Below are 72,089 nucleotides of genomic sequence, written 5' to 3'. Positions count from 1 at the left end.
AAAGGTATCTCGGCCTTACTAAACTGTAAGCCTTTTACTAAATCCATACCTTTTCCTTTATCTAACATGCATAGGACAACCTTTGCCCTTCCTGAAGTAATCCATGGTCCATCTTTGATTACCTGCTATTAGGTATTTCAGCTCATAATAGACTACTCTACTGAGTATATTATCTATTTAAAAGGTAGGATATCCTTAGATTTCTGTATCTTAAAATGTTTTTCAGTATATCAAACAATACCTCGAATCTCTAGGGCCTGTGATTATTGCCACAAAAACCACATCAAAGTAGGATTATTTTTGCTCCTGAATAATATTATATCTTATATTTTATAGTGCTCGGATATAAAGCCTTGCTATACATGTGCAAGACTGGACGAATATTATTTACAGATGCGGTCCGGTAGGACTACAAGCATAAATCCATCCGGACTGATCCCGATTACAATAACTATGGAACCAAGTTTCACGCAATATTCTAAGCGATATAATATCAAGCTTTCTAAGGTCATAATCCAAAAAATAGAAATATCACATAGAACTATTTATTGCAAAAGTAAACATAAAGCCTTATATAAGGAATTAGCTGCCGTATTAGAAAGATATATTTTCTTAATAGAGTATTATTTATTTAAAACTCCTAAAAGTAAGGTTTCTGCGGAGGCTTTCCCTAAAATTTTGTCTGATATTTCGGAGATATTTTATTCTGATTCTTCTTTATGTACTTGTTAGTTTGGCCCTTCCAGTTTTCACAGTTTTAATTCTGTATAAATTAAAATTTATTTATCTTATACCTAATAATAAAGGACAGCTGGAAAGCTAGGTTATGATTTATACTATAAGAGTAGGGTCCAAACTTGTACTGCGTTTAGAATAATATGGATTTAGTTATAAGATGAGTTTGAAGCGGGTGGTAAGTAGCCACGCGGCCTATAAAGAGACTACTAAAAGATAGTAAGTAACCATACTTGGTATCAGTCATATCTATTTTTGAATATGGGAGTATCTTTAAGCAGGCAGCTTGTCTACAGTGATTCCGGATACTGGTGTCACTACTTATACTCTTTGATTGTTTTAGTAACCCTGGAGTGAAAATAAGCTACACTAATTTCGGACTGGAAGGGAATAATTGTTTTCCTGTGCCAGACAATGTATTGTAAATACTAGTTATATTGTTATAATAATATGCTGGGTAATCTATGCACTTGTCCCTTGGTATAGAAATTTCTGGATTTAGAATGAGTGGCAAGCTGGCTGTGATAACCTTAGAAATAAAGAAATTAATCTTTATTGTAGGCTAGTTATAAGATACTAGGTTGAAGAAAGGAAGAGAAATAATAACCCTCTGTATGAAATAATAAATAAATCCACTGTGTGGGATAAACAAACTAAACACTGTAAATAAAGTAAATACCTCTGTTAGGTCTTTGTTAGGGTCTCTGTTGGAACATTATTTCTGTCAGAATATTATACTGGCTATATTTACGGAACTATCCAGAAGCCACTGTAGAGTTTCTTGTTTATCTTAAAAAATGATTTATAAGCCTTAATTATCCCAGGTTCTCTATTTACAAAGAGATTAGAAAGTAAGAGACTTGAGTGGAATACAAAGAATATTAATCTAATATGTATAGAATCCTATAATGGAAACTTGACTACTAGGATACCCCAGGGCAAGTGTGGCGTCTTTAATAGTATAACATGAAAATAAGCGATAATCAGTAGGCAGCCAGAGTATATTTTGATCTACCAATATAATCCAGGTATCTAGTAAAGATATTTAGAAATTAGGATCAGAGTTATTCAGAATTAAAAGAAATAAATCTAAATAGCCTTTAAGCGTCTGCTACTACATACCGGTAGCTGTATCCCAGAGCTTGATAGTCTTATCATCCGAGCCTGATATTAGGGTAAGCCTATTAGAAGAGAAGGCTACTAAATTAATATAATCTGAATAACCCTTAAGCGTCTGCTGCTATATGCCGGTAGCTGTATCCCAGAGCTTGATAGTCTTATCTTTTAAGTCTGACACCAGGGTGAGCCCATCAGGAGAGAAGGCTACTGAATTAATATAACCTGAATAGCCCTTGAGTATCTGCTGTTATATACCGGTAGCTGTATTCCAGAGCTTGATAGTCTTGTTGTCTGAGCCCGACGCCAGGGTAAGCTTATTAGGAGAGAAGGCCACTGAATTAATATAATCTAAATAGCTCTTGAGTGTCTGCCGCTGCATGTTAATAGCTGTATCCTAGAGCTTAATAGTCTTATCACCCGAGCCTGACACTAGGATAAGCCTATTATGAGAGAAGGCTACTGAATAAACTAAACCTAAAGGGCCCTCGAGTGTCTGCCGCTGCATGCCGGTGGCTGTATCCCAGAGCTTGATAGTCTTGTCGTCCGAGCCTGACGCCAGGGTGAGCCCGCCCGACGCCAGGGTGAGCCCATCAGGAGAGAAGGCCACTGAATTAATATAACCTGAATGGCCCTCGAGCGTCTGCTGCTGCATGCCGGTGGCTGTATCCCAGAGCTTGATACTGCACAAGGTTAATACTAGGGTGAGCCTATCAGGAGAGAACGCCACTAATTTAATATAATCTGAATAGCCCTTAAGTGTCTGCTACTGCATGCTGGTGGCTGTATCCCAGAGCTTAATAGTCTTATCTCTCGAGCCTAACACCAGAGTGAGCCTATTAGGAGAGAAGGCTACTAAATTAATATAATCTGAATAGCCCTTAAGCATCTGCCGCTATATACCAGTAGCTGTATCCCAGAGCTTAATAGTTTTATCTCTTGAGTCTGATGCTAGGGTAAGCCTATTAGGAGAGAAAGCTACTAAATTAATATAATCTGAATAGCTCTTAAGTGTCTGCTACTGTATGCCAGTAGCTGTATCCTAGAGCTTGATAGTCTTATCTCTTAAGTCTGATGCTAGGGTGAGCCTATCAGGAAAGAAGGCTACTAAATTAATATAATCTGAATAGCCCTCGAGTATCTGTAGGCTTAGGCTCTATAAATCTTTAACTATTAGAAGTATTTATATCTGTTTTAATATTTTACTAAGAAAAGTCTTTTTAATAATACTTTGTACAGGTGTAAATATGAGCCCAGAATTATAGAGTTAAAGTAGAGTAATACCAGCTATATAAGTATGTTAAAGAGTAAACCTCCATGTATCATATAGAAAGTCTGAAAGTTCAGTATCTATACTCTTCTGTGATATACATCAGCCACTGCTTAATTATAGAATTATGGACTTACTTATAAGCTTGTTTTTAGCATATTTATTATTTCTGCTGCCTCCGATATACTTTTAATTAAAGCTAGTATCTTTAACTAATAAAAAAAATAGATTTTTAAAAAGGGAAGAATTAGAAACTTAGAGGTACAACATCTGGTCTGCTGAAGATGATATACCCAGTACTAACAAGAGTATTATAGATCTGCTGAGAGATGCTGGCTAAGGATATACTTGTTTATATTATCTCTTTATATCCTGTAACTTGGCAAAGCATATGTATTCTGTTTAAGGCCTTTTTTTATGATATAAAGGTAATGAAGAATGATCTTGTGGTGTATTCCTGATTTATTTATATGGAAGGGGCTCTCTGTGGTCAAGAGATAGTCTCGGAATGATAAATGGAGAATGCGGATTAGCGAATTAATATTTTCTGGTATGTTAAGAACTGAGTGAAATCTATCCAGGCGATTATAAATGTTATTTATTAATAAGTTAATTAGTTTTGCAAGACTTTGACCAGAAAGTGGAGTAGTAAAAAGGATAATAACTCTAATTATATCCTGGAATTCTTGTTTTAGCTGCTTAATCTCCGTGTGATTTATACCTGCAAGAAGTTAATTCAAAACGGGCAAGTATATTTTATCTAATTAAGAGCCTGAGGATGCTGCTGGGTCTTTAAGAATAATTAGAAGATATTTTTTGGGGGGCTATCTTAGGTTATTAATAAAGTAATAAATAGTGGCCGCGGAAATGAATAACAGAACTGCCCTTTTTACTAAAGTATCAAGAATATCATCTCCTGGCTATTTATCTGAAATCTTTTGGCTTCTTTTAATTATCAAAAGCTTGTTTTCAAGGAAAAATCGTATATCCTTCTTAATTACTATATTAGAAAGCTCGTGGAGGACTAAACATTGATGATTATGACTTTCTTTGAAGATAGGACAAATTGGCAGTTTAGGCCGGCTTGTTAGAAATATTTGGATATATCTAGATTTATATTTCTGTACCTGTGGTAAAAGCTGGAGTAGAGTTTGTATATCATCTTTATCGTCACATTTATTTAATGCGTTAATAACAATCATAATAGCTGTGAGGTTATTCTTATCTAGGTTGAGAAGTGGCCCAAGGAGCAATTTAGTGAATTGATCTTTTATTGATTTCCCTGATATATATGGGTCTTCCTTAATTACCCTTACTACATTGTGAATTAATATAGGAACTTAGAGCAGAAGCTGTGCGCAGATTATAGTAAAGAATCTTTTAACAGTACCATGTTTATCCTCTCTATGTTTAAAGAAGAAACTGGCATCTAGTTTATTTTTTTTTTTTAAAGTATTGAGCTAATATTCGAGAAATTATTAATTTTTTAATGCCTGCTATCCTATTTAACTAAAATATATAATCTTGGCCTGGACTATCTGCCTATTCTAGGATCTGATGGAGTAGGCCAACCCTTGTTTTTGGATGGTATATTAAATCATGCTTATTCTTAAATGCATCGAAATTCGACTCTTTTGTAAATGGCAGTTTATTAAAGACTTGTTTGTGCTTATTGTCAATACTAAGAGTCTTAACTGTAGTACTTGTGTCTTTAACAGTATTATACACTTCTTTTATAGATTTCTTAACTTAAAAAGTGGTTAGTAAAACATGCTATTAAAAATATGAAGATAAAATATATTACATAGCTAAAAATTATATACTTTTTTTAATTAGATCTATATTTATGACTTCCTGTCCTGAAATAAGCTAAAAAAGTTCTTTTGTATATACTGCTGCTGCTGCTGCAGTATACAGTTGCTAGATCTTGTTTTTATATGAATTAGTATAATCATAGACACCTTAAATAATAAGATAGGGAAATAAGTCTATAAGTCCTGATAAAAAGTAAGATATTAAGTTTTTTTGTGTGCAGGCAGAGTATATTACTGACTAGCAGCTTCTATTTTAAAATAGATGATTTTTTCTTCCTGTGTTTATTTATTTTTTAAGATAATATCTTTTATTACTTGATCTGCTGAGCTAATAGTCCTATAGTGTAACTGAGGTAAGCTGTTAGGATGGTCTTTTTTTTTTATAAGGTTCTGGTCTAAGAGTCTATAATAAGCTTGATATGATTTCTTTCTCTCTTCATAAATAATAGTAGACTTGAAAAGATAATCCTTTTTAGATCCTGGATATTAGAACTTTATTACTAGTGTTAGATATCTCAAAATTGTATCTAAGAATGTTTTAGAGATTTTATATTCTTTTAGCTGATATTATGCTTTGAGATAAGCAACGGCACCTAAAATAATATTTGGTAGTTTGTTTAGTTTACTGCCGGTATAGATAAATTCTTTTTCTTGTAATAACTTCCTAAAATTATATTATATAACAGCATTAGAAGACTTTAAGTGAATGCTTATTACTATATTATTAAGTTGTATATCTTGTATATCTTCTGGGTCGTCTTCAGATTCCTCAGAATCTTTGTTAAATTTTATAACCCTCGTCTTTGATTCTCGCAGAGTTATTATTTTCCCGTGTATTATAATATAGTGCTCTACTGCTAATACCTATTATTAGCCTAAATCTGACGGCAGGGAAGCTGCGGATCATGTCTTTAGTAATAATAGTAGCAGAAACACTGCCTGTTGTTTCTGCTGGTAAACAAGTAAGTACTATATTATGATTACTAATTCTACCAAGAGTGTATATATTAGAATTATGTTATAGATTAACTGCTGGGAGAACAGGATGCTTTTTATCTAATATAGATATGGCAGTTGTTAGCTTAGTGTCTGGTAAAGCACATATCCAGCTGATAGTGTAGTTGCTATAAGTTAAAGTTTATGGGGATTTGGTTATGCTTATGCTGAGAGGACAATATATTTTATTGTTAGTTTATAATAATATAAGAATTCTGATTTATAACAGTCTTTAAGTAGATAGGCTGAGGAAGGTGTTAGGTTTCAGAGGAATCTCGAGAGGAACAGGGTAAGATTAATAGTGCGGGGTTATTATTAACTGTTGGTAATCGCCAGCTACTAATCTCCTTTGGATGGAAAAAAGTAACCCCGCCCTACAATGAGCTGGCGCGGCTGAAGGACAAGGATCTTGTTGTTATATGGTAAGGTAATTTACTATACACGCACGGAGTAAAGATATTCCCATCTGAAAACCAAAAGTAGTTTAGTACAGTTTCATGGCAGGGTTGCTGAGACAATGGAAGAGTGTAGGTAGTGACATCAGTATCCGGAAATCCTGTAAAAGTTGACTATTGCCTGTGACCGAGCGGATCAGAAAGATAAAAAGGAGCACAGGGCGGGGGGCTAATAGATCCACTATTATGTTTTACACATGCTCTGTTGCTTCAGGTCTAGACGCTTGTATTATTATAATCTATTTAGAACTGATTATAGAAGCTGTTGTATCTTGCGGCCATAATATAAAAGCCTGAAATCTAATATAAGTATATCAAAATATTAAAGTAAATCTCTAAACCTAGTGGAGAAAAATAGTAAATCCTGAATATCACTCATATGTAAGATAATTACTAAGTACCTTATAGGCTATCTTTCCTATTTCCCAGGCCTTTGTAATCTTGAGCGACTAATTTAAGAAAGGCTAGTAATATTACTTTACAGAATTTAGAATAAAGATACTATTAAAAAAGTTTTTCAAATTTATACCGGGTATTATAAAAAGTTATCCAGCTTTAGCACCTATATTAGAGAGTATATCTAATATTATGATTCGCTGGTGCCAAATATCTGAGTTAAAGATGATTAAAGATGCTATATTAGATCTTTTTGTTTAAGCTAAAGATTATCCGCTTGATATTCCCGTGATCGAGCTTTGTGGATTTGCTCCCACCGGGCCTAGTAGTGAGTTTTTAAATATTTATGCGCGGGCTTAGCTCTTAGAAAGCCAAGTATATTATTTTTCTGTAAAGCTTTTGTATCTTTATTATTAATATAACTTGCTATCCTGCCGATTGATTGTGAAGTTAAATATAAACCAGGGATTTATAATAATCTTACGCCGGTTATAAAGAATAAAGTTGTAATATAAGAGATATTAGAATAATAGATTTAAGTAATATACAAGCTTTTAGGGCCGATATTTGAAGCTGTGGTTAATAAATTATAGGAGCTTTAATTAAATCTCCTGTATATAGAAACCTTTAATAAAATATTGCTTATGTATGCCGTCTGGATAATAGAGGGGAAAGTAGAAATCTGAGATTTCGGTATAAACCCTTATTATATCTGTTCTGTAACCTGGACAGTGTAGGGCCTAGTACTAACTTGTTAGCTGCTCTCAGGTAACTATAGTAATCTTGTTTGCACGATCAAAGATAGAATTATGGTAGAATTTGTTAATATAAGAATAATAGAAGATATGGCTGCATCTCAGGACTAGTTTAACACTTTTGTTATAGTATATTTTGTATATGAAGTCTGTTTTATTAGTTATTTTGTCAGGCTTATTATATCTAATATCGGCCGGGTCATCTGTTATACCAGTTAGTATCATGATGATACTGCTTTTATCCTCTGCCATTGTTAATGTTACTATAATTATTAACTTTTTAGTTAATAACCACGACCTCAAAGTTCAAAGTTAGGGGCTGACTTAATATTATAGCTAAGAAATTATTATAGTAAGCTGTAGGTAAGTAGTAATCTTGGTTTTATGTTCCACACACTCAGTGCGGTATAACAAAAACTAGGTATTATGATTTACAAAGATGTAGTCTATAAGTATCTTTTCTAACAGCTATAATTACTTTATTAAATATCCAGAAAGCTGAGAAGTAAGGTAATAAATACTGTTATTTTAGCAGCTTTTAAGTAATTACTTTTATTTTATTTATTATAGCTAATTCTGTGGTCTATTAGTTGATTAAGAATGGCTTATTTTCTTATGGGAAGCATCCAGGACCCTATTCCTGTTAATTATTAAGGGAATAGATTTGAATTTTAGTTTCTCTTTTTGATCCGAGATACTTTTTACAGTCCTCCAGAGAGCCGGACCCTTGATAAAGATAAAGAACTTAAACTTTAATTATTATTTTTTATTTAGGATATTTCTTATAGCCCCCCGGAGAGCCAGACCTTTAATTATAATAATAAACTTGAGTTTTATTTGTTTTTGCTCTGAGAGTAAAGTATTATTTCTAATAATACCCTTTATGATCTTTTAGAGAGCCAGACCTTAGATTATAATCTTAAAAGCATCTAGAACTAGACTCCTGTTAATAACTATTAAAGGGATAAACTTGGATTTTAATTTTCCTCTTTTATTTAAGAGTCAAGTGTTGTTTCTGGTGATACTATACCAGATACCTCTTATAGCCTCCCAGAGAGTAAGATGTTTAGTCGGGAACCTAGCCCAGCTCAGATATAAAGCTATAAACTCTAACTAGGAAGTGTATATTATAAAATCTCAAAATCAGAGCTATTATTCGGAGATAGTAAGTCAAGTCTGATTAAACTGCTAATAGATAATTGGCTAATCTTATAGTTATTTCGAGTTTCTTTCTAATATATGTAAATAGTGATATTGTAGGGTCTACAGTGCTCTGTTTAGCACAGTAATTAAATATAGATGGCAGTAAATAATACCTGGGTCTTCAGATCAAGTGGTACTCCGAGGCTGAATGGAGTTAGTAGAGGCAATTAGGATCAGCTCAAAGTATGTAGGTTCTTTTGATAGGTAACTGTATATGTATAGTTCAGGCTGTGTATGGAGCTATCCTAAATTAGATAGTATAAGTGAGGATTATAGAAATACTAGGTATTCTAAGGTGAAACTTGCAGGAAAGGTTGACTAATTTTAACTAAATTAAGCAAGTAAGGCCTTTGGGAGCACCGGGGCTGTTTAATCAAGGTAACTGCGGCCATTTGTCAGGTTGCAAGGCGTAGAGCTATTAAAACTGGCTACTGAGGCTTATTAAAAATCAAGCTGCTAAGGCCTTTAATAATTTCGAGTGCTATTTAGATGATAATATTGCTTAATCTACATTTTAATTATAGTGTTTTCTAGCTATTTATAGTGCTTTCTTAAGGATTAAATTAATAAAAAGATTATTAATTTATAATTTTATTTTATAATATGGTGAATTGCGTGATTTCGGACATTCGAATGAGCAAGGCGATGATTAATTAGTTAATTGCTCCACCACCCGAACTGTAATATACCCTCTTATCAATAAGTGAGGTCTAATTGCCTTCTTAAGTGAGGATGAGGTGTTTAATATTAATAAGATTTAATATCCTGAGAAACTTGTGGTATTTCTGACTGGGAAGGGCCTTGATAAGGCCATCAGTAATCATCTGGTTAGCAGGGATCTATTTTATATGGAGATCTCCTCTCTGTGCTTCCTGACGGATCTATAATCAGTATATATTAATATAGTATAGCTTAGATCTCTGCTTAACGTCCTTGGTGTTGACTAATCGAACAGTCTGTTGATTATTATAATAGATGTTAATTTTGTGTCCGGGATCAAATCCCATGGCTCTTCTACTAATACATGGCCTTGGCTGCCTCAGAGAGAGCAAGGAATTCAGCCTTAGTAATAGAGGTAGTCACTGCGTGTTATTTTCCTGGTTTCTATTCAATTAGATTATTGTATAGCTTATAAAGAACTTTTTCTATTAGGGCGATTAGTTTGCGTAGAGGTAGGTGATGACTTGATCTACGGCGGCCAAATAATTGGGTGACGGGTTCTTTAAGGTTTTAAATAGGCAGCGCGGGTAAGTATAGCAGGGAACTGCGCTGATCCGATTTTTGAGGAGTATTCGTGTATGTGGTGGTCTGCTGCCTGACTGTTATTTTATTATTTCTTGTATTGTTTAAATCACCTCTTATCCTCTTAGATTACTTAATAGCTTTAAATTTATTTATCTCTGAAAAAGATCTGAATTGCCGGTAGATCACCTGCCTGTGCTAAGCAAGTAATCTAATATTTTATACAAGTAAATCTTTATCAGAATATATAGATATAATATTAATAAAATATAAAGAAGCTATTTTCTGGGATCTATTAACTAGTATCTTTATATAAGTCTTTTTTAATTATAGCACATTCAGGGATCTAATTATATGAAAATCCTTATAATTTATATATGCGCTAAAGTGTTTTTTTTTCTTTCTTATAATCGCATTCCGCAGTTTACGAAATATCTTTATTATTATATGACAAATTAAATAATCTGCTTATCTCACGTAAGGAGATCAGAGTAGTTAATGTGTCATCTTGGCTGATAAACAGGTCTTTGCTAGGGCCTTTTAAGTATCTAAGAAGCATGCCCTTAAGATTGTTAAGAAATTCTTTTTAAGTGCCTAGTCTGTCCTGTCTCTTCTGTATTGCCCAGATAAGACAAAGCTAAGGGACCAGAATCTCCCAGCTATTATTATCAGACTTCTCTAGCTCTGAAAAGTATCTATAGTTATATATTAGGGGGGTATTACTCTATTTTTTTATATATTGCTTTCTGGTGCAGAAATCTTTAAGTCTGCCTTTTAGCAAAGCTTGGTCTTGCTTTATATCCCAGCTGTATAAGAATATTTTATAATTAATAGTCCCTAAAGTATTCGGCAGCTTAAGCTTATAATTCATTTCTTAAATCCGAGTATTGATATGTTCTAACTGAGCCACTGCTTCCTCTACTTTGTTAATTTCCATAGGCTCTGCTATATAGGCTTTATATAGCTGGATTATATAATATGTAGCCCTTTGATGTTTATATCTGTGATATATTTAAAATTAGTTAGGGCTATAGCTGACACTAAAAGTATCTGCTATTTTAAAAAGATTATCTGTGGTATCTTGTTTAGGAACTTCTAGTAGGCGATTAGCGTGTTTTTATATATTAGAAATATATCTAAATACCAGGCACTAAAGCTATTATTTGCTAGTCTCTACGCGCAGTATTATATGATTCGGATAAATATGTTATTACTAAAAGGTATTTAGCTGTATAAAGCTATTTTTCTTATCTCTCTAAGTAGCCATGTCACTGTAACCCGGCTGAATGGTTAGATAATCTATGTAAAATTATCTTTATTATCCGAATTAGCCCTTATATTAAGCACAGGCTTTATAATATGTATTATACTATAATACTAAATTTACTGTATACAAGAATTATTATTTATAATTAGAGGAAACCAGAGTGTATTCTCTAGACTAGCCGCCCTTAACTATCTAGGTAACCAAATTAATCAGTTACTTATGTTAAGCTTTGTCTGTATTAAAGTAGTTAAATTATTTATTTACTGTTATTGTACCTCTAATAGTCTTATTATATCACTTATAAAGGCGTTCTGATTGGCTCCCTTAACAGTAGCTAAAGTATTATGTTAGGCAGCTTTTTTTTCAGGACTCTTTCCCTTACTATTGCCTGACGTAGATACTGTGAGGTCAGGCCTATTTATTTTACTTTTATACCTCGGAGATAACTAGACTACTAGTTTTTTAGGCGGGATTCTTCTGTTCTGTTTGAAGAGCTAAATAATATTATAGTCTGTATTAGTACGGCTTCGGAGCTTCTGATATTTAGATTGTATAATTAGAGGCCTCTTAATATTCTGTAATTCTCCTGTTTCTGAGTAGTCTGCTATTAATAGTATAACCTAGATCTCAGGGGCCCTTTATTTTTAGTTTTCTAAGGTATAAATAAAAACAGCTTCTAATTTCTGCTAGTGTTTTTTATCTTCCTTAGTAATCTTCCTAACCTTATTAATTATATTAGAGGCCAAGTATCTCTCTCTTAAATTTTTGCCTATTATACTACCGGATTATAGTTTACTAATGGGAACCCCTTTATCTGGCAGAACTGTAAAAAGATATGCTGGTTAACTGTACTTTACACTTATTACTTATGTTCTATGGCTGTATATGACCTCCCTATCCCTTATAGTTAAGACAGAGCTGGAGGTGCTTAGAAGAGCTGGGCTACTTGAACTTTTACCAGGTTTTAAAGCTTAGTTATTATGTACTAACCCTGTATTTTTATTTAATCTTAAGGCTTGACTGCTTCAGTCTGGCTGTTTTATACTATTACTTAATCTTATAGCCCTGTAGTTATTATCTGGCTTTATTAAGCTAATGTTTTCTCCTGATTCCAGATGCCTTATTGCCCAGGAGCGCGGGTAATTCTTTTCTATAATGTATTCTTCTAGTGATCTGTGGCGCTGGTTAAAGCTTATATCACTAGGCCGGGCAGCAGCCAATTCATAATAATACAGAATAAGACTGTCTAGGCTCTATAGATCTATTATGCTATTATTAGTATAATACGCACTAGCCTGAGAGTTCAGGTAGCTGATTTCTATTACCACATCTATATTTTCGGGATCTTTTTTCAAGATCTCTATATAAGGATTGGCCAATATATTAAGGGTTATAGGGACTGCTTTAGAAGATTTATCCAGATACTAGCTTTGGGGCCAGTTGTTATGTAATTTCTCGTATTTAAATATTAGAAATATAAATATATAAAGGGTCATCTGTAACATATCTTCTAGATCTTAACATAATAATTTATATAATCAAGTTCTCTTCTTAGCCAGCGCGCTGATTAGTCTAATATTAAGGTTAAAAATTTTCTGTGTTAATCCTTGTTTAATTATTCTGTATATAATGTTTGCCTTATCAAGAGCTCCTTTATAATTAGGATCTGACAGAATTTATTAGATATCAGAAGCTACTCTCTTATAAACTTGTAAAACCTTAGCTGGCGCGGTCTGTGGCATTTTCTTTTTCTTTAACTGGTTAATTTGGCGCAATATAAGCTTAAGAGTTAATTCTCTTTTTAGCTCTTTGTTTAAGCTAGTTAGCAGATTGTTAAACCTTTCTTCGTGTTTATTATTTTTAGTCTGGTTATTCTCATTATCTGATAAATCAAATGCTCCTACGTTGAAGCTTATACTAGCTTGCAGATTATTAAGTACTAATAGGTTTTTAATAAGCTGATAGTATGCTGTTTGTACCCCTAAAAGCTCTATTAATAATATTATTAGCTTATGGTTAAGAGATTTGTTCTTTATACTTAAATACTATTTTGGCTTTGCTTTTGGACTTTTTATTTTTCTGATAGTAGTCAGGATAGACTAGTATAATTTTTTTGAAAAAGGTATATTTTATTTCTTTTTTGTTAGCTGTTTTGCGAACGCCTAAAATATGTTTATAATTAGTTTGTTCTCCCCTAAGTATTTTATTGACTGCTTGCTTCTGCATTTCTGGAGTAATTAATTTTACAGGCTTTTTAATAGTAGGCGAATCTGAGTTTCCGTCTTCTTTATCTGGTATATGAGTATTATTTGAGCTTTGTCCAGGCCCAGAACTTAATAGATCTGATAAATATGTTATTTTCGGAATAGGAGGGGGGTTTTCTCCTCTTCTAGAACCTATGATAGTGTCTAAGTCCTGGTCTGTTCTTGTAAGAGAGGCATGCGAGTACTGGTCTATAAAAGGATTCCAGATATTTGAGGTTTAATTAGTATTATGAACTGGAGTACTGCGGGCCTTTCCGGCCTTGGAACTTCCTTCCTCTTTATAAAGGATTGGAAGGGCTGGATACTGTATTTTGTACTGATTGCTGCTATCTATAATTAAGAAGTAGTAGTATATATATATATTTTTCACAGTATGACTTTGGATTGTAGTCTAAGTAGTGTGGTTTTTATTGATGGCAGTGTCTGTATTTATATAATATATGCTACTTTTTTGGGGTAAAAGCATACCAAAAATGCGATCTTGAGATTTCATATATTATAAGAATCGACCAAGGCAGAGGGCTTTATACAGTCATTCTCGAAATCGGCTTGACCAACACACAATGAGACTCTCTTTCTCGGCCCCACTGCCAAGGCCTTAGCGCAAGTAGATTATTTGACGGGCCCTTTTAATTAAGGGCCATTAAAAGATGCATTTTATATGGTACATTAAGTAAGTTATAATATTACATGTTACGTACCCACTTGGCATAGAATCCTTTAGAAACTCTTGGTGGATGCTGCTTAGTAGCAGTAATATCAAAATTTCCCCAGCCTTTGCTAGGTCAATCAATTCCAAAAAAATAGCGGGAATTACTGGACAAATTATAAGTCTGTTAGATATTTTCCGCGTAAGTAGTACCGAAATGGCTTCCTGCCAGGACCAAAGAACCGAAAAGAATAAAACAATTATTTCTTAATACATAAGGACAGTTATCCACTAAAATCTATATATAATCCTTAACGCATTTATATTCTTAATAAATAATTAGGTCTGATTATGATCAGGACCGAGGGCTTTCTTATAGCCTGCCAGTACTTACTAGTACAACTCCTCGGCCTCCTGCAGCTTGCCCTGATGTTTATAGAGACTCCCAAGGTTATTAACTGTCTAAAGGGTAGATATATGATCTGGACCGAGAATCTTCTTCTTCCCTATTAATGCTTACTGATACAATTCCTCAGCCTTTTATAGCTTGCCCTAATATTTATAGAAACTCCTAAGGTTATTAACTGTCTGAAGGGTGGATATATGATCTGGACCGAGGACCTTCTTCTTCCTTATTAATGCTTGCTAGTACAACTTCTTAGCCTTCTGCAGCTTGCCCTGATATTTATAGAGAATTATAAGATTATTAATTATCTGAAAGGTAAATATGTGATCTGGACTAAGGGCCTTTTTATAGCCTACTAGTATTTGTTAATATAACTTTTTAGCCTCCTGCAGCTTGCCCTGATCAGAGTAGAGAATTATAAGATTATTGACTGTTTAGAGGATAAATGTGTGATCTGGACTAAGAATCTTCTTACAGCCTGCTAATACTTATTGGTATAACTCCTCAGCCTCCTGTAGCTTGCCCTGATGTTTGTAGAGAATTATAAGGTTGTTAACTATATTAAGGGTAGATAAGTGATCTAGACTAAGGGCCTTTTCACAGCCTGCTAGTACTTGCTGATATAACTCCTCGGCCTCCTGTAGCTTGCCCTGATTAAAATAGAGATTATTAAGATTATTAACTGTCTAAAGGATAGACGTGTGATCTAGATTAAGGGCCTTCTTATAGCCTGCCAGTGCTTGCTGGTATAACTCCTTGGCCTCCTGCAGCTTACCCTGATTAGAGTAGAGATTCCTAAGGTTATTAACTATCTGAAGGGTGAACATGTAATCTGGACTGAGGGCCTTCTCACAGCCTACCAGTGCTTGCTGGTATAACTCCTCGGCCTCCTACAGCTTACTCTGATATTTGTAGAGACTTCTAAGGTTATTGATTGTCTAAAGGGTAGACATGTGATCTGGATCAAGGGCCTTCTTATAGCCTGCTAGTACTTGCTGATATAACTTCTTAGCCTTCTGCAGCTTGTCCTGATTGGAGTAGAGAATTATAAGATTATTAACTGTATAAAGGATAAACATGTGATCTGGACTAAGGGCCTTCTTATAGCCTGCTAATACTTGCTGATATAACTTTTCAGCCTCCTGTAGCTTACCCTGATTAAAGTAGAGATTATTAAAGTTGTTAACTGTTTAAAGGGTGGATATATAATCTGGACTGAGAGCTTTCTTATAGCCTACTAGTGCTTGCTGGTATATCTCCTCGGCCTCTTATAGCTTACTCTAATAAAAGTAGAAATTACTAAGATTATTAACTGTTTAAAGGATAAATATGTGATCTGGACCAAGAGCTTTCTTAAAGCCTACTAGTGTTTATTAATATAACTCCTCAGCCTTCTGCAGCTTGCTCTGATTAAAGTAGAGATTATTAAGGTTATTAACTATTTAAAGGGTAAATATATGATCTGGACTAAGGGCCTTTTTACAGCCTGCTAGTACTTGCTAATATAACTCCTCAGCCTCCTGCAGCTTGCCCTGATTAGAGTAGAGACTTCTAAGGTTATTAACTGTATTAAGAGTAGATATATGATCCAGACTGAGGATCTTCTCCTTCTCTACTAGTGCTCGCTAGTATAACTTCTCGGCCTCCTGCAGCTTGCTATAATCAGAGTAGAGGACTCCTAAGCTATGGAATGCTCCCTATACCGTAATATTATAGCCTAGACAGCCCCTATAACATACATAATTCATGTGTGGAATAAGCCATTGCTGAACCTTAGAATAATTTCTGGTACTTGCACTAAGGACAGTATACCCAATAAATACCACTGCTAGTTTATTAAGCTGAATTAAATTTAAAGTTTTATCTGTACTAGTAAGGTAAATGTACTAGTCTTGTACCACCGGGTATATAATATAGCCCCCTTCTTGTTCCTTGGCCTCCAGTAAAGAGAACCCGATAAGAGCCTTAACACTAATTTTAAATATAATTCCGCTTATTATTATCTTTTCCAGCCAAGTTAGGAGATTTGAGCTATATTAACTATTTTTTATTAGTTTAAACCAGATGTTTTAATTATCAAAACAAGCAAGGAACAGTAACAGTTTAGCTGTGTTCGCGTTCCGCTGCTGAATATCACGATATAAGATCATCTATATTTTCAGCATATTGCCTTGCTGGTACTAGCATTCAGGATTTAATTATAACTGTAGGTCGGACTAAGATATCTGGTAAAATTGCAAATATTCCGTGATACTGGTTCCAGTTTCTCGCATAAACGCCCCAGCAATGATGATTGCTAATAAAAGGCCATCCAGTCTGCTCGCAAGGGCAATAGTATCTATATAGATTAGTATTATAATTAAGATTAAATTCTTGAGTATCTTAATACCTGGATTACTCTTAAACTTCTTAGTTGTATTCCTTATTAATAGATGGTTACTTTATAAAAGCAGTTAAATTGTATTCTTTAAGTTAAGTCTATAAATAAGAAATACCTTTCCTAGCTCTGTCAATTCTTGCAGCCAAGAGATAATAAAAATAGAGCTATAATCAGCTCGAGAAAAGAATTCAAGAAGATCATATACTTCACTAATAGGGCCATTAAAAGGGGAGTAGTAATCAATATTATTAAGAATAATCAGCCAGCGTAAGTTTCCCTCTATAACTAGCTATTTTAAGAGTTCTCTAGCTCGTTACTCCACCTCCTCATTATTTATTACCCTATTATCACACAACTGTCCCGGCAATCAGGGCAGGATAGAGCTTAAAGATTATAATAACATGCCTTAATCCTTACCACTTAGCTAGAAGATAATAGTAAAATTATCTTTATAATCTCGTGCGAAATAAATCACTAGTTATGTCTTTCCCATCCCTCCAAGCCCATAAATAATTACAACCTTTCGTAACTGGGTATCTGTGGGCCATAAATACTGCCAGAGTTAGTCTAGTTTACCTTACTGTCCTATAAAATTCTTAATTACTGGCACATCCGTCAGGTCCAAAAGGATATTAAAGCAGTGAACTATATATATAAACTAACATTTAGCAATTAATTCAAATTATTAAAGGAATATAATTTATATTCTCTTACTAGAGTCTGTGAGTATGTTTCTTGCAGTTAGTATATAGTTAATCTAATTAATTATAACCACCAAGAGAAGCTCTTTTATATAGACTGCTGCCGCCGCCGCCGCATACCCTTACTATTCTTTATTTTTATGTGAGTTAGTGTAATCGCAGATACCCCGAATAATTAAACACAGAAAATTATTTATTAGTCCTGCCGCTTCCATCTCCAAATAATATATACCTAAATCTCGAGCTAGTTAATCTCGCTGCCTGCCATCCTTCACAACTTAATTTACTGATCTAATGAGTCCGTAATAAATTACTGGTTCTTGGTACTCTTATAGGGTTCGTAAAACTAATTTAGATTAATTACAATTAATATAGATATCAGATATAACATAATTATATTCTGCTTAGAATAAACAGTCCTCTTACTTCAGTCGCGTGAATCTAGTAACTTTATAAGATAATAATTTAGCTTCCAGGTTAGAAATAAATCCGACAGCCTAGCTGTCTTCCGTGAAATAATACGCCTGGAGAATCGCGAGAGCGGTTAACAGAACCTTAAAAAGTTAATTAAATATTTCTATTTACTTAAATTAACCACTACTTAATACTTTATCTAAATTATACTAGATCACGCCTCCAAAAGTATCTATTAGTTAGCTCACTACAATATCCCCGAGTCGGATATCTGTATTACTGCTTAGTACTCCACCACTAATACCGACCATTAAGCCAAAGCAGATAGCATAGAAACTAGAGAGCAACTGCATCCCAATTATTACAACAGATATAGTTCTATATACACCAGTTAGTAAGATAGCAATAACAACATTATATTCTCTGATATCCCCAAAAATATATATATTTTAGTCTATTGGCAGGCAAGATAAAAACAGATATATTTTGTCTAATATTAGCTTTATAACTGCTGTCTCCACCAGCAAAGCACAAATCCATCCAACTATATAATTATTATAGGATCAGGTCCTAGCATCTATAGTGGATTAATTCTCTTATAATCAGATTATATCTTATAATTTCTGACCTATCAGTTTGTGTAAAATATAGGAGAAAAAATACTAATATCATAAGAATAAGGTCAGGAGTTTATTAGGAAAGGCAGGATTAAGCTGAGCCTACACACCCGGCCAGTTAAGAGATACACGTGCCCCTAGAATCATACCATAGAAGACTAAGAGTAGCCGTGGTTGCGTCTACCCACCTGTGGCGTACGGTCAGTCCTGCTGGTATTAAACTTTAAAACTGCATCAGTTCAAGCTGGTTCGGTCCGCCCCTACGGCCTACCAATCCGCTTATACAGAATCAGCTTAATTATAAATAGCTCTCAAATAAGATCAACTGCCTTAGCAGTATATAACTTTACTTAAAAATATTATTTCCTAAGCACCAATCACACTGCAGAGAATCCTCTGGAATTATATAAAATTTATTAGCATAGATATTATCAGATCTATTATCGGCCTGTATACCCAGGGACTAATCTACTATAGGGCCTGGAATAAGTCTATATTACACAATCATTCAGACAACCACTCCGCTTCATTAAAAATACTATAGCACCAAACCTCAAACCCCCACAGCTCAAGCTCATTCATCATATAATCAAGAGTAACTCATTAATAATATCTGAGATGGCCCATACAGGTGACTACAGTAAATAATCTATAGTACATATTCACTCCAACCTCAAAGTATTCGGGAAGGTTAGGGCGCCGCGAAATGGTATTAGACACCCGCGAACTATCACACCACCTATGCTCGAAACTCTTTATAAACATTTAATAAAGAAGCCGACCTTATACCAAGATAAGATAGCCCTCTTTCTATAAAACAAATTTAAAAAATATATAATAATTTAAAATATTAGCAGGGCGCTTGCTTCAGTCAGATAATTAAAAAAAGCAGCTTGCCAGATTATAAAAGAACAAAATACAGATTTACAAGACTTCTATCTCTATAATCTATCTTCTTTCAAGTCTTACTAATTAATCTTCATGGATAAGTCCGGCTGTGATAAAAGGGTTGGGTTTTAATAAACTAGTTAATCACCTTTAAGTATAACACCAGTTCAGATTTCCAAATTTTACCAGGACAGATACTATCAGATACTTCCTGCGTATACTTAAGATAGACTAGTCCTGTATCAAGTATTCCAGGGCGCTACTAATACTAATATTTTTAAAGACTTTATCAAGTAACTCTTTTAGCACTGTAACAGATGGCCAGAACCAAAGTCTGTTTTTATTATGGATAATACTTTATTTTATCATACCGGAAACATCCAGCAAATATATATAGATACCAGTATTAAGCTGATATATCTTTTTTCTTATTTACCGGATTTAAACCCTATTAAAGAGTTCTTCTCTAAGCTAAAACAATTTATTAAATGTAAGTAGAATAAGTATAAAATAAATCCAAACCAAGGGTTTGATATATTTCTCAAATAATATATTAAAATAGTTAGTTCAAGGGTTTCAAGCGCGGAGGGCCATTTCCGAAATATAAGTCTATTAATTAATAAATTTTAATTCTTAAGCCGCGACATGGAAGGTATCTCAGATTATATAGGCGCCTAAAAGAACCCACCAGGTTAATTAATGCTTAAACTATATATCTGTTTTACTAGTCACACATCTGTTATATTTTTCTGCCTAGTATCTAATATCCTTAATAAAACACCAAGCAATACCCTATTTAACACCACACATCTTAAAGTAATTAAGATCTTTGTTTTTATCAATCTACACCAAATCCAGTCTATTATCTAAGGCTATATCACACGCTTTTCTAACCTCAGCTTTTAATATCTTATCACCCAAACATGACTATTACCAGCTATTATATTCTCTTACAGCAACATTAAAAAGGCCTAGAATATAGATAACAAAAACCTCAACCGAAGAGGTAGGAGTGTCCTCTAAAAATATGGATGCTGACCACCCCGATGCTTGCGGGGATTATATAAGAAACATATTTATAATATTAATAAAAGGATAGCTTGCTTCAGCAATAGATTAATTATTAGCCCGCGGTCTATCAAGCTATTATCTCTCTACTCTATAGATTTACTCACAAATTATTCCAGGCATATCTTTATGTGACTGTAAAATCCCATTATTTTGTACGTATTTCACTAAGCTCCCCAGCTGATCCTGGTAGAGTTTATAGTATTTTTTCCTATAAGGATCCTGCCAACAGTGCGGGCCTAGCTCACAGGGTCTAGGACAGCATATTAAAATATATATCTCTTTCCAGGCAGGCAGTTCTCCGGAAGCTGCTTTCTCAGCATAGATCTGTTAGTCTTACTCTTAAAGTATTTACTAGGTAGTAGATAAAGTGCTCTATTTATTAATAGTCCTACTGCTTACATTTAAGCTAAAGATATTCTCTATATAATTAAATAAGATAACCAGCCTCAGTTTCTTACTAATAAGAAAAAGATTATCCTAATCCAAAAGCTATTTTTCTATAAAGGTCTAATTAATATTAGTTTTATTAAATCTCAGAGTCAAGCCCTTCTGCCGAGTGGCGGACACGATAATAGATATATTATCTGATTTAAGTTTTCGATACAGATATTTTTATAAAAGTAGCTTTTTTAGTTTTAGTTATAAAAAAAGCCTCTAATAATATCAAGGGGCTAGAACCAGATCTTGTTCTGTATCTTTAGCCACTGTTCTGTTATTCAGAGTGATCTTCTACTTAATTAAATAATGGATACTAGTCGGTGGATCCTTGTTATATATTTGATCTTCCTCCTAATCACTATACTGGAGTAAAGGAACACTATTCTTTTGTGAAGCAGGTTGTTTGGGAGAGGCATAATTAATAGGGGAGACGGGATTAATGTTTATACAGCTTATATCGGACGGGGAGGCAGTTAACTAATAGAAGTTGCCAGGTATTAGTATATATTATAATATATTAACCCACGGGTTAAGATATTAAACACTATAACTATTATAGCTAATGAGGGAACTAGCAGTTATTTTCTTAGGCCTATAATAATAACAGACTAAAGATAAGTAATAATTAATTAAGGCTTACACCATTCAGTACTGTTAAGAGTATTATTCACCTATAAACAACCGCTAACAGGTCAGAATAGTCCTCAGTTACTAATATCACTTATTAAGGTTCTCTGGGTTAAAGAGATACCTCGTAAGTGATGACTAGCACACACCATCCAAAGGAAGAGGAGTGGGAAATAGACGCCTCCCAGCAGATTATCAAGTTACTTACACAAGGTGGCCTTTCCCCACATGACTTTTAAAAACCCACTATAGAATTCTATGGAATCCCATGGGTTTTCCTTTCATACACGTAATGTAATCTATGTTACATATTACTGTAATATACACGACGCATCTTACTGAGCCCCTCAGTTTGATGCAGCCCGCTTAATAAATGATCTGTGCTAAGGTCTTGGCGGTGGGACCGGGAAAGAGTTTCTCTGTGTGTATCGGTCAAGCCGATTTCGAGATCGAGTGTAATTGAATATTATTTAGTCAATTTAATTGCTAGCTTAACTTATTTTAATATTATTTTCCATAATCAAATTAAGGTAAGTAACTGATGGACTATCCCTGTGAACTCTGTCAGTTTAATCAGTTAAGTAGAATACTATGTTTTCAAGTAATAACCAATCTGCTTATTGCTATTTTTAATAGAAACCAGGTAAAACATATAGTCTATCTACTTCTTTTCCTCCTTAAACTGACCAGGTACCTAGCTCCCAGGGTACCCGTTTAACACACACTCTATCCGAAGCTTTTCGCGGTATTCTGCATAAGTCCTAATATTTTCATCATACAGATATGTTGCCAGCTCCCGGTACATACTAAATAAATAATCTGCCTCGAGAAATCTAATATTTATCTAAGGGGAAGGGTACTCATATGTCTTGTGTAGTTAATTTATATATTAGTTAAAGTCTGATTTAAACTTTATTAAAATAAATTCGACTTCCTTAATAATACTATCTAGTGATTTTGCTATCCACAGCCTCCACACACATTGTAAAAGCAGCTCTAATATTTCCTAGTCACAGTCTGTCTAGTAACCGGGCCTATATAGATAATATTTGGCGCCAGACCTGGGCGGCAGGTAGGCCTAATCTATAGGATAGTAATAAAGTTGGCAGAAATACTCTAAATAGGTCTCTGAGGCCTCTACCTTCCATACATACAGGAATATATTAAGATCGATAATTCCCATCTTAGTGTTTACACTGTGCTTAATATTGTACTGGTATATTTTTTTATTAATTATAAAAAGTTCGCGATAAATTGTATCTGCCTCCTCTATATCTGTAGGCTTGTGTTGTGCTTTAAAAAGCTTGACTATGAGGCTACCGGCTTGTTGATACTGCTCTATATAATATAGGTGGAGTGGTAGTTTTGCTATTATTATAAAAGACCAGGTTAAACCTTTACTCTTAAAATTAGATGTTAATAAGTCTAGCTATGTAGATTATGGTGATTTTATAGTAATATGATAAGTATTAAATAAGAAATAATATTTAATTTTAATCTCTTTTGGCTTACTAAGATTTGGGAAGACAATATATTTATATACTACACCCGGGAATAACTGCGCATAGTCTGCTTTAACTATCCTTTTATATTCCTACTATCATCTGCTGGGTCCGGCTTGGCACTTTGTGTAGCTGAAAATCCAGATATAATAATTTAACTTCTTTCTCCAAGTGATTCTGCTTGGTCTGCTCTAATAAATATTTTTTTAGAGAAAAAATAAATTAATAATTAGCAGAAACTAAAGATGTTAATAAGAAGAGCTCAATTAGGATAGATACTTACCTATTATTAATATTTTACCACGGTATGACTTAAGTTTTTCTCTGAGCACAGATGCTATGTTAATAGTACTAGAGAACCTTTTTACTCGTCGGCCATAATGTAGGCTTCCGACTTGGTTAATAATATATAATTAAATATCTAGTATTTAAGCATATATCAGAAACAGTTATATACAGTAGTGTATAATTTCTTACTAATATTTTATTATAATTATTATGGTCCTCTTTTAAGAGGTGGATTATTTATTTTTGTATAATAGGAAGATCTTTTAGGAAGAGGTTAGTATGTTATGCTTTACAGTATCTGGTGAAATATACCTTTTTACGCCTCCCAGATTAGTAAAATCTGATGTGTAGGAAGTCTCCCTATAAGAGAGCTATAAAAAGCCTCCTTAATATATGGTATTTATGCAGTAATACTAATTCCTTGTGTAAATATTATGATATGGCTGAAGTGTTCTAAACTTGAATTAACACCGTAAGGCCTATTAATAATTACTCTTAAGTTAGTATAAGAAGTATAGGTAGTGAGGTCTCTCGTAAGTCCTTATTGCGGCTGTATAATTAACCAGATAATAGAAGATCTATTCTGATCTTTTTTAGTAGATTTAAGCTCTATATTCTGCTCTAGACTCCCCAGGTTTTTTAATATTTTGTTATCTAGGGGTCTATAAGCGCGGCATGCGAGCCCTGGACTATCCCACTAGGTAACAGAGAATAAGTGGGCTTGTATAAAAGACCTAAGCTTTATAATTTATAAATATATATATACTGTCTGACCAGCATGAACATCCTATCTGTGTAATAACTGTATATATAGCTTAAATAAGTATGATACTTCTCTGCTACTGTTATTGCTCTAGTGGTATTAATATACCCTAGTAATTAGTAAGGGCTTACTAAATTAAAAGTTATAATATACTACTTTTCCGAACTAGATAAGAATATTAAAAAAAAATAATAGACTAGTAGCTTCTAAGCAGCTAATACTAAAGTTAGGCGGCTAAGGCGATAGATCAGCTTTTATACAGAGGATATAAATCCAGGAAAATATAAGGCAGCAGATACTGAGACTGTAGTATAGTATAGCAAATATTTTATATATATATTGCCGAACAGGCTTTATAAAGGCTAGAATAAGAGCGGTAATAAATAAAGTACCCTGTAATAATTAGCATACTATATATATTAAATAGAGGCTGTCTTGCCATGATCCCTTTGCGATATCCTAGAGTTAACTAATATATATTAATAGTTTGATTGGCTATTATTATATAAACTAATATCTGTAATATAGCCATCTAGCCAGCCATATAATATATAAAGATAAATATGTTCAGGTTAAGCCCTAGAATATTAGCGACCAGGTGCAGCCTTGAGCCCGCAAGGAGGATAATAAAGTTAAGTATGGCCAGAGATACTGCCTATATACTAGCCTTAATTAACCCTTTTATACTAATTATATTATATAATATAGTGCCTGGCCAATATATTAGCTGTAATATTAATTTATTATAGCTTTAATACCATAAAAGCCCCTAAGAGAGTGATAATAAAGACTATTAATACAGGGCTACAGCTAAGAACCGAGGGGGGAACTATGGACAGATAAAACCCAGGCATGCCCGGAAGAAAAGCAGGCCTATTAGACTACCCAGGCAGATTAAATAAATAATAAGAAGATCTATTTTTGTTTAATATACACAGGCGCTTAAGAGAGAAATATATATAAGATAGATAGGGTACTATTAACCAGATCTTTTCTCCTATTTTCTGACTAAATAAAAATAAATAGTATTTTATAGGAAAAGTGGTGCCGAAAGAATAAAAGGTCGCGGTTTAAAAAAGCCTCTGCTTGGCTTGTTAGGCAAAGTAATAAGATTAATAAGCTCTTTTACTATAAGGTTTATTTGGTTATTTAAGGCCCAGAGGGAGAAATACTAATATATAAAAATTATAAGACTGAATGGCTGCCTTCTTAATATTTTAAACTATGATTGTGTAAAATTTATATTCTGTTATAGTGTATATCTTATAAGCCTAAGATTTTATTTAAAGGAAAGAAAGTGCGCCTGTTAAAGGCTGCTAATAAGTTTATTATATAATCTTTAGCTAAACAGTATAAGATATATCTGGCAATCTAATACAAGAGTAAATATATTATTATCTATAATAGTAGTTCTTTAAAAAGCTGGCTGCCTTTGCCAAAGCAAATAATCAGTTATATCTATATGGCAATATACTAAAAGCTAACTTTACGCAGAGAACATTTTTCTCCCATATGATTAGAAGAGGCCTATATGATTTTATTGATAGTCCTGGAGTTCTTGTATATAATATACTAGATATATTTTAAAGTGGCATATTTTAAACATGCGCTATTTATAGACATAGGTTTATAATAATCAATTACAGCATAGGCCCCATGGGCGTAGGCCCAAGAAGTAGACTATGGCTCAGGCCCCATGGGCGTAGGCTAATGAGAACTGGACTATGGCTCAGGCCCCATGGGCGTAGGCCAACGAGAACAGGGCCATGGCCCAGGCCCTATGGGCGTAGGCCGGCGAGAACTGGACTATGGCCCAGGCCCCATGGGCGTAGGCCGGCGAGAACTGGACTATGGCCCAGGCCCCATGGGCGTAGGCCAACGAGAACAGGGCCATGGCCCAGGCCCCATGGGCGTAGGCCGGCGAAAACTGGACTATGGCCCAGGCCCCATGGGCGTAGGCCGGCGAAAACTGGACTATGGCCCAGGCCCCATGGGCGTAGGCCAACGAGAACTGGACTATGGCTCAGGCCCCATGGGCGTAGGCCGGCGAGAACTGGACTATGGCCCAGGCCCCATGGGCGTAGGCCGGCGAGAACTGGACTATGGCCCAGGCCCCATGGGCGTAGGCCGGCGAGAACAGGACTATGGCTCAGGCCCCATGGGCGTAGGCCAATGAGAACTAGACTATGGCCCAGGCCCCATGGGCGTAGGCCAGCGAGAACTGGGCTATGGCTCAGGCCCCATGGGTGTAGGCCAGCGAGAACTGGGCTATGGCTTAGGCTTATTATTATAAATTACAGCATAGGCCACCTAAGCGTAAGCCAGTGCATAAGATATATTATAGACTATATTATAGGCTAAAATATAGTTATAGCTTATCTGGTTCTTACATGTCCTTTCCCGTATTATAGAAACTACTTAGCTTATTACTATATAGTATGAAGGTTGCTGTTTATATAAAAGATTATATTTCTTCCTGATTTACTGTGATAAGCCTCTAATTGTTATAATATGTAAACCACTATCTTTCTTTTTCAAAAGTAAAATTCTTTAATAGAGAAAGTGATGCTTTATTAAAATAATATAGGACTGCCTTGTTATAAATATAAATGCTGTACTTAGTGTCTAAAGTTTTAAAATAATCTTTTATCTTGTTAGGATATATTTCCACCTTTTCTCTAGTTACCGCATTCTCCTAAATATAAATATTAAAAGTACTTAAATTTGGAATTACAGCTTCAGGATTGGCTATAACAGGAAATAATATTATTATTTATAAAATCTGGATATTCGCTGTATTATGCTCAGGTATAACCTATATTAATTATATATTAAATATATTTTTTATGTCTGGAACTAAAAATAGTGTCACTTCTCCTGAGGGTTGTGGTTGGCTGTTAGGTAGATTAAATGGTAGTAAAGGTAGAGCAGGCGGTCTGTTTTGTTTATTTATTTGGGGTTCTGTATTTTTGTTGACTAAGATCTTTTGCGATAAATTTATATACTTATTTTGTGCTGCGGGATGCTGCTCTAGCTATTAATTATTTTATAATAATATATCTTCTTGGCTCTCTGGATTGTCTATTATTATATTTATAATAGAGAACTCTGTTAGTTTAGGCTCGTAATTTTGCTCTGTCGGGGATGCTTTATTGTGAGTATTAGTAAAAATCTCCCTATTCTTATTAAAGAAAAACATAAATATTTCACGTGCAATAGTAAATATACTAATAGCTACTGCTCCTGGCTCCGGTAATAAAACACGCTGCATGTTTTTTAAACACAAATAAAGACTAATATTATTAAATATATTTTCTGTTGGCATGCTATATCATTGCCTTAATTTCTATCTCTGACTTATATTGGTAGATAGTTTCGGGTCTATAAGAAGTTTAGGTAGTGTATCTGAAGTAGGATAATGGCTAATAATCTACTGAATTATAGGAGAATCAAAGCTATAATCTAGTGTAGAATATGCTAGAAGGCCCCAATAATCACTATCAAAGTATGCTTTATAACTTCTCTTGTCCTGTAGGGGTTTAAATATCGTTATAAAAAGGAATATACGGAGAGCTATAAGCTAAATTCACTAGTATCCTGGCTAAAATCTTTTACCTAACCTTATATTAGGGCTAAAATGATACATTATCTGCTGGCATAGTATTCCTGTGAACTTATAAAGAAGAAGAGCTCTGAGTAATATAGCCGCTGGCTCTAAGTACTTAGTATTCTCTAGGAATGTAGTGATAGATGGAATAATACTGTTAAATACAAATAACTGTTCTTTTAGTAAAGTATAATATATAAGATCTTACACATCAGCAAATAGCCTTCTACTTACAAAAAGGATATTAATATAGTTTTTATCAGTAGAAGACCATCTTGGACAGCGACCTTGAAAATAAGTAACTGAGATAATATTTAGCAGATATCCTGGTATTCTATATATGATTTTAGTCCACATGCTAAAAATATATTTTATATATATAGCTAGTTCCTCGCTACACTTCATTCTAAAGAATCATCGAATATTTCCGAGATAAAATAAAATAATAATAGCCGGAAACTAGAGCAGCATATCCAGAGTATTACAAAGAGGCTTATATACTTGGTTTTTATACAGGTGATTATAGTCCCGCCTTTTAGAGCTAGAAATAATTCAACTTTTCTATTTAACAGATTATGCCCATTGATGTGTAAGATAATATATCTGAATTTTATTATATAGTTTATTATCTAGGTATAGTATTATATTGTCAAACTCTTTGGCTAACATAGTAAGGAAAGCCGGCGGGACTATTATTTATATAAGTAAGTATTATTAATTGTTTAAACAAAGGCCTTATTACTATCTTTGTTTAAAAGTGTGACTATCCACTAGTAATCTTATAAGCTAGTAAAAAATTTCTTAGTAGCCTTACAGCGATATCTTCCGGACAGGACGTGTAGAAATGTATTATCTGGTATTTAAATAAGCGGAAGATTATTCGGAGTTAGAAATAAATAAGAGAGGTTATTATTTTAGAGAATCTGTTCTAATTTACTAACAGAAATTAAAATAGGTATCTAGTGTATAAGCTCTAATTGTTTATAACCGGCACTATTATAGATATTAATAAGGCATATTATGTTTCTCTTATTAAAAATATGACCACTTGAAGTAGAAAAATCTAGATAATTAAAAGAAACATATGTATAACCTATAAACATATTACCCTTAATATGTAGGATATTCTAGTCTGAAAGATCAGATATATTTATTTCTAGTGTAGTAGTGAAAATTTAGTAAATAGCATAGTTGAGTGCTAGGATTTAGTAATACTTCTGAGTAGTTATAATATTATATAAATACTGTTCTGTGATAATCACGGGCTTATCTGTTGATTTAGGGGAAGATTTAAAAAAAGAGATTTTTTACTTATACTAACTTTTTTTCTATCTATAATAAGCCGCACCCCCTGTGGAGTGCCTTCCTGAAACCTGGTTAGGCAGATCGGGATATCCTTTTTCTAACCCGGACAGGTTATAGTACCCGCCTTACTACTAATCCCTTAATCTGGAGTAATACTAGTTCTTTTATAATATTACATAACGGAACTCCCTACTGCCTACTTGTGTACCTGTGGGTATACCCACAGGGCATACCCACGGGGCATACCCACGGGGTATGCCCTATGTGTATTTCTTAGTTCTAGTCTAAAGCTATCTACCAAAAAATTATCTGCATAAGCTTATTTATATTATATATATATATATCCCAGAGAGTAAATAATCTTATATTAGTTTATTATCTAGGATTTATCTCATAATAGCAGCAGTAAATAAAGGCAGAATTTAAGATATCCGAAATTTTTTAAATAAAACTATAAAGCTAGCACCGATTAACCCTTTAAGTACTGCTAGGTTAGAGGATATTATTTTTAAGTAGGCCGGGGTTAATCCCTGGGAGTACTACTAATATAAAGCAATTTTAGGTCCAGGTTATTATTTAGTGTTTCTGAAGGTCTACCCCCATACTATGGTATTTATTTATTAGATTAAACTATAAAATTATATGCATGTCGATTTCAGGCCAGTTATTTACTGAAATATAGTGAACTTATGTTGCCTCTATATTGAGGATGTATATATTATAATTATATATGAAACCACTGTGGTATTACTGAAAGATATCCTAAGTTTTTGTCTATACTAGGGTATAGCTAAAATAGCTGCGGTATGTTATAGTACTCTGTCAGCTCTAAAATATATTTATAATATACTAGGGATCTCTTATAGAGAGATTTAAGTTAAAAATATTTGTTTTAATTTACACGGAATAGTAAAGCTTGGTAAATAAAAGGAATATATTTATCTATAATAATTTTTATATATATTATAGTAAATATAGGAAATAGTCTTCTCCGTGGCTAGTAAGAATACTATAATAACCTTTACTCCTTAGCCCTAATTGTAAGGCGACTTTCTGAGTTAGATATATCTTATATACCTGCCCTGGTTGAGTTTTTATAAAATCTAGAGGAAAAGTAATCAGCCTTAGCACTACTACAGGTATAGAGTTGTTATCAGCTAATCCCTAACTGACTGACTGATAGATATTAATATGAATTTTTATAAAACTGCTGTGGCCTTAAGTAGATATAGTACTATGTTTAGGGCTGGCTCGCAACAAGACTGTTTATATGAAGTATAGATATATACTAGATAATCTATAAGCTAACAATCACAAAATAGATCCTTATTATAGCTAATCCTAAAAAACTTCTTGTAGCTCTGGTTTGAGTGGAATACCCGGTTAAAAAATAATATTTAATTATTCTCCAGATTAAGTGCCCCCTGGCAAATCTTGTCCAGACCCTTGCGGTATATCTTAAATATAATTATAAGTTCTTATAAAGTGGCTTTAATATCAGCTATCTTATATTTCTTAAGAAAGTAAAGAGCTTATTTAATAGTTCTAAAGATAATATAAAACTGAGTCAGGGTAATATGAATTTACTCTATATCTTAGATAAGATCTTCTGCTGTCGGATTAACAGTCCCTTTATAAAAGTTAATAGTAGATTTTTGAATTTGACGGAGCTACAGATTTTTAGCCTGGAAAAATAAAGCCTCAGATATTATTCTCTTATATTTCTTAGCTTTAGTAAGATGCTCTTTTTTCAGGTGCCGGATATTCGAAGGTAACACCTTAGCAGCCGAGCTGCATCTGTCTTTTAGTGTTAGGTAGTATTTAAATAAACTGGGCGTGCCAGGGCGATCAGGCGAGGCTTTACTGTCAATCTTACTGTATATAAAGACACTGTATTCTGTAAACTCTGTCGGACTATACATATTTTCTTATATTATAGTTAGGGTGGAGATATAAATTAAAGAGTATATAAGAATAATTTTTAAATTTCTGGGGAAGTATGAGTCTTTACATGGGATATAATAAGATGTGTACTACCTCTATATAATTAGCGACTTTAGAAGTGATATACGGGTATAAATTAGAGCCACTCTAGCCGTATATTCTTAGGCTGCAAGCTATTATACATAAATTTGTCAGTCTGCTTTCAGAAAAGTGTGATTATATAATATAACTAATTATTATAAATACTAATAACTACACAGATATATTATATAACTTCTCTGGTATAAGTCACTATTTTATTAACAGTATATAGGTTATACTAAAGCCAGATAGTAACATATCTGCGATCTCTGTGATTGTATACGCGAACTATTTAATAATATAGCACACAAGAATAAATCCTACCAGATGACACAGGCTATTAATCGGATTTCTGTTTTTATTAAATAATTAATTATCACCATTGGCCACAAGATTAAATAGATTATTATAGTTCTAAGCTTACTTGAGAGGAAGTTATCTGAAATAAAAAGAGATTATAATATAATTAAAAGACGCCTGAATTATACGGAGAGAGCTTATAAGATAAAAAGTATACTGTATAATAGAACAAAACTGCTCCTTAATCAGGCTATAAAGGCTCTGGATACACAGCAGTGTTTAATTTAGACAGGACTAGTAACATGTATCTAGCTGCTAAAATTTTATTATCTTTAACTACGCATATATAAAGTATAATTCTATAGCTATATAGCCTAATAAGAGAGACCAGGCCCTGAAAGCCTATAAGAGAACCAGAATAGTGTTATATAGCTGTTTATATTATATTATAAAAGTAAATCATTCTCCCAGATACTAACCTATTTTTAATGCTAACTGAAAAGATTATTATGTAGGAGGTTGACTGGCTAAGGCCAGTTAATAACTTAGCAGATATCTTTGTTTATTATAGAAGATGTTTAAGCTATTTCAGAGAGTAACTGATTTTATCTAAGATATAGCTTCTCGGGTTTATTCTTTTTCTGGGCTAACGGTATAAAGATATTACTATACACTATATTTTTCTAGTAAATCTGATTCCCTATGGAACTCCTTATTTACGTTTACAGGTAGATAATCAGATATTATATAGGAGGTATTTAATCTTTTTTACCAGCTGCGACCTATATTCTACTTGTTTGGATGCCGAGCCAGGTGTTAATAGTTAAAAGAAAATATTTATTTACTATATAATATACAGTAACTGTTGCCTCTTAGATATTATACTTACTTATTTTCTGTTCTTGTTTGTTAATATTATATATATTTTTATAAATAATTTTGGCGGCCTAGATACTATCTGTACAGCACTTGTAATATGGATAATACTAGGCTGTGAAGCGTCTAGTTTAGACTACCGTCCATAATTAATTATTATTTCAGAAAGCAGTGTAAGTACTACACAGGACCTTTTAGATAAATATGATTTTTATTCTTTTCTTAAACAGAATACTGAGATATTAAATACTTTTAGGGTGCCTAGTTTACTTTTCTTACCCTAGGGTGAACTATCTGGTATAGCCCGGTATTATCCTCTTAAAGATAAGATATTAATAGCCTTTGATCTAAGCCGTTAGCACTATAAAAAAGACGGGTATCTCTTCTTAGCATATTATTTTAAATATTATTTTTACTGAGCCCTTTTTTATATCTATCAGATAATAGCAAAGCTGTTTAAATTTATCTAAAGCGCCTGCAGTACTTACCTGGGACATATCCACGCTGCTTATATAAAGAACTTTCTGAAGCTAATAGAGTCATGTCTATAGGATACTCGCGCGGAATTTATTATATTTATACTTTTAGTTAATACGTATACACCAGGGGAGTATGGTGGGTAACTTTATAATAACCTAGTAATACTGACTAATTAAACTCTAGGTTTTAGCCCCGCTGCGGTATTTAACTCGCTATACTATACTTTATATTAGGACTCACTGGTTGCATTAGGTAAGCTATTAATAGACTGCTAATTAATTAAGTATTATTTTACAAAACTATATAGCCGAGTTATATTTGGGTAAGAGCTATTACACTGTGTTTATATATTAATACTTGCTTAATAGAGAGACCTCCTCAGGAATATATATACTAATTATATATGTCTTGTATGTCTAACGGTGCTGCCGCAGCATACTCTTATCTACGGTTATATATATTATAATTTATGCGCTACTGCCTATGGCTAGCTACTTAAGGATATAGAATATAAGTACCTGGTTAAACAGTGTATATTTTATAAAAGTCACTGTAATAACCTGATCTAGGTTCTGCCTTTAACTGCATGTATGCGCGCTGTTATAATAGATAGTAGGGGTGTTCGGGGATTTATCTCACTCTAATTTCTTGACTATATATAGTATTAATTTAGAGAGGAGTATTTAATACAAGACCTATTTAATATTACCTTTAGTACTAGCTCCGGTATGTACTTTTTTATATTATATTTTTAATTAGTATAACTGACTGTTTACAGGAGGCTTTACTGTGTTAAAGTTCTTTTATTAATAATAAATTATCCGAGAGTGTATTCACGCGCTATATAATTTAATAAAGCAGTTTCTTTGCTAGAATCCAGCTTTACAGTTTATTTGGGCAAAGACTGTTCAGGCTGTGCACTGTTAGTAGACTAACAGCTAGTATAATATAAGTATATAAAATAGGCTGCTCTAGTAATAATTCAATCCTGGTCAGGATATGTTTAGTATCCAGCCTGTTTTAGGAAAGAAGGTTGCTGTTACTATAATAGCTGAGTATCTAGTGCTATTAATAAATTACTGACGGGTTATAGGCGCTATTAATAATAAAGGTATATTATTAAAGTGTTATATATCTTAAGTTACTGGTTTAACAGAAAAAGCATATTATTATATTTATAAGGCTGTTAATAAGGGTGAGGAGCCTAAAGTATAGTAATAGTATACTTTAAAACTGTTAACTATAAATTATATATTTTTAATTTAATTATAGTGCTTGTGTGACTACAGCAGCCCTAATATTAGTTTTAAGAATCCTATCTTATTATAAAGGCTAGTTAATAAATAACAGTTTTTTTTTACTAGTTGAAATCACGGGTGTTGATAATTACAAAAATAGTGGCCTTAAGTATAATAATCTAGTACTAATTTGTTGATCCGAGATCTAGTTTATATAGCCCTCCAGATCCGAGCCTGGGGCGCTAATATTCTTTAAAATAGGATTAGCCGCTCTTAGTCATACTCTTGTTATTTTATACTGTCGCGATCACTGCTAACGCCGGACAAATAGGTTTGCTTTTTACTTATATAATTTATTTATAGTGTCTATGGATTCCGAGTAAGCCTGGCGGGAACTAATCAGACAAGTTGATAAGAGGCTAAAGCAGAACTACTATTAGTTAAATATAAAGTTTCCTAATAAAGAACCTTTATTAAACGCGGCAGAGAAAGTATAATAGATAATTATACTTACTAATAAAGTAGCTAGAGTGAAGATATTACCGGCCTTAATATTACTTCTGCTTACTAGCTTATTTCTAGAGTTATTCACAGGACCTAGCTGGGAAAACAGATATTATTACTGTAATAGTACTATATAATACTATATCCCTAGGAAGATAATAGTTCAAGCTCTCTAAGGACTTTATCTAGAGGCCTTAATATATGTACTAGATAGGGATTATCTAGGTATATTGTCCTATAAGGAAGCTGTATACTAATACTGTGCAAGATATTATATATCTATTTAATTTATTATCAGGGAGTTAGACAGCCTAATTATATTATCCCTGTAGCTTACCCGCACTTATATATAAAGATTAGGTAGCTTCTTACTTATCTTGTGTTGGTTTCTAGATCAGCAGGGGCTAGACGCGGTTGGCTATACTACTATTAGCCTGCGAAATTTACTATCACGGTCAGAGTATAAATTATATAATTTATATATTAAACACAAAAGTATGGCAGTAATACGGCCACACCGCCGCTATAAGAAAAGGGTTCGGTTTATTTGATATCAGTTAATTAGAATGAGAATTTGGATATAATATATATTTATTATAGATTATGTACGAGGCTAGTCTATATTAAGCTAAGTAGCTAGAAAGTATATACCTGTTTTACTACTCCTGTTGCTAGTTACTTAGTAAGTGGCTTAGCAGCGGCAGGGCAGTGGCAGGTTAATAATAAGATAGGTAGTATTCGAGCATGTAAACCTGTTTTTCTTTTTTATTTTTTTTTTATGAGGGTAGAAGAAAGGAAACAAAAAAAAAATATATATAATATAAATCCTCTATTACAGCACGGAATAAGTTATTATTAACCTTTGTTTATATCCGGGCAGAAATTAATTAGTGTGTAGTACCCCTGTTGCTGACTATAATAGCCAGATTTAAAGGTTTATTATTTGCACAGGTGCCCCTCCTTAACCTTCTAATAGGTTAATCTTAAAGTAGATATTTTTCAGCTTAGTTTAAGCTTTTTTTACTAGAGAGCCACTTCTCTAGCCTTTAAGTAGAGAAAAAGAGGGATGATATTTTCTGACTCCCCCTCCTTAGCTAATAATATTATATAGAGTCACTAGAACTGCTCCCGGAGCTGTGAGAGCTCCCTGGTAACTATAGTATACTAATAGTATTCTAAAGTAAACTTTTGGTGGAGTTTGGCATTTTCTTTTTGTATATTCGCAAGCTGGTTTTAAAGTATTTTAATATAGTATTAAAGGCTCTGAGACTCTGTGTGGTATAAGCTAAGTTACTTAATAAGGCACATGATTTGTAAACAGGGGTCTATTATCGGCCTATAGGCTGGTAACTTGGCAATCTATATATTTATTAATAAGAGCTATAATCAAGCGGGTCCGGGAAGGGCTATACCACCTTATAATACAAGATTCTGTTTATCGGGTTAGTTGTTTTCTTAGTATTATTAGGTGGAAATTACCGACCTAGTAAAATAATATATATGATTTCTGCTCCACAGGGTTTTAATCTTGCCTAGGGTTAAGCTACTATTCAAGGTTTAAAAATAATTGTTTTAACCTGTCTTTTCTGCGTTAGTAAAATAAAATATAACAGAGGACCAGGCTCAGAGGTTCTAGAAGCTAAAAAACAAAGCTTCTTTATTCGCCTGATCTATATAATAAATTTATATTACTTGTAAAGATTATAATTATAATAAGGAATTTCTCTGATCTTTTGCTCTCCTCTCTGGTACTAAATCTGATAATATAGATAACCTTGAAGTCTAACGCAGAATAAATAAAAAGATAGTTTATTTATTAAAGCCTTTATAATATACTGCTAATTATTATAATAGATAGTATTATACTGTGCAGTGGAAGAAGCTCAGCCACCGATAAATAATAAGAGCAGGGCTCAAGTGTTTACTGCCCTGGTATATATATGCTTGCGGCCGGCTGCTCCTGTGCTAATAGTTTATCTAGATCAAACTCATTCGGGTGATATAATCAGTAATAGGGACATCCGATACGGAACACGCACGGTCTACTATAGTATCTGAATTTCTTTATGATATTTTAAGAAGACTATAACCTGATTACACGAGTAAATAGTTACTCTCTCTGGTTAATACAACTCAGATGATCAAAAAAAGCCCCCCAGCAGTGTCTTCTGGTAATAACAAAGGATTAAGCCTGTTAGATACTACTAGTCAGACTAGTAATAATTATAATAATAGACAGGCCTTTAATACTAAACATGCTAGGGGGATTAATTTCTTTATATTAAAAATAGACTTTAATGTTTTAGAAGCCAATGTACTAAACTTAAGTAATTATATATTTTTAATCCTATATACTCCTTTTTATCCTGATACTTCTACAGTAGATATAGACTATATCCTTAGTCTAGTAGATATTAGAAGCGCACTTGGCCTAACGCAGCCAATTAAAGACTTGCTCTTTATCACCCAGTTATTTACAGTAGTAAGCCTTAACATCCCGGCCTTTCCTTAAATTGGCTCTAGTAGTGACTGGTTCCCCGACCAGAATATACTCTAGGATATAAAGCTAGAACTGCTGGATAGTGGTCTTTTAGATAATTATATATAATTTAGTGCCGATCTAGCTGATAGCGTGGATCTTGATTTTTAATAATTAATAACTAAAATTTTATACTTACTGGCTCTCCCCCTAGTTCTTTTCCTAGTTATTTTATTAGCCAGGTCGCCAGCGGCATAAGCGACGCCAGAAGCGCATGCTCAACAGTTAGATATTACTTCGGAACTCTCGGACGGGAATTTACATATCACCAGCCAAGTGTGTTTATTCACCCAGGCAGTGCAGAACACTGGACTAGCCCTTATGCGTGGCGATGATGTTTTGCTGGATTAGATTCTGCCCATAGATTATTTTTAATATACATAGGGGGTCTTTAGCGGCCAGTATCTCTGAGTAATATTAAAGGACCTTATATACCCTAGTAGAGTTATAAGTGAGCAGATAATTAACTATTTCTTATAAAAGCTTGTTTATTTATGTGAGATACTTAAAGTGTAAGTAGGTAGAGTATATAAGCTGGACACTTTAACTTATATCTACTGCTGCTGACCCCTGATTTTGATTAGAGAAGCTAAACACTAGTTACTAGTTAAGGTTTAACCCTCGGCTGGCAAGATTATTTACTACAGATGTTATATAAATAATAGACCGGTAAACCTGATTTAGGACTATAATTAGTGCGGTATTTACCGTGCAATTAGTAACTTTATTACTAAAATACTCTGGCAGCAACAGAATCTGGTTCTACCCTAGTAATATAATAAAAAATATATTATTATATCAGCCCTAGATTTAAACTGGCTTATCTAGATTATCTGTCTCCGAGCTGAGTAACAAGACTTATCCCGCCTGGTACTGCCATAGTATTAGTTAGAATTTACCTAAAAAATATTTTTAGACTGTAAAGCTGCTTAAACCACCGAGCAGATCCTTGATTTAACCTAGTAGTTTTAGCCACTGGGTGATAAGTAGCAGAAGCTCACTGAGTACTACTTAGAAATAAATATAAAAAATAAGTGTGGTAATAAGCTCTTAAAGCTTGTTATTAAGCTGGCCCAGTCCTAGTCTTATAAACATGGATTTAAAAATATTAGATTTTAGTAAACTGATAAATTATTTTATCTGGTAATTAGTATTGGTTCAGCAGATATTTTTATAATGGTTAAGGCTGTTTTCTGTGAATTATGATTATAATCCCAGTACTCTAATACTTATAAAAAGACCGGATATAGCATCTTTTGAGTACTGTAGATTTTTTCTAGAAAAAGTAATATCTCTATAATTAGATTAAGACTGGCCTAATAGAAGTTACACTAGCTTAAAAAGAACTTAAGTGACTTAGAAGAGAAGATTATTAGTTTAACCCTTGCCGGGAAGCCGGCCCCCAGCCGGGCAGAGATTTAACATGATCTAGATATATATAATAAAGGTATTTACTAGGATATTTTTGTGAATATTATTAATAATAAAGACTTTAATATCTTTTGCTTTATTCCTTGCTCTGTCTCCGGCCCTCCCCTTTGATATTATTGATTTAACCTAACAGTATATAAAGATATATTAATCCCTAAGAAGATAATCCTTAGAAGAATTTAGAGGGAATTAAGGCCTAACATTCTAATAGATATAGATAGAAATCTATTAAGTATTTTGCTTTATATAAGAGCCCCTGTGGATTATTATTTTTTAGAGGAGGCAAGCGATGAATCTATTATATAAAATAGTTTATTATTGTCTTTTGATATAAATCTGCTTAAGGAGCCCTGTTAATCTATTATATAATAGTCTAATTTTAAATCCTTCTTGTTTTAATAATATATATATTCTGCTTTTTTTCTGTATATTAATAGCAGACCTTTCATAAACTAATCTTTAATAGTATACTAGTTTTTATAGGACAGCCGCAGACTGTATGGTTGTTGTTAGACTCTAGATAGATATTAGGACAGCTCTTGTCTCCAGACTTGTATATAATAATTACATAATTCTTATTATCTGGTATAGTAGAAAAGCTATAATAAATAATTTTATAGTTGCTTCTGATGTTAATATATGATAAGTCCTAGTAAAGTATAGATTTGAAGATATTGTATTCAAACTGGAGGATGTTTTTTTTATTATTTTTAGTAGTGATCTTGATGGAGATACCAGTGTTATTAATAGTTGGTAACTATGAAGCTTGGTGATATACTGATTTTGGGTTGATAATATGGAGTGGTTTATTACTTTTTTGAATAGACTAGATATACAGGTCATTTTCCAAATTGTTAATTATAGAAATACTGCCTAATACATTAGAGGCTGAGATTGTTATTGCAAGAATAGATATCAGGATGCGTATAGAGACTGCTATGTTGCAGATAAGTAGAGATCAGAACTTTAGGAAATTGGCTTAAATATTAAGTGTAAAAGATAAATTTTAGAATAGAAAGCTTTTTCCTGCTGATATTTGGAGTAATATAAATATAAGCTCTTATATTTTAGCTAGATGGATTACTATTTTTATTCTAATATTTGAACAACCATGAACTTTATGATTTGCCATCTCTTTTATATTGTTCTGGCAGCGGTGCTAACTGCTCAGGCTGCGGATATTAAAATAGGATATAATATTCCAGACATAGTTTTACTGTCTAGTATTTTTAAGATTTAAGGCTATTATATTATATCGTAAGTTCAGATCTCTATATGTGCAGTATGCTGCTAATTTTTTATATCTGGTAGAATTACTGCTACTGGCCCTGGTATTTTTTTAACTGGGGTATATTCTTTTTGTAGCTGTGGAAAAAGCTAATATAATGTCAAGATATTTATTTAAAATTAATTTATATACCTGGCATGCTCTTTAGGCGGATAATAAATGAGTGCTATTTCTATAATAATGCCGCTAACTGTATCTAATATTTATTTATTTATTCTTTTTGTTATTAGGTTTTTAAATCCCTTAATTTCCTCGAAAGCCTCAGCTGTTTTTATGGTATTAGAGCTGATATGCTTGACTAAAGTTTCTGATAAACTAGCTCCGGAAATAGTATTTTTTATAAGTATTTTCTGTGCTATAAAAGCGCCTTCTTTACTAAATACTAAACTGTGGGGCTTAATATTTAAGGTTAAAGATGCTGGCTCTGTGGTAGATAGGGCTTGTGACTTTGCTGAGGCTATTATTATAAGCCGGTTAATAAGAGGAAACTCTAATATATATTCTGATTTTTATTACGAGGAGTCAAGCTAGTCAAAGGAGGAAAAAGATATTAAATTAGTATTTACAGCAGCTGCTCAAAATAACTGTAATATTATGTTTACTTTTATATTATGCTGCTATGTTTTTAAATTAATACTGGAGGGACAGCCTGTGTGTCCTAAAGATTATGATTGGATTATAGGCGGGATAAGAGTCAGCGGCTGTGGTTATTTCTTATTTATGGTATTATTATCTGATACTGAGAATCTTTTTACAGATATGTATTCTTCTTAGGACTGGAAGTAAATCAACTTCTATTTTTTCTATATATACTGAACTAATTTAATTTAGTAAAAACCACTACTGTGATATAAAGCTTAATATAAAATATAAGCTTAATATTTAATTATATGAAAGAGAGCAGAGGCGCCTGCTGCTTTTTTTTTTAATAAGATCTTAAATCCTATAAGTAATTGTTAGATAAACTAAGTGGAACTTAACCTATAATTAGACTGCTCTTATTGTTGATTTTAGCTCTGAGTATAAGAGGTATATATTATAATAGACCCTAGGATTAGTTCTTATTAGAATCTATATTATCTATCGATCTGATAAGATGTAGTAACTAAAAAAGCATTAAATAGTGAAGATATTTTCTTTAGCTGTTCCTGCAAGCTGGAAGAGGTCTGTTTATAATAAATCCTAATCTATTGCATCTAATCTTTATGTTAAAATGTTTCTTAATATAAAAAGGATTTTATTACTAGATAATATTCTAGCTGCTTTATTTGTTTGGATTCTTTTAGTAGGATATTTTGTATTTCCTGGTATATTTGCCTCTCTCCGAGTATTTGAATTGTTTAAGTCCAGTGCAGCCAAAAGTAATATTGGAGAGTTAATATTTTATACTATACAGAATATCTTGTTTTTAGCAGTTGCAGCTGTATGTTGTGCTGTGGGCCTCTGTGGTATAAGCTGGCTATATTATAAAAGAAGGGAAAACTACATATGGCTCGCTCGGAAACTCTTCTTATAAGTAACTTATTTATTCTATAAGAGGCATACTAATCTTACTAGACTGGTACTAATTAATTTAGTAATAGGGTTTTTTAACATATTTATTAATATATATACAGTATAAGCTAGACTATAATCTGTAACTACAATAGTAACTGCTTCTGTAACCGGTTTTTTTGCGCTGATGGCCAGTATACTGTTTCTAATTTATAATAACTGGCTATTTTCTAGGCTTGAAAAGGCCTTTAACAGGGATACTGAGAAGGAATAAATATATGTACTTTTCTGTTAATAGGCTTAGATATATCTGAGGTAATGCTATCTAGTTATATAGCTTTTGGTTATAATAGTGGTGAAGGTTCCTTATATACAGGAACCTTATTATGTATATTGTTTAGCTATCTCATTAGAAGTAATCTCTCTTGGCTTGGGGAAGTGTTGAGCCTATAATTCTATTAGTTTATTATTTTTTGACTCCTGTAAAATAATATACCAGCTGCTTATGTGAAGGAGGCTATAAGTTATTCAAGTTAAAAAAGAATATCTGCCTATTATACCTGAGAGTAATAACTAAAGATATATCTGTATTATATTCTATAGAGTACTCAAAAGCTCTTCAGAATAAGTGATTTTTCCGTTGACTGCGCTGCTAGTATTTAGATTTGGTAGTATTTAATTGTCGGTGGCAAATATTTTATTTCTTAGTAGCTATTTTGATGAGGTTTCTTAGAGCAGTATTAGATATAGAAGAATCTATTTTTAAATATTTATATCTAGTATAAGATTAGAGAGCTCTAAAATAAGTGGTCAAGGTGCTTATATTAAATAAAAGTAAAGTATCTTGTAGATCTGAGCGCTTATATTTATATATATATATGCATGACTTTTTATATATAGCTTTATATATCTATATCTCGCTTTTAGTCTATTTCTAAAGATTTATGGCCTATAATATAGATACTACTGTTGCTTAGTATACTTAGCTTAACCTATGCTACTGCTAGTTCTTTTTTATTTAATAAAAATGTCAGGTTTATCTCTGCTGCCTACTTTACTAACTGGGTATATGTCTTCCTTCCCTGTTTATATAAGCTAGTAGTAGTTAACAAGAACAGGCGATTTATGACCGTCACCATACACCCTAGGATATCCCTATTAATAACCTGACGCATATTTTCTATGCTTTTGCCAATATATGCCCTAATAGAGAGGTTTTTTTTGTAGATAAATGGTCTGATCTTTAAAAGCATTTTGGGGAAGACTCTTAGAATAAACCGAATTTTATTATAAGAGTATACGGATATATCAACTAAATTTATAAGCTTAAGAAAAGTAATCAGAACTTAAAGGTTCTTTTATTAATTGGTAGATAGATATACTCTAGTAATTTTGAAGGCCCTGTTAGTTTTCCTGTTAGATAGAAAAGATTTACAAAGTCTGTTGTGGGATTAATATAAAATCTTGGTTTTAATGGTCTTGATATTAACTAAAAGATAAATATTTTATTTTCTTTTTTTTTTAGTTGTTTCTAGCTGACAGCATGTAGTATCTTATTAATGATACTTAAGCACGGAATATGGTATCTTTTTTTTATGAGGTCCGATCTGTAAGTCTCTGAACCGGTGTGATATATAAAGACCTAATATTGAATCTAGGAGATCAAAAGCCAGAAAGACAGTAATAGATCTTATTTCTTAACAGTTGCCTCTCCAGCTGGACTATTTAAATATTCTATTTTTTATTTGACTATAATGGATTAATATCTTGATTACTAGAATCTAATGGGTTATAACTATGCTGGATTATAGGATTAATTCTCTGGTTATGCTGTAAGCTTATATCAGTTATCTGATCAGCCCTATAATATCTCTTTTAATACAGACGAAGTAGTGTCTGCCTATCTGGAGGCTGGAATTCCAGCTTATAAGATAATTTTAGGAATGCCACTTTACGGACGCGTGTTTGCTAGGACTGACGGGCCGGGTACTTGCTTCTTTTTTATTCCTGCCGGTTATTATGAATGTGGTATTTATGATTATAAGGATCTACCTTTGGATGGGGCTGAGGTTAAAGAAGATCTAAAATTAGAGGTAAGCTGGAGCTATAATCTTTCTCAGTGTATAATAGTAAGTTATGATATCCCAAACATTATTAAATTAAAGGTAGACTATATTCGCTCTAAAGGGCTGGGCGGTAGGGTTTTTTAGGAGACTAGCAGTGACTAATCTGGAATAAAAAGTTTAATTTTAACTGTGGGTTCTTCTGTTGTGATACCTGTCTATAAAAGCTAATTATTTTTAATGCAGCTTGTGGCTTCTTTTGGTGGTTTATATGCTTTATAGAAGTCCTAGAACTATATTAAATACCTAGATTCTAGTTATAAGAATATTCGAAATTAGCAAAATCTGATGGACATTTACTCAGGGTATTATTTCTCAGGTTTAAGTATCTATAGCTGCTTCCCTCTTTCAAGTTCTTTATTTAGGTGTAACAGTCAGGAAAGACATAACTCCTTATTTTATAAGAGTAAATATCTGTTTTTACTTGGCTAATAAGAGCCTGTTAAAGAGGTTTATATAGTTGGTTATAAGGTCTTTATATAGGTCTGATATTGGTTATGGTATGGTATCTCTAGTGAAATCAATAAGAATATTATATTATTATGAGATCTCCTAATCTTAGGAAAGAATCTCTATTAATTCCTGAAAATGATCTCTTATACTAACAAGATAATTTTGATCCATATTATATGTCTTGTTTTTGTTTTTCTTTGCTTGATTATCCGTCTATATATACGCTGTATTATTACTCGAGCTCTTTTTAGCATAGATGATTGTATGGCCTCTCTCTTTAACTTATATGATAATTTAACTTTTTGACCAGACTTCTGTATTTATGTATATGTATTATGTTATACCCTTAATAATGTTTATAAGGCTGACGAACCTCCGGCAGGCTTTAATAATTATATATTTAGTATTAGTGATTAGAGGTACATGTAATTGGACACTTTAATAATAATATAACTTGCTAATTTATCTAGCGCATGTTTCAGGAATAAGATATCATATTTAGGAACTAGCAGAAACAGAAATATAATTCTCTTTAAAGGTAAGATTTATATGGATAATATGGCTTGGCGATACTAAATTATAATCTTTTATAGCTAATGAATATTTCTCAACTTTTCTATATTATGCTTATAGCTATAGTTAAGCTTTCTGTTCTACTTTTCTACTATAATTATTTCTCGCTTTATGTTTTATCAAGATTTATAATTATCTTCGGTATTATCTTCACTTGTTGTGCAACTACAGGACTGTTTATTATTATTATTCTATTATATATATCTGGAATTCTTTGGACACATGCTTCCGGTCATTATATAAATACAACTGTTCTTCTATGGGTTACTGTAGCTATAAGCTCGGCCGCAGATATCTATGCTCTAGTCCTGCCTTTACCTTATTTTTAGTGCTTGAACATCCTGCTGCGTCAGAGACTTAAAGCTATAGTAATATTTAGTCTTAGAATTTTATAAGCTCCCCCCTGTGAGACTAGGGATATAACTAATATTAATTAGTGCGTGTATCTTAGGGTTTGTACAACTGGGGAAGACTGTAATATTTTTCACAGATGCTAATATTACATAGAATCTGTCTTAAATAACTATACTTGTGTATGTCCCCGCTTTTTATACTATATATATGATATTAATATGTATAAAGTATGCTTGAGATAACTAGTGGTATGCTAGGTATCTGTCTGTTATTATTTCTAGTATGGATTAAAGGTAAAAATCCTAAAAGAGTCGTGTTCTTTATCTTTCTGTTATTTTTCTGTTAATTATATTATGACACAGAGTAACCATGCTATGTAGACCACTAGCGGTAAAAGAAGGCAGAAATTAATACAGTGTATAGCGCAAAGAAGTAAATCGACTTGGAAGTAATAGATTATGCCGCATGCCTTTGCACCTGCTGTATAAAAAAAGAAATATTGAATATCTTTGCGGATGCATGGTTATCTTTCTTGGAAGAATCTGTAAGAATTAAAAGGTAAGATGTCGTATTCGTCTTAAATAAAATGTTCAATTTCTGAAGTCTAGATACACTGAAGGACCCCTTTTATACCTTCAATCTCGCTGGGGGCCTCATACATCAATGGGAGATCTCCGGCAAACCGCTGCGGATGACCTCACCTTGGAGGAACGATCCGGTATGCTTAGTAAAGATACCGGGATCTTCCACACACCCCCTCAAGATGACGGTCATCTTGAAGCCAAAGTGTTCTATCTAGGCGTTCCGTTTCTGCTGTAATCATTCAACACCCATTGCTTTAGCGTGTTGCTCAAATTTGAAGCGCGGGAGCGCCTTTGTCAATGTATCCGTATCCGCGATCATTCTGTCCGTAGTCAAATGCTGAAGTTCAATATCGCCGTGCTGAATCGCTTCGCGGATCCAGTGGGTTCGAATATGAATGTGTTTGCTTCGGGCATGCATCTGGGCGTTCTTCGCGAGTTTCAAAGCGGGTTCCGAGTCAGTGTAGATGATCATTGGCCTCACATAACTGAAGCCAATCGATTCAAGCATCTGAATAATCCAAATCGCTTCTCTGCCCGCTATACTGACCGCAGTGTATTCAGCTTCACAAGTCGATAAGCTCACTGTGGTCTACAGCTTCGAGGTCCAGGAGATGGGTCCGCCGGCCAGAATAAAGATAAAGCCAGTAGTAGTTCTCCGTGTATCGAGATCGCCAGCGAAATCCGCATCCACGTATCCTTCCACAGTTCCCAATTGTTCCACCACTTCTGCCTCTTTATCTTCAATTCGTGAGCGGAAAACAATGCCGTGATCAATCGTTAATCAGAAGAATCGGAGGAGGTAGATCAGGTCTCTCATATGCGAGTTATCGGGGTTCGAGGCGAATCGCATGAGTTGTCCGGTTTTAAATGAGGTATCGGGGCGAGTCTGTAGAGTAATGTACACACACAATTTATTGAACGCCCAGCGGCTGAACCGAAAGGGCAACTATCACTGAACTATTATACATGTCCAAATATATATGCCTTGTCTCCTCGAAGCCCATGCATAACTATACTCATTTTATGTCATATCAGCAGTCAGTATCATCGCGGTCCTTATAGGTTAGTAATTTAGTTGATAGACTAGCTTAAAGGCGCTTCTTCAAGTGTTTAATATCTTATTCTCAGCAATTAAAGCACATCTACCGTCTCTGGCACAAGATGATTGTTATAGGTTAGTTTAGGGAGGGTATCATTAGTATTAGCTAAAATAGTTAAATAGCTTCGAGTCAGCCTGTAACGATTACAAATTATATTAAAGCTTATACTGCTTTTAGATTCAGTAACCAGCCCTGATTATTAAAAGGGGATTTTCTGCCTAAAAAAAAGAATATGTTCCCTCAGTGGGTATAAGTATATTATAGCATTTCCGTCCGTTATGCGGTCCACTTCCGACATTAAAAGAGGAAGTACTTAACTATTTTACTTGCTTGTCCACAGGCACACTGGTCCGTCTGTAATATATTAATTTAATAAAGATATTTATTTAATCTTGCTATACTAGTTCAGAGTTAAGCTAGCATGCTTACTTTTTTCCATAATAACCGGTCATACAGCTGCCGGGTGTGTTTGCCTGGGAGTACTATATTTACTTATTTCGCATATCTTCTTATATTCTTTGGCAGGCCATTTCTGAGGACTGCTTAGGAATATATGATTTTTAGTATAATTAACTTTATCCTGGGGGCCTATTCTTGCGGGACAGCATCTTTTTATATTATAGCTCTAGCCTGCTCTTTGGCCAGACCTAGCAGTTTATTGTTTTTGTTAGTAGGGATCTAACAGATATTAATCTGGTTTCCATATCTCCGCAGTCTTCTTATTAATCTGTACAGTTAGCAGACAAATTCTTGGCCTGACTATTATTAGGGTTTTCTTAATATTAAAGCTACCGCTTTGTTGTTTGTAAGCAGTATAATCTTATAAGCTTTTAATCCTATTACTATATTTAATATATATATTATTACTGCTAGCTCCGCAGAGAATAGATTTTACTTTACTCTTATATTTAATATAATAGAAAAGGTCTTTAGTTTTAGTTTTTAATACTGAGGCAGCTGTTTCTCGGTTGCCACCCTAAATTTTACCACCGCGTTTTATACCGAACTACTAACCGCGATTTGTATTAATCTGCCTAGTTCAGTCTATGACTCCAGGATTACTTATATATCAGCCTGCACGCGTGCCTCCCATAGTAATAATATAAACAGATTAATAATTTTAAGTGTTTTCATCTTATTATTCTTCAGCGCGTCCGCTATATAATATAACAGTGAGCAATAGAACCTCCTAAATTTTTTAATCCGCGCTATATTCCTGCAGAGGGAATTAGTCTCTAGTAGAATATAGATATCTATTTATATTTTCACAGCCCGTCTCCAGAATCACAATTATATAGTAATAATGTGGGCCTCCGCCTCTGCTACACTAGTCACAACCATAAAAAATATTCCTATAATGGCCTGCGCTCCTACCCTTTAGACTCGGTTGATTAGCCTGATGGCCTTATCCTTGCACGCGTGCATCTAGACATTAGACGTGTAATCTACTACCGGGGCCACTGTTAATATAAAAAGCTGCCGCGCTATTACGGGGGTTAGACCTTAAAATTATTAAAGCTTTATTACTACCTCCAGGCCCTTAGACGCTGCCCTTATAATATATTTTTTATACTTAAGTCTCGTGTTTATCAGGACTTCCAGGATCTTAATATGGTTTTTAGGCTTAATAATTTATCTTTTAATAATAAAAGGATCCTGGTCTATTTTGTGCGCCTTAAAAATAAAATATATAATAGCTGTCTTATCTGCTTCAAAAGTCGCTCTGCTCTTCTTTTCCCAGTCAAGTACTTTATTAATAATTATTTTAATACCTTCCCGGTTACTCCATGTAATTAGCCCGGTTACCCATGCGGTAAAATTATCCATAAAAGTAATCACTCCGCCCTAGCTGTTAATCTGTCATTAAATAAGGTCTATATTAAAGAAAAGGAACAGAATCAGGGAAAAGAATAAGCTTTATAGCAGTCCGGCCTGTAACAGACTTTAGACCTTAGATAACTGTCTATTAATTTAGATATTTACTGTTTATTCCGAGTAGAACGCCTCAACCTATTAAAATAGGATCTCCAGTATACCTCGGGCTTTTATCCTCTAAATTAATTATTCTTTGCACACTCTGTTATAGGCTCCTTTAACATTAAAGCTGATCAGGCTTAACACCTATTAGCCGCGCTATGCTGTATAGATTTGTTTTTACAGGAGCACAAGTGCTTATTCCGCGGATTATTGCTTTCAGGCTCCAAAGTGGCTGGTCAGGAGCAACCTATAAGTCTCTACTATATATAAGATTCTTTCTGCAACTACTGATTCTAGTATCTTTTCTAGTATTACTAGGAGTAAGATCAGCCTCTATGCCTTAGCAATTATATAGTTCTCTTTATTTGGTTTTTTAAGCAGTATAATCTTCGCGTGTCTCCACTATCTTGGCAATATACCTTCTTCTAGCAAGGATTAGAATAAATCAAGGACCCTATGCTTAATTATAGACTATGTTATCTTCCAGATTATTACTAGTAGGCTATCTTCGCCAGGCGCCTTCCACAACTTTACTACTAACAGTTACCGCTCTACCTCTTCTATTATGATGGCGGGTATCTCTACCGGTGTTTTCTCAGATCTAGTTTCTTTATCAACAATATTTTCTGGCAGAGGCAGAAAGAATTTAGTTAATAATTCTTTTACTTACTCCGTATAATTAGTGGTTATACTTTTATCTACTCTTAGGAGCTACGGGACCTTCCTGAATACTGTATTCTCTCTTAATTTTAGGTATTTAGCAGCTTTCCAGATATTATTATTATCTGTAAAAAATTTATTCTAGTACTTTTTCTTCTGTTTTCGGATGGCGTCATAGTACTATTTTACTATACTTTAGGCCGTCTTTTTTAAATATAGTATTTTTTGCCTTACCTGTCACTCAGACCGGGTATAATTTCGCCAGTAAATGTATATTTAGCAGAATTATATAAGATCAGTTATTTACTATCTCCTCGCGTGTGGCAATAGTCTTACTTTTAATATTAAAGTATGTACTGCTTCTGAGACCGCAGATATTAGTTAATTAGTTTTCTACTGTATTATACCTTCTGACAGAGTAGTAGCTAGGGTGCTCGTGATTCTAGTATTAATCTTTTTTTATAGCGTGTTTTTCAGTAATAGCTGTTCCTGATACTTTAGGATTAGCCATAAGATATTAAATACAGTTTTAATAGTATAATAATCCGAGTTATAGTCTGTCTTATATATTATATACTTAATTACCAAGTCTGCCAGGTTTTCCGAGGCCAGGATAAGATTAATTATAGACTCGCAGTTCCTACTCTATCTTTTACCATGCCATGTCTTTGTGCCTTATTTAAGTAAACTGCTAAAAGAATATTTATTTATAAGATTAATAATTAGATCCGCTTTATCTTATCTTATTAGCAATATATCATCTCCTCCCCAGAGTTAGTCATGTCGGTTAAAATCCCCTATAATCATGAGCTCTACCACAGTGCCCGTGTCTTACTGTACTTTCGTGATTATCTTTCTTAAATAATTACATACATTGTCTAGTGCTGAGGCCTTCCCTCCCTCTATATAAACTAATACCATAAAGACCAGTTGCCCGGGAAACCAGATAACTGCTGCTGTCAGGTCCGGGGATTCTATTATTACTTATTCTGCCTTTATATCTTTATTAATCCAGAGTATACTTCGGATCGCCTATCTGTCTTTTTTTTAGATAGAAGGTACCATTTTTATCTATTTATAATGTCCTATCAGGGTAGTTAAGAGCCAGCCTTGAATTCTCCTTACTTAGAATTCCTAAATCACTAATACTACTGTGTTCTGGGTTTCTTCGTTATTTATTAAGTTCTTATACACTATATCCTGTTTCCTCATGTTCAGTTGAATTACTCGGAGAGTTTTATTTATAATATGATAGATAGAGCCTCTAACAATTTTTACTATATAATTTATAAGAGCCTCCGTATGGAATATACTTTAGAACTATTTAATTATAATTACTATAATAATAGCCTTCCGCGGCGCATTTTACACATCTCTGGATATTCTTACACTAGAATACTTTATAGCCAACCTCCTGATAATTATAGTATTATATCGGTTGTAATTAGTATTTAAAGACTCTGGTCACACCGGATTCCCCTCTGGCATAAAAGAACCTGTCGACCAGAAGTCTTTGCGCATCAGCACCTTTTATTAGGTAAACCACCATTAACTTATAGACCTTTGCACTCTCCTTTCTGCTAAGCCACACAATCTTAGTAATATTAGCTTTATTCTCCTCGCTGAAGGCTGCTGCGGCCTCTACCCGGATATTCCTATTTTTATGGAGTACTGCGGCCTTATTGATGCTATTAACTTTAATCAAATAAAGCTTATCACAGAGCACCCGGGCTCCCGCGCCGACCTTTGTTTTTACTACTTTTTTAACCAGCTAGTGTTCAGTTTTGTCGCGGTATATTATTCTAATCTAGTTTATATTTTTCAGATCTACTGTGACAGCGCGACAGCACCAGTATATATAGTTTTTTATTATCTGAATTTCTATCTTAACTGCCGCCTGTATTAGGCCTGCGGATATCCTCTCATATTTATCGTCTGTTATCCTTAAAGTGTCTATTGTGCAATATAATATATCGGTAAAGGCGGTCGGTGTTGTGTTTGACGTTGAGAGAGTCCATATGTTGCTCGGGTGACTGGTTAGAGGGGTGCGGGCGATATCTGCATAAAACAGGGACCTTGTGGGGTCTGAAGGACTGATTATAATGCGCAGGGATTAAATTTCGCGGAGGATCTTATCATGACTGTTTTGAGAGCATGCCTCAGATTATAGTATCGGGGGTCTATCTGTCAGGGTCTGCAGCTCGTGTCGAACTTCTGCGAGTGCGGCACTAAATTCTTCTTTAACTTTCTAAAGCTCTTCTTTATATAGTTTATCTTGCCGTCTGATCTCTTTCCTGAGTTTGATAAGCTCTTTAATAAGTATGGCGGCGTCCAGGTCCTTGCTTTCTGTTAAGGAGTTATTTGAAGTCACCGTATCATGCTGGGCTACTGGTTTGGCCCGGGTCTTCTTCTTCCACTGGAAGCGCTTGTTTCTCTGCTCGGTATTAATCTCTTAGTCTCGAGCATAGTAAGTCGGTGGTCTTAGGGTACGTTTCGGCCTCGCCAATCATACAGTCAAATTCGAAACCTCATTCACCCCTGCGAAAACGGAAGTTTATTCCCAAGCCCTAATGCCAAGAGCACTAATCACCAGCTATACCGTATTTGGATAGGACTGCAACTTACATATTTTTAGAAACTGATGCGAAACAGACCCAAACCAAAGCTACCCGGATGTTAATGTTCTGTATTGTACCATAATTACACTATCACTTTGATTGCCCCTCGTTGTCGTTCTCGGTCATCAGTCAAGAATCTCGCTCCACATCATGGCATATCGTTAGCCGACCAACGTGAGCTTGTATATAATCCACTGGAAACTATAATGATGATTATTGAGGGTTGTTTTTTTTCAACGTCGAGCGTAAGAATATGCTTGTAAATAGTTAACATTCCTCTAAAGCCCATACATTTTAACGAGGCAATGACACACGACAAACGCCTGGACTAATCTCGAACCAACCGCCCTGGCCATTCAACTCTCAAAATGTCAGTTTTCAGGTAATCCAAGAGCTTCCACAGGGTGGGCTTTCCTCCACGGCATCTCGCGCTCTCCAAATGTTGCGTCAAACCACTAAGAGTGGTAAAAGTACGGGAATGTACAGCACTTTCTTCCCATCCGTCGACAGTAAAAGCTAGGGGACATTTGAATGATCGACTCTCGTGTGCTGGTGAGGACATGTGATCCTGAAGCGCTTTCAATGATTTGAAGCCACGCGTAATTCCCTTTTCAGCACATAAGAAACAGTGTAGAGACGTTTGGAGCTCGGCCTGAGCCACTTGCAACTTGCCCGCTTGATCATTGGGGTGGGCAACTGCCATCCATTCATCACCGTCCAGCATGCTCGAATCAGACGGTGTTAAGATGGGGCTGCCTGACGATGTAGACGAGCTATCTTCGAGAGGATGTGCCGTTGAAGTCTCGAGAGACACGGTCTCACTAGTGATTACTCGATTGATATCATACTGGTGCAGCACGGAGTTGATGCTTTGCCGTGACCAGCCCGACGAACAGCGTCCACTTTCCAGGTGATGTATCAGAGCTGATGGGCAGTTGAACCTAACAGGGCAGCTCCTAGTCAGACAGGTGAGATTTGCGAGGGGCCTATGAGCTGGTGAGAGCTGATGTTGTTCCAGAGATCTTTGGTTCCTAAAGGTCCGATCACATGCCTCACATCGGTAGCTCGCCTCTGAGATGGGATGTATCTTGTCTGCCAGATGTTGGACCAGAGCAGTGTTATTGACAAAGTCTTTGTCGCACAGACAGCAGTGAAACTGTACAGCATGCGAATCCTTCTCATGACGCTTCAGCTGGGTATCGTTGTCAAAGTGGCGGTTGCACAGTTTGCAAAAAGCATGCCCAGTGCTTTTTTGATGGGCTTCGCGCGCTGCTTCTGTTCTGAAGAGTTTGTTGCAGACTAAGCAACTATTCAAGGCATGTCTTTGTACCGTAGAGGCTGTGGCAAGAGACATGCTGCAATGTACACAGCATGCTTTTCTTTTTGCTTGCAAACCTTTTTGTCGTGACCCGAGTAGCTGGAAGGGGTTCTTTTGGCAATTGGGGCAACAACAGAGATGAGCCACTGCCAGGTGATCAGAGACAGCAGCCACCTGCTTAAACCGCTTGTTGCAGAAGCGACACCCATAAGGTTTCAGTAAAGTACCCATGATGGTAGGCGAGAGCTCCAGAGAAGTGCTGTATACTGTAAAGTATTGTTGACTACCGACAGCAGCACGCTGGCCCTTTTGAGTCCCACTGGGCTGGTGTTGCAGTGCAACTGTTGCAGGGTGAAATGCCGTTGAACAGGTTGCGTGTCACATTCCCGGCACTGGATGTAAGACTAGGCCTTCCACTGCGCCAAAATATGCTACTTTGCATCTTCCCACCAATCAGTATCCAGGACAGCGTTCAAAAATATTCCGAATAGCCAAGGGCCAGGAGAAACGTATGTAGAAAGCATGCCACAATTACCAGCCTGGTCGTACGATCTGCCGGGTCCGGTCTCACGGCCTATTGCGGGAAACACACGCTGGCCCTTTTGAGTCCCACTGGGCTGGTGTTGCAGTGCAACTGTTGCAGGGTGAAATGCCGTTGAACAGGTTGCGTGTCACATTCCCGGCACTGGATGTAAGACTAGGCCTTCCACTGCGCCAAAATATACTACTTTGCATCTTCCCACCAATCAGTATCCAGGACAGCGTTCAAAAATATTCCGAATAGCCAAGGGCCAGGAGAAACGTATGTAGAAAGCATGCCACAATTACCAGCCTGGTCGTACGATCTGCCGGGTCCGGTCTCACGGCCTATTGCGGGAAACACACGCTGGCCCTTTTGAGTCCCACTGGGCTGGTGTTGCAGTGCAACTGTTGCAGGGTGAAATGCCGTTGAACAGGTTACGTGTCACATTCCCGGCACTGGATATAAGACTAGGCCTTCCACTGCGCCAAAATATACTACTTTGCATCTTCCCACCAATCAGTATCCAGGACGGCATTCAAAAATATTCCGAATAGCCAAGGGCCAGGAGAAACGTATGTAGAAAGCATGCCACAATTACCAGCCTGGTCGTACGATCTGCCGGGTCCGGTCTCACGGCCTATTGCCGGAAACAAATGAACGGATCGCCGCGTCCCTTGGAAGTTTCCAAACATTTTAGTATGTACAAACAAGTCAATATGTACAGGCGAGCTGCGCCAGACCCTCGAGGGCCATTCCAACTGGGTTTGGATCGGGACTGATATTGATGGACTGTCTTTACTCAAAAAGCAGTGGATTGTTTACAGAGGTAAAAGTAGATTATGGCTCCCCCCAAACTATCGCCCAATATATCTGGCGTTCAAAGCAGGCATTGTTGCCCTTGCCCATTCCTCTGGTAGGGTCCCTATTATTTCAGGATTTGACTGATTGCTGCATATTAAAATTACACCTTACTCGTCTATATTCAAATCTCTTTTCAAGAGGAGGGTGTGGGAAATTGGAAGAACTTATACCATGATCCCCTGATCACTGACTGTAAGACGGAACCTTCCAGTAGATTCCACCAACCTGTATTGCTCGTACCAACTTGCACATGATGTAATATAATGTTACGGGACGGATACTGCATATATTACAGCCCATGACATCATGATCTATTTTAGTCTCTTGGCATTAGGGTCTGGGAAGGAACTTTGTTTTCGTAGGGGTGAATGAGGTTTCGAATCTGAGTGTAATAATAAATTTTTGTGTTTATCGCGGTCGGGCGGTTCAGGGATTCATATCTCGGCCTGTCCCGACATTTTTTCCTAGCAACACAGCAAAACCACTCTCACCTCAGAATATCGCTCGTATTGAATTCAAGTTTTTGACGATACAGTCGGCGCTGGTCGGCTCCCCTCTTCATACAGCCTGTCAGAGTAATGTACACGGCCTCGCTCGACACGATCTTTAATAATGGCACGTTCGAATTTGTTGCCAAAGCAGACACAAAGGGCTCCAAGATCCTCTTTGGAAAGTGGGTTTTTGATATCAAGAAGGATAAAAATGGCATAATTCTCCGCTTTAAGGCCCGATAGGTTACTTGTGGGAATATATAATACTCCAGTGTTAACTTTAACTCTGTGTATACACTAGTAGTCTCTAATATAGCCATAAAGATGACTCTAACAGCTATCCTGATCTATAATCTTAAATAAGAGTAATTTAATATTATCACCATGTTTCTTTATTCTGAAATAGACCGGGAGAACATCTATATAATTTAACCGGTAGGATTTAAGCTTAAAGGCAAAAAGTTCTGTTATTTACGTAAAGTGATATATGGCCTACATCAAGCAGGCCATCTATAGAACAAAACAGTTAATCAGAAGTTGAAGTCTATAGGCTTTATCTCCTTAACTGAGGACCCCTGTTTTTATATACAGGTCAGAGATGGTAATATTAAGATTATTATCTCTTATGTTAATAATTTCATTATTGCCATAAAGAAAACTTCCGGAATTAATATATTCTATAATAATTTTTCTACCTCCTTTAAATGTAAGCATATAGGTGAACCCACCAGGTTTCTCGGAAGCTCTATCAATCGTGATAGAAAGAAAGGCACTATTACTATCTCCCAGAACTCGTTTATTGACATGATTCTCGATCGAGCGAACATGAATACATGCAGTGGGAATCCTATCCCGATGTCTCCCTCGTACCGGAAGGCTACGCTATCATCTACTCCTTCTGATGAAGTCTCTGGCAACGACTATCTCTCGAAAACAGAGTCATTGAACTGGCTGTTAACAAGAACACAGCCCAATATCACCTATTGCCTAATACATCTTCAACAGAAGGCAGCAAAGCCATCTATAATGACTACAAGGCATACAAATCCATATATAGATATGTCAACAGGAATTACTATAATCTTGCCTTAGGCCTTGTCCACACTGTTAGTCTGGAGGTTTATATAGATACAGTATATCAGGACTATAATAATAGCAAATCCTCTGAGGGATATGTTATTTTTTACGCAGGATCCCCGGTTTTGTGGGCCGCGAAGAAGCAGACTATTGTGGCTCCGTCTTTTATAATCGCCGAGTTAATTACTTTTAACCGCGCGGTAAAGGAGGCTTTATAGATTAAGAAATTAGCTATTACTTTATTAATATAGAAGGATTCGGAGGGTTCGGATAATATTTTAGTGCTAATTCCTATCTTAATAGATTCTGATAATACTGCAATAATTATCTAAAAATCTGGTTATGTTACTACCATAAAATAGCTTGATAATTGATACTTTTTCATGAAAGATCTTTATAATAAGAAGGCTATAATATTCTCTAGGGTTGATACAACCAAGAATCCTGCAGATGGCCTTACTAAACCTCTTAATCCCGTGAAATTTAAGGTATTTTGATCTTTTCTTTGCTTATAGCGCCGAGTATAGTATTTTTTGCTGTAAACGCCGTGCCATCGATAAAATTAATAAACTTTTGTTAAAATCTTCTAATTTTCACGGTAAACATAGTGAATAACTATATTATTCTTCCCCTATCTTTGTATTGTTCTATTCACTGCGAAAAATGCTTAAAATTACTTAAATTTAATCCCTTCTTCATCACCTTTATTATTTTGCTTTATTTTTTTCTCCTATACTACCTTAACCACTGCCTCGTTGGCCTGTTTAATTATATATAACCTGACTAAAACCCCTCCAGGGGCGTGGGCCTGTTTGGCCATATATATTATATATGGCTCCCCCCTGTGCAAAGACATCATCTTATTCTGCGTCTTTTGGCGATTGTTTTCCGCTTTTCCCGGCGTTTTTACTCCGTTTTTTGACGCTGTGGTTTCCTTTACTGGTGGCCCTAGACGAGGACTGGAACAGTCCTCGTCTAGGGCCACAGAATAAAGAATGGACACTCCATGGTCCCGGGATCAAATCGACCTGGATTATTCTATCCTGCCTTTGGCATGTTGCCCTGTTTCTTTACCTTTGGCTCGATCGTTCAGTTACTCGATTGCCTGTTCGATTTGCCTTTTGACGAGGCCTTTTCTCAGCGTCTCGATTCGATTGTCTGTTCCTCGATGGCCCCAGGTGCGCCGTGGCTCGTTCTAACGAGCTTTTGTTTGGAAATCACTTCATTACTCAATTACCTGTTTAATTATTAGCATGGGACCCAGGATTCTTCTTTTTAACAAGGCATTTTCACTGAACAACCCGTTTCCATCATTTTGTTACTCGATTCTTGCTTCCACTACTCGAAGATAGTGACTTCGAGTATTTTAACATGTTGTTATATCAATAACACGGGAGCAAAAGTGCTTAATCCACTATTGGTGGTTCGTTTGTTCTGTTACTCGATTTGTGGTCCCATTGCCCGTGAAGAGAGCGACCTCGCATCCTTTGCCATTCATTTATATAGCCCAGATAAAGCCGTGGAAAGTGTTTAATACATCATTCGGGGTTTGATCGTTCAGTTACACGATCATTTGTTCGATATTCCCCGTTGGTTGATCGACGGTTCGATTATTTTGTTACTCGATCGTCTGTTCGATCGTTCTGTTACTCGATCCCCTGTTCGTCTCCTACCTTGTTCGATCGTTTGGTTACTCGATTGCCCGTATCCCGGGGTTTCTAGTCGTCTGCCCCCTGAGGGATGCGTTACTCCCAGCTGAAAAACAGGCATTTCAATACTTTATTTCCTTATCGACCGGAACAAAAGGAAGCCCCCACGTGGGGGGGTTCAACTATACCTTTACAGACGCTCTCGAACTCCACACAGCAGATACAAAAATATATATCTAGTCTTAACTATACATCAAAGTATTCTTCTAGAATCTCCACGCCTTACAGATTCGAACTCTGTAAGCCAGCAACTTAATTCTAGTCAAATAAAAGCATCTACTAATATACCTTGCAGAATAATCTTAAACACCATATAGTAGATACAAAAGCATATATTTTTATACTTTTCTCCAGGCAGTATATCTGCCACTATGCCCAACCAACACTCTCAAGCAGCCTTCGAGTATTATTATATAACTATAAGGAATCTAATCAACAACAAATTAACTTTAGATACCTTATAGCAGGTGCAAAGACATGCGTTTTTACAGAGATAAAGATTCACCTGGAATTAATCTGAATATCCTAACTAAAACAGAGACAATTATTCATTCTCTATATAGCAGGTGCAAAAACATACGGCATGATGAGGTTCTTTAACTATAGATTTTATCCTAGATATTACCTGGAACAGACCACAGAACCGCTGGACTACCTAGCAGCGCCTGTTCCTTTGCTATATAATTAGGTTCTTCTAAAAAGATAACTATATATTTATAAAAATATTTAATAACCCCTTTGACGCTGAAATAAGAGAGAGCGGCTATATAATTAATATTCCGTGAGAAATACTTCACACCTAATAGGTTACCATAAGACACTTTGGAGACTACCTGTGGGGTAAAAGATAGAGGGCCTTGGTATCCTGTTATCAGGAGAATTAAACAGATTGCTCAACGCCTAGATTTCCATCTTATTATGAAAGACAAGGATGACATCGACACCTCGAATTACCAAGCTCAACCACCCAAACATTCAGGAATTAATGGAGATATTGCTGCAGCAGTACGTCAATTTAAAACAGCCTATTATTTGGACTTTAACCCGGAAACAGCATATAGCAAGACCTGACAGCAACCGGCATCTACCCCTGAGATTTACCAGATAAACAAAACCTACGAAACCTATAAAGCCTAAGCCCCTGTACTTATTATAATAGATATAAAACTTTTTATTTTTTACTTTTAAGAGGAGAATATATATTTAGACCTATAAATCTCCATAAATAAACTGCCATAATATTGACTCCCAAGGGGTTAATTTAAGAAGCTGGGCTCTTTACCAAAGGAACTCCTATATTAACTTTTTAAAAGACTGGCCTGGCCCTATATCAAATTTTAGGAAACAGACCGGGAGGTTTAGACTATAAGACAGGTTTAATTTTTTTGAAAATTGAGATCCCCTATGAGTATGGCAAGAATGTTAGCCAGGGTTTTATTCGTGGTGTGAAGAGAAGAGGAGCTTAGGAAGACTTCCACATGGGTATAGAAGATGAATATTACTTAACAATTAATACTGCAGATGAAGAAATACTTAATGCTGATATCTAAGCTTGCTGGTCACTTATAAATCTCCTGAGCCCCTAAGTTACCTGATTCTTCTAGTTAAGAAGATTGGATTTTTTAAATATATTAAAGACTCTGAACTCCTTGATCTGACACCTCTAATTTCTCTGAGCCCTGAAAGCCTCTATCAATGGGACGAAGAAACAGTAACAAATCTTTTCTCAGCGGCTGATTCTCCGTTACCCAGCCTTATCAAACTATTCAACAGAGCTACCAAACAATAGATAGCCCAGCAAGGTACGGTGATTGTTTCCCCTCTGAACTTTCTGAACCAAGAGGCTCATATGCCGAGACAGTAATCAGTGTCGATATTTAGATGATAAGATGGAAGGTGCTGATCGATAGGAAGTTCTATTGTTGCCTTCGGGCTATCTCTTTATGTTTTCTTTATTATTATTAATGGCTTTAATGATTCTACTCATTTATCTGATTTAGCTTGATAGCTTATATTTTAGGGCCCGAATCCCCGTTGGATTAACATCCAAACAACTTCGCGCACACTTGACAGTATGATTATTCCCTTAATATTATTTTTTTTGACTACCTTATTATCATCATCCTTATATTTATACCCTTATAATCTTCATTATTAACTAGTTTTCTTCCTCCTGGACAATCAGAAAAATGTTTTTTAATTATAATTTGACTTTTTCTGGGTCCTAGGGCGAGAATCTTAACTTATATTTTAAACAGTGTATCCTGCCTTGGGATTTCAAAACCGACTTAACGGACGCACAACGTAATAAGGCAAAGTGGACAGCTATACTTATGGGCCTAAAAGATAGAGTGCTCTAATTTATGCCACGATCTTAGTGGAACATCTACGGGCTCGATACCTCCCTCCCGCTAGAGAGGACTTGATAAAAAGCACGGTCCAGTGCCTTATAACCCTGTGTTAGGACGATAAAACTATTCAGGAGTATATAGACTAAGCCCTGGACATACAGTATACTCTGCCTGTTGATGTAATTTGGACTATCTTGTTGGTAAACACCTTTATTTAAGGATTATCTAATCTCACATTAAGAACAACCTTACTGGCTCAGATGGAACCCCAGAGGGCTGCTAACATGATTTTAATATAGGCCTTACATGATGCTATAAGAGAACAGTTGAGGCCCGCACAGGAAGGAGCCTTAATACTGCCTCTACTATTATTCCCAGAAATTCAATTGATTTAACTGACTTTAGATTTAGTAATTAAAATAGTTAAAGTAGCAGATCTAGAGAAAACAATATATAAAGATATTTTGAAAACAGCAAAAACTAGAGATAAAATTTTATATAATCTTGCACTAACTGTCTTAGCTAAAGCTGGAAAACTAATTATAATATCTATAAGTAAGCGCAAAAAGTCTTAGAAACAAACAGGGACAAAGATAGTAAATTTATTACTACTAATTTAGAGACCCGGGCGCTTGGAGACACTGCTTATCTTTTAAGCAGTGGTGATAAAGCCTTTGCAGGGCCAGGACCACCCCTATAATCTTTCTTTTTACTATTTTTTTTTTTTTTTTTATTAACTTCTTCTGTAATATCTTAATTATCTACTTTAATCTCATCAGCTTCTCACTGTCCTACATCTTACCCAACAGCAGGTTGGAAGACATACGCATTCAGGAGTCTCCTTCCTTGTCAGACGACAAGGAAGGAGACTCGGCAGACCCACTTCCCGGTGACTGCCTCTACCGGCTACCCAGTATTCAGCCATTTTTCTCTTCATTAGTCAGAGATGATCACAGTGATACCATTGATTTCGGAGATGTGGACTCCTCAGTCTCCTCTCACCTCACCTCTCCTCTCACCTCTCATCTCACCTCTCACCTCACCTCACCTTTCACCTCTCATCTCACCTCTCACCTCACCTCTCACCTCACCTCTCACCTCATCTCACCTCTCACCTCACCTCTCATCTCACCTCTCATCTCACCTCTCATCTCACCTCTCATCTCACCTCTCACCTCTCACCTCTCACCTCTCACCTCTCACCTCTCACCTCTCACCTCTCACCTCTCACCTCTCACCTCTCACCTCTCACCTCTCACCTCTCACCTCTCACCTCTCACCTCTCACCTCTCACCTCTCACCTCTCACCTCTCACCTCTCACCTCTCACCTCTCACCTCTCACCTCTCACCTCTCACCTCTCACCTCTCACCTCTCACCTCTCACCTCTCACCTCTCACCTCTCACCTCTCACCTCTCACCTCTCACCTCTCACCTCTCACCTCTCACCTCTCACCTCTCACCTCTCACCTCTCACCTCTTATCTCTCCCTGCCACTTCCGAGTGCGCCAGCAGCGAGCGCATCATGCGGGCATCCAGTTATTATTTGCTTGAACGCAGAACTAGTCGCTAACCTTTCTGACCACTCACATCTTAATAAGTTCATCTTTTTTTATTGTTATCTTCTTATTTTTTTTTTTTTTTTTATTTTTGCAGGTTATAATTTTATAATATCCCTGTTAAACACCTGCTTAATTTGGTCTTACCTTGATCGAAGACGTATTTATGTTATTAATAAATCAAGAAATTTATTTTCTCTTTTAACCTTGCTTTTTCACTTATTAAAAAAGCTTGAGGGAGCCTTAGGCTGTTAAAATAAGTTTAGTTTTCTTAGCCTAAAAAGTAGAAGTTTACTGGAGCTTCTCTCCATCATCTGTCTAGGTAACTATCAGCCTGGTATACATAAGTTGCCCCTGGGCTCTGGATAGAGTACCAGCTTCAAGATTAAAGGCATGGAGGGATTTATTTATTTCACTGACTTGGATCTCGAGTTCGACCTCTTCTTCTCGTGATAACAGCGGAGATTAACCGCTGAGGCTCTTGTCAGCTAATGGTTGCCGTAACACCTAATGATCCTGAGGGTTTTAATTCTATATTTTTACTTCACCAGAAACAACTATAATCCCACTTCTCCGAGTTATTTCACTCTTGACCTCTGACCTCGACTAGTTTTGCTGTCGCTCAATCAATACCTCGCATGATGTTACCTCTGTTTCATTCACTGGCTAGTGTTAACGGCTGCAATCCTATGCAGCAACACTAGACAGAAACCATGTCTTGCTTTACCTGACTGCAAGTAGACTTGAATCCTTTCTTTTCATCCCGGTCAATCTCAGCTTCTCACCTCACCTTGCACTGCTCATTCTTTTTAACCTTGTTTAAGAATCTTTATTAAGATCCCTATTTCCTTTATATATAAATCATAATCCTTTTATATTGATTTTTAATCTTATTTTAACTATGGATCTTATCAGACCACAGAATTACTAGACTACCCAGCAGTGTCTGTTCCTTTGCTGTATGGTTAAATTTTTCCAGAAAGATAACTATGCCTTTATAAAAATATTTAACACTTTCTTTAAAGCTGAAATAAGACAGAGTAGCTATAGGACTAATATTCTATGGGAAATACTTTATACCTAGTAGGTTACTATAAGATGCTTTGGAGACAATCTGTGGGGAGCTGTCTACTTATTATTTTTTATAAAAGATGGTAATAGGCCCTGGTATTCTATTATCAGGAGAATTAAACAGATTATTTAATATTTAAACATCTATTTTGTTGAGAAAGACAAGAATAACATAAACACTATGAATTACTAAGCTTAACCACCCAGACAGGGACTTAAGCATACTATAATAAGTTAATTAAAATAATCTATTTAAGACAAATAGTAACATAGAAACAGTATATAGTTCAGCCTGAAGCTAAAGCTGAAGCTGTAAGAGAATCTTAAGTTTAATCTGACCAGCAGCCGGTATATACCCCTGAGATTTATCTGACAGACAAAACTAATAGGACTGATGAAAACTATGAAGCCCAAGCCCCTATACTTGTTACAGCAGGCGAAAAGATATATTTGTTTTGCTTCTAAGAGGGGAATATATATCTAGATTAATAAATCTTAGGCGAACTGCCACCTCTACTGTATTAATAGTTAAATATCAACTCCCAAGGGGTTAATTTGAGAAAGTTTTATTAGGCTGGACTTTTTGCTAAAAATATTAAATATTTTTATCCCCATAAACTCCCGCAAGGGGAATTTCATAGATTTATAGAAAACTATGTTAAAATCTTAAAGAACCTCTCCCCATTTATCTTAATATCTAGGATAATATTAGCGCCAATATATCAGGCCTTGCGAAATAGAGAAGACACTATCATCTTAATTATTAACTAAAAGAAGCTGAATGCACTGATATACTCTGCTTATACTTTGGTGAAGACATTGAAACTCAAGTTCAAATTCTATAACAGGGCCGCGGAATATCTTGTGTGGGGTAGTATCCCCAATCTGGGGTATCGATAATATGCAATGGCAAACCATCGAGGTGAATGGTGGTCTTGAGCACATCACTCAGCAATCGTTTGCTCGTTTAAAGCGAGTACTTTATTGAAGCTTACCCGCGAAATCCCTGAAATCGAGGAGTTGTTACAGTTTGAGAACATGTTATCTTTCCAGAGAACTAGCCCGGCCCTACATCGAATTTTAGGAAGCAGACCGGGATGTTTGGACCATAAAACAGGCTTAATAATAGGAAGGTTTCTTTTGAAAATTAAGGTCCCCTATAAACATTACAAGAATGTTAGTCAGGGTATGTTTTTGTCGTGGTAAATAAAGAGAAGAGGAACTTGGGAAGAATTCTATAGAGGTGTGGAAGATGGATATTACTTAATAAACTAACCCCTGCTTACAGCAACTAATACTGCAGATGAAGAAATACTTGACGTGCCTGATATGCCTGATATGCCTGATGTGCCTGAACTTGCTGGTCGCTCAGAAATCTCTCGAGCCCCTAAGTTGCCTGATTTCCCTAAAGATGTTGAAGATAAAGTAATATTTGATATATCTAAGATACTTGATTTTTCTTAAGATATTGAAGATATTAAAGACCTTGAACTCCCTAACCAGTCCGGCATGTCTAATATCTCTGATTTCCCCGAGCTTTTTGATAACCCTAAAGGTCCTGGGTTCCCTAAAAGCATCCATCAATTAGATAAAGAAACTGTTACAAATGATGACCCTTAAACACTAATTGACCTTTTCTTAGCCGCTGATTCCCTATCACCTAGCCCCGGCCCAGCAGTCATCAAACTATTCGACAGAGCCACCAAGCAATAGAGAGCCAGCACTTGTCCTTTCAGCCGTTACTGGACAAGATCTGTAGGACATCGCACACAGTAAATCTCATATAAACAAGAACAAGCTACATAATAGCCTTCTAGATGCCATGGAAACCTTAACACTTTACAGCATTAAATATAATAATCAGAATTTAGCTAACTTTATATTAGTAGACCAGCCTGGCAGGAGCAAACAGTAAGTAATAATTATTGATTTTGAACAAGTCAATTTTAGAGTTTGGAAGAAAAGCTCGAATTCTAGTACTGCTAAATCTTTTATGCTAGAGTTTGGTCAGATCCGCAAATAGATATTAACCCCCTAACAGAGATTTAGTCCTATCTACTAATTACCTTCTCTGAATATTGATGATTAGTAAGAAGTTTTATTAGTGACCACTCAAGTATTAGCCAGTCTAGCTGAAAACAGGGTAATTAGTATAGGTATTCTAAAAGACTTGTTTGCTTGTATAATTGTATTATAGATATAATAAATAATACGCCCAAGATTATAGTCACAGGACATATCTCTCCGCCCACGCTTTCCTGTTCTTTTTTGTTTTATCCTCGTCCTCTTCTTTCTTCTCTCTGTCTGCTATCTCTATCCCATATATTATCCCCTTGCTACTCTCGAAGCCAGTCCTGTTATTCCTATATTTATATAGGACTTTCTGCTCTCTTTTATAGAGCTTAGATTAGGCATGTACTTGTAACCAGACCGTATCTCTGTATTTATTCTTTGTCGCCCTTGAAGCCAGTCCTGCTATTCCTGTGTTTATATAAGACTCTCTACTCTCTCTTATAAAGCTTAGATTAAATATACACTCGTGACTAGGCTCAGGAGTTCATATTTTATTCTTCTATTTTTCTTATTTATTTATGTTATATGGGAGTCAGGGCTGCTTAATATCATTTAAAGCCCGGATAGGAGGACTACGCGATTCTTTAAGGGTTTTTATTTTAATACAGTGAATCTTATAATAACAGAATAAATACTACTTCGCAAAACTAACTATAGGTTTTAAAAGTCCTTGCTCACGCACCCTATCATAATATTTTCTGTATTATTCACCTTTATATTTTATATAGCTAAATTAGCATGCATAATTAAACTGCCAATTAAGCATCTATTTTACTGTTAATTATAATAAATCTTACTAACTCGAGTAGCAGATCCCAGGTAAGTTTAATAATCCCTCTAAAATAAATCAAAAAATATACTTTAGCTTAGAAAAGTAACAACTCCCTCTGTTTATTTTGTCTATTTTCCTTACACCCAGTACCTGTTATAAATGTTTTAGCTGTGTTAACACTAAGTCTTATACTTACCACAGTCGGTATTATTCTAAGTCTATCTGGGATAGACTCTCTAATACCCGCTATACTAGGAGATTTGGAGTTTCACTCATTTACTAAAATCTGTTAATCTAAATTTTTCTATCTATATTTCTCTGAACGACAATTTAAGAATAACTAACTTAATAAGCTAAAAGATCTCTCTTATACCTTATAGAAAGGAAGTCTTTAAGCAGTGCCTTTTAATACTGCTTATTATAATATATAAAAGACAGATTAACATATCTTTACTGTATCGCCTAATCTACCCCTATATTACCCCGAGTCCGCGTCTGAGCAGGTGGATACTCCTACATATTATAAATAAGTAGTAGGAAAACACTACAGAGGTATCTTCTCATCTTTCTATAATATATTATATAATAGTTTAATAATAATATTTAGACCTACGGTTAATATTATCTAATTATAAAAGACAAAAAATACTGCGCCTTTTATCCCCTTAACTAATAGGCTCTCTAACTGAAGTTAACACGCTAAGTACTCGCGCCCCTTTCTGATCACTGTCCTTGATCCGCCTGACTTACTTTTGGTATATTTCTTTCCCTGGTTAAACAGAGTATTAGAAACTCGTGTATCTTAAATATAAGCTCTGTGGTGTTTCTAATAATCTGATCTGTAGACTATTAATTTAATCCGGCCGCAAACATCTATTTATTATACCGAAAGATATAGACTACTGTTTAGCCCGCGAACTCAAGCCTATAACCAGCTCTTCTGAGGCTGATATAATAATTAAATATTAGCTTAAATAATATATTAATAAGATAATTAAGTACCGGCTTGCACAATATATTGACTGTGTTGTAATAAAGTATTGTGATAAGGTTTATAATATATATACTTAGAAAGAAGCTGAATTTCAGGAACAAGTTAATAATAGTAATATCAAGATATATATCATAGCTAATAAATATATTAAAGAAATAAAGTAGCACTTATAAGAATATAAGGACTAAATACAAGAACAAGTACAATAGTATATAAAAGATATTAGGGACTAGAAAACTGAGATCTTTACAAAGATAAAACTTTAGCTATAATTTAATATATCTGCTCAGTTTTTACTTAATAAGAAGTCAAGCGCTTGTTATGGGTTAAATGACCATATCAGGTATAGTTCTGTTTAGACTAGTACTAATATTATTAAGAGCTTATACTTGCTTTACGGATTTTTTTTTGGTTCTGGGTAGTCTAAGTTTGTCAGGAAAGAAATAATTTACAGTAAACAGATGTATTTAAAGAGATAATTAGATAGTAGTACCCTACATATCGCCTATGGCGAGGGGTCAGCGTATAAATATATATACATACACCCTGTATTAATATTTATGCTCTTGCAAAATATAAAATATTTATATTAATATTTAGCAGGAAGCTTCTGGTACTTCTTAATACTATATATAATTAGTAGTAATAAGTAGAATAGCTGCAGCCTAATCTCCAGTGGCTTTTACTTAAACTATATATAACCTTTTAAGTTCATGTTCTTTAAATCTATAGTATTATTTGAGAGAGTCTGGCCACTTGTGCTTTAGCTAATAATCTAATATATATTAATAGAAATTAATAATTAAGACCCGTTTAAGTTTAGTATTCTATAAAAGATTTTCCGGTCAGAAATCCTGGTAAAGGATGCCTAAAAAGTAAATCTCCTTAATTAACTAAGAAATCGCACGCTAAATAGTCTTGTTAAGATTTGTATAGCCTATGCCCTCGCCCCTCCAGCCTATAAAAAATATATAATAGATTTCTCCCGCGCTATAAAGGAAATAGATCTGGGCTAGATTAATAGTTCTAAGAAAGACCAGAATAACTAATCTTTGGGCTTATTAAAGGACATAATAAATATCTGTTTTATATAATATCTTATTTTAAAGTTATGATGTCATCCCTTTGCCGATAATAGTATACCTATATATGACATATATGATCTTATATGGTGTATTATAAGACCTATAAGGCCCTGTTAGAATATAGTTATAATCTAGATCCTGATCAAGCTGCGCCTTAAGCTTTTCTGCTAAGACTTCTGTGTTAATTAGGTGGTGGTTATTATTTCTTCCGCCAAATATATACAGCTCTATATTTAGATAGTCAGGGTCAAGTGGGCCGCCCTGCTGTAGCCTTAGAAGGCATTTTTATATATAATACTAAGTAAAATATGGACAAGATTACCCATTTTAGTTCCCTCGAGAATCTGTTTAAGTTACAAGCTGTTAGGTTAGAGAGGATAATATAATTTAGCTAAACCTATATTTTTATCCAGCAGATACGGCAAGATCTATCTTAGAATCTGATAAATCCTTTTGGAGATACTAGTCGGATAAAAACATATAACCAGAGGCCGCCCGTGTAGGCACTTAATAATCTTTAGTGGCGGGAGATCCCGCAAAAGGCGATAAAGGTATATACTCAGAGGTAGATTACTTAGGATTAGTGTATTCTGAGCTAGTATAGTCTATATTTATAATCAGTGGTAATTCGGCCGCTGGGATCTAGGAATACTTATTATTAAAACTTGTATACTATTTTAGTAGTTTTTTTTTAGCGGCATTCTGCTAGGTCTGATCACGAAGAGGGGTGTGAAAGCTTATTAAATAAAAATATAAAACCCTCTTAACTTTGGTCCGCGGTCCCCGAATATTAATATTAGGCCCGCCTATATTGTAGTATAATATAGTTAGATTATTAAAAGGCACCCACAATTGCATATCTAGGAGGCCGTTCGTGATAGAAGAGCACCTGACTCTATATTATATCATCCTATGGAATTATTAAACGGCCACGGACCTAGCTAGACGTGCAGTATTATATCTTTGTTTTTCAGGCCTATTTTTTGGTATAGTGTCTGGTTTAATGATTTTCTGCCAAAATTCTATCAGTCGGAATTCTTCCTGTATAGTCTGTACTGACAGTTTATAAGAGGGTTTATATTTAATAGTGGTTAGTAAGGCTTTTGATTGACCGTCAACTCGGTAGATACAGAATTAATCGGGCCTAGATAGTGGGGTGTCTGATCTAGATTGTTTGATCTCTAGCAAATTAATATAGTTATTAAATTACATACTATCACCAAGTCTAAATTCTTCACGAGCAGCAGGTATCTTGCATAGCGCCAAAATTATATCATATATATGATCTTTAACGGCAAATCGCTCGTAACTTTTAAGATCTTATTTACTGCTAATCAGATGAAGCACAAAACACCAACTAAGGTCCTCTAGTTTAACTAAGGATATAAATAGCTATAAAACATCTTTAGTAGGCTGTAGGTAGCGGCAAACTAACACATAAATTTCTTGTTATATAGTAGCGCAATCTGTTTATGGACGGAACTGTATAAAACAGTATTTTCCGGTAGAAGAAGGGATTTTGCCTGTTGTTAAGCGAGAAGGAGCTTTAGTTTGTAGCGGCTGCTAAAGGAGATTATGATAATATCAGATAAACTCTTTAAAAGTGGTCGGTTAGTTATACTCCCTCTTTTATTTCTTTTTTTCTTCTGTTTATTTTCTTTCCTCCTCTGCCTGTTTTTTTTCCTCCTCTACTTATCTTTTTTTTATATTTATTTATTTTTTTTCCTCCGCTACCTTCAGGAAAAGCGCTTTATAGTCCGGGAAGCTATTTTTACTTATTCTTTTTTTTTCCTGCGAGAAAGATAAGAAAACTATATTACGGCGCTATCTAATCCTTTGTGTCTATTATCATATATATCAGAATTTAGTTCTAGTGGAATATTTATCTATTAACCCCCTTAGTAACACCAGGAAGGTGCTCGCCTGTGAAGCTCTTAACTAATAGCATGGTTCTTGGTATTTAGGACCTTCCGAAATATCTCTACAGCTTTAGCTTAACCTGAAATTTTTTTTCCCTGATTATGTGGAGAGAATTCTTGTTGTTAGGTTTTGCTTTCCTGGTTCTTTTTAGTCGCTACTGGATTATAATTTTGTGTTAAAGTGCGGAGTTGACTAAGTAAGAGATTATTGTCTTGCTTGACCGGACTGATCATGTAACTGATTAATATAAATTGTATGGTATAAGATTATATAATTCAGCTTGTTTTATAACAATCCTGAAGCCCCTGAGATTATATAAATATTAGCTTTTTTATTATGTAGTTAGAAAGGGACAAGCCTTTAATTTATTTGTTTAATATAGCTAAGATAATTACTTCATTCAATTGTTTTAGTGATCTAATCCCATCCGGATCCTTAGTTATTCTGCTTGCCAAGCCTTCGCACATTAATATTTTATTATCTCCCACTATTCTAGTTGAAATATGATCTTCAGAGGCAATATCTAAATAATCCGGAATATCTAAAGCTCTGAATTAGTAGTCATTTTGGTTAATATAATATAGTTAATTACTTCTTCCTGTTAAGCTAATTAATCATTATTTTAAAGCTCTAAGAATTATATAAATATAAGCTATATTATATAGCTAGAAAAAAATCAAGATCTTCAATCAAATCCGTGGAGATTATATAAATTTAGAACTTAGTCATCTCTGCCAAGCCCTCTAAACTGCTATATTTTAGTCTTATACACACATTTGAAGCTAATTTAAGTATATTTAAATAATAGTTTTTTTACTTTATCAAAACAGTATAAATTCTAGACTGTTCGGACAAAGACTACTCCTAGATGCACTAGCTATAGTAGACCTCAGTATAGTCCGATTCTGGTTCCTAAGTCTGGAACCGCGAACCGCCAAGAGAACTATTAAAAGACCCGCTAAGAGGTATAATCTATATAATTAAGGATTTATAAGTAAATACTTTCCTTATTAGGATTGTTTATGATTGTTTATGCCTAGAAAATCTCTTGGTAATTCCTAGGGCTTAAGGTTTAGAACTGCTAAGGTAGTTCTTGGCAGTTTTATACCGAGGTCTAAGCTATAGTACCTGGCTTTTTTGGCTCTTATAGAAAGAAAATATAACTAGTCTGTCTTTTAGTAATTTAGGTAACAGGGTTATGATGTAAATACTCGAGTATACATAGATAAGATACTTGTTCCGCTTATATAACTTAAGGCTTAATAGGGCAAGCTAAGCCGCGTTCTGTAAATATTAAAATCTAGGAGATTTTCTTAATATAATCTAATAAGACTTTTATCTCCGTAGTCAGGATAATATTATTTAATGGTTTAACCCTCTTAAGACCATCGAACCATCTGTAATTAACTAAATATATCATAGTTAACCACAGCATTATACTATAGAAACACCTAAGGAAAGATGATAACCCGTCAGGGCGAGAGAATGAGGTAGAGACCATATAAATACAGGGACATACTGTTAAAATGTCTTTAATAAGTTAGAGTCCTTCACTTATTACCCTTCTAATAGAAATATGCTTGATAATCTGGAAATATACATGGCCTAAAACCCGAGCTATTAAAGCAGCGTCTTTTTTTTAAAGAGCTAAGTAATGATAAATATAATAAACTAACAATTATATCTATTTAGTTTATTTAATACAGCTCTAGAGATAATCTTTATCTCAAGAATTATAGAATATAGTTCTCTTATTAAATATTATCCTTCTCCTATCGCCCTGTGGATATGTCACGAGCGCACACACTTAAATACTATATATCTATTTAATAACTAAGATTTCCTGAAACCTTTTTCTACTTTTATGGCTTAGTAGCAATATGACGAGTGATTACGGGCGTCTAGAGGAATCAGGTATATCATATAGGACTTTATTTGATCGCGTTAAGGCTCTCCTTATTAAAGATACAGAAAGGGAAGATTGGAATTAAAATTAATCTTTTTTACCAGTTTTATTAATGTTACTTGCCCTCTAAATTATTGTGCTTATAGTAAAGGATTTTGAGGATAGTCTATTATTCTATCTGTTGCCACTAATTACATATAATACAGAGGAGTACTAGAAGCTTGCTGCTAAATATTAATATAAATATTTTATGTTCTGTAAGAGCATGGATATTGATACACTATTAAAGATTAAATATATAGCCTGTTAAGATAGCTTCTACTAATTAGTATTTATAAGTAAAAAGAAACAAGCGCTAATATTATTTGTAATTAATATTTGCTCTGTTGTCTGTTGTCTTTTGTTTCTGATGGTTTTGCCGACCGTAATAGCGGTTAATAAATAATGTGATTTTTTTTGGGCTATTACCTTTAATCCAAGCAGGAACTAGTAACAAATATATGCAGAGTATACTAATATTTGCTTTAATTATATTATAAGTATATAAGTTTTAGAGCAGCCAGTGTTGGGTAGAAAGGGACATACGTAAAAATC

The 72,089-nt window shown here is 34.8% G+C and overlaps 11 protein-coding genes across 11 annotated transcripts in view; 7 read left to right on the top strand and 4 right to left on the bottom strand.

The window, feature by feature from the left end:
- Positions 1–29, top strand: part of P170DRAFT_361973 (uncharacterized protein) — a gene marked incomplete at both ends in the record, with an annotated part of 282 nt that extends 253 nt beyond the window's left edge. Inside the window, one exon of the mRNA XM_024844493.1 lies at positions 1–29. This exon is cut by the window's left edge and continues 253 nt beyond it. Coding sequence (XP_024701634.1) covers positions 1–29 — 29 coding nt within the window.
- Positions 30–1,780: 1,751 nt separating this feature from the next.
- On the bottom strand, positions 1,781–3,170 carry P170DRAFT_448255 (WD40 repeat domain-containing protein; the record flags this gene model as incomplete). The annotated part of the gene is made up of 7 exons (XM_024850951.1): positions 1,781–1,824; positions 1,858–1,975; positions 2,033–2,076; positions 2,110–2,241; positions 2,272–2,534; positions 2,622–2,746; positions 3,165–3,170. The coding sequence occupies 7 exons, from the start codon at positions 3,168–3,170 to the stop codon at positions 1,781–1,783; spliced, it is 732 nt and encodes a 243-aa protein (XP_024701633.1).
- Positions 3,171–5,166: 1,996 nt separating this feature from the next.
- Positions 5,167–6,472, bottom strand: P170DRAFT_448254 (uncharacterized protein; the record flags this gene model as incomplete). Its single annotated transcript, XM_024850950.1, has 7 exons — positions 5,167–5,211; positions 5,251–5,403; positions 5,437–5,489; positions 5,529–5,595; positions 5,653–5,693; positions 5,731–5,924; positions 6,423–6,472. 7 exons carry the CDS (start codon positions 6,470–6,472, stop codon positions 5,167–5,169), a joined length of 603 nt encoding a protein of 200 aa, XP_024701632.1.
- An 8,782-nt stretch (positions 6,473–15,254) lies between these two features.
- P170DRAFT_362692 (uncharacterized protein) lies at positions 15,255–15,755 on the bottom strand (the record flags this gene model as incomplete). Its single annotated transcript, XM_024844535.1, has 2 exons — positions 15,255–15,405; positions 15,520–15,755. Coding segments are annotated over 2 exons (387 nt in total), but the record flags the coding sequence as incomplete, so codon positions are not given.
- Positions 15,756–25,971: 10,216 nt separating this feature from the next.
- Positions 25,972–26,433, top strand: P170DRAFT_362473 (uncharacterized protein; the record flags this gene model as incomplete). Its single annotated transcript, XM_024844525.1, has 1 exon — positions 25,972–26,433. A coding segment is annotated over one exon (462 nt), but the record flags the coding sequence as incomplete, so codon positions are not given.
- Positions 26,434–41,054: 14,621 nt separating this feature from the next.
- On the top strand, positions 41,055–41,366 carry P170DRAFT_362654 (uncharacterized protein; the record flags this gene model as incomplete). The annotated part of the gene is made up of 1 exon (XM_024844534.1): positions 41,055–41,366. A coding segment is annotated over one exon (312 nt), but the record flags the coding sequence as incomplete, so codon positions are not given.
- Positions 41,367–43,164: 1,798 nt separating this feature from the next.
- Positions 43,165–43,554, top strand: P170DRAFT_361705 (endochitinase 42; the record flags this gene model as incomplete). The annotated part of the gene is made up of 1 exon (XM_024844480.1): positions 43,165–43,554. A coding segment is annotated over one exon (390 nt), but the record flags the coding sequence as incomplete, so codon positions are not given.
- Positions 43,555–51,782: 8,228 nt separating this feature from the next.
- Positions 51,783–53,335, bottom strand: P170DRAFT_457029 (uncharacterized protein; the record flags this gene model as incomplete). Its single annotated transcript, XM_024851677.1, has 2 exons — positions 51,783–53,061; positions 53,332–53,335. 2 exons carry the CDS (start codon positions 53,333–53,335, stop codon positions 52,115–52,117), a joined length of 951 nt encoding a protein of 316 aa, XP_024701627.1. The 3' UTR covers positions 51,783–52,114.
- A 1,601-nt stretch (positions 53,336–54,936) lies between these two features.
- On the top strand, positions 54,937–55,246 carry P170DRAFT_438155 (uncharacterized protein). Its single transcript, XM_024849524.1, has one exon. The coding sequence runs from the start codon at positions 55,067–55,069 to the stop codon at positions 55,220–55,222; it is 156 nt and encodes a 51-aa protein (XP_024701626.1). The 5' UTR covers positions 54,937–55,066; the 3' UTR covers positions 55,223–55,246.
- Positions 55,247–58,696: 3,450 nt separating this feature from the next.
- On the top strand, positions 58,697–61,688 carry P170DRAFT_511130 (uncharacterized protein; the record flags this gene model as incomplete). The annotated part of the gene is made up of 2 exons (XM_024854855.1): positions 58,697–58,770; positions 60,929–61,688. The coding sequence occupies 2 exons, from the start codon at positions 58,697–58,699 to the stop codon at positions 61,686–61,688; spliced, it is 834 nt and encodes a 277-aa protein (XP_024701625.1).
- A 1,958-nt stretch (positions 61,689–63,646) lies between these two features.
- P170DRAFT_427657 (uncharacterized protein) lies at positions 63,647–64,722 on the top strand (the record flags this gene model as incomplete). The annotated part of the gene is made up of 6 exons (XM_024847787.1): positions 63,647–63,721; positions 63,919–63,931; positions 64,034–64,170; positions 64,388–64,500; positions 64,635–64,656; positions 64,696–64,722. 6 exons carry the CDS (start codon positions 63,647–63,649, stop codon positions 64,720–64,722), a joined length of 387 nt encoding a protein of 128 aa, XP_024701624.1.
- Between the last annotated feature and the right edge of the window lie 7,367 nt (positions 64,723–72,089).

The sequence above is a fragment of the Aspergillus steynii genome (assembly GCF_002849105.1).
Source record: "Aspergillus steynii IBT 23096 chromosome Unknown P170scaffold_6, whole genome shotgun sequence".
NCBI lineage: Eukaryota > Fungi > Ascomycota > Eurotiomycetes > Eurotiales > Aspergillaceae > Aspergillus > Aspergillus steynii.
This window is presented reverse-complemented; position numbering and strand designations above follow the sequence as displayed.

Excerpts from the sequence above, each read along its gene's own strand:
- P170DRAFT_438155 (XM_024849524.1), top strand. The coding sequence starts at position 55,067 with ATGTACACGGCCTCGCTCGACACGATCTTTAATAATGGCACGTTCGAA.